At 35.0% G+C, this 50,799-nt stretch overlaps 5 protein-coding genes across 5 annotated transcripts; 3 read left to right on the forward strand and 2 right to left on the reverse strand.

Annotated features, from left to right (window-relative positions):
- Positions 1 to 2,238: 2,238 nt before the first annotated feature.
- LOTGIDRAFT_206726 (hypothetical protein) lies at positions 2,239 to 9,340 on the forward strand (the record flags this gene model as incomplete). Its single annotated transcript, XM_009060725.1, has 12 exons — positions 2,239 to 2,254; positions 2,491 to 2,639; positions 3,020 to 3,210; positions 3,663 to 3,864; positions 4,215 to 4,391; positions 4,840 to 5,094; positions 5,464 to 5,722; positions 6,156 to 6,347; positions 6,974 to 7,096; positions 7,394 to 7,584; positions 8,128 to 8,297; positions 8,894 to 9,340. 12 exons carry the CDS (start codon positions 2,239 to 2,241, stop codon positions 9,012 to 9,014), a joined length of 2,046 nt encoding a protein of 681 aa, XP_009058973.1. The 3' UTR covers positions 9,015 to 9,340.
- Positions 9,341 to 11,638: 2,298 nt separating this feature from the next.
- LOTGIDRAFT_233822 (hypothetical protein) lies at positions 11,639 to 25,717 on the forward strand. Its single transcript, XM_009060726.1, has 18 exons — positions 11,639 to 11,716; positions 14,071 to 14,408; positions 14,846 to 14,976; positions 15,503 to 15,584; positions 15,887 to 15,968; positions 16,263 to 16,344; positions 16,646 to 16,767; positions 17,030 to 17,144; positions 17,456 to 17,608; positions 17,942 to 18,066; positions 18,284 to 18,476; positions 18,859 to 19,014; positions 19,581 to 19,720; positions 20,203 to 20,351; positions 21,286 to 21,493; positions 21,861 to 21,950; positions 23,960 to 24,139; positions 24,507 to 25,717. Exons 2-18 carry the CDS (start codon positions 14,152 to 14,154, stop codon positions 24,909 to 24,911), a joined length of 2,670 nt encoding a protein of 889 aa, XP_009058974.1. The 5' UTR covers positions 11,639 to 11,716; positions 14,071 to 14,151; the 3' UTR covers positions 24,912 to 25,717.
- A 2,730-nt stretch (positions 25,718 to 28,447) lies between these two features.
- Positions 28,448 to 39,456, reverse strand: LOTGIDRAFT_218009 (hypothetical protein; the record flags this gene model as incomplete). The annotated part of the gene is made up of 17 exons (XM_009060727.1): positions 28,448 to 28,848; positions 29,077 to 29,260; positions 30,690 to 30,779; positions 31,098 to 31,305; positions 32,568 to 32,716; positions 32,913 to 33,040; positions 33,462 to 33,623; positions 33,882 to 34,074; positions 34,531 to 34,655; positions 35,147 to 35,299; positions 35,682 to 35,796; positions 36,421 to 36,542; positions 37,206 to 37,287; positions 37,584 to 37,665; positions 38,238 to 38,319; positions 38,727 to 38,857; positions 39,212 to 39,456. 17 exons carry the CDS (start codon positions 39,454 to 39,456, stop codon positions 28,448 to 28,450), a joined length of 2,652 nt encoding a protein of 883 aa, XP_009058975.1.
- Positions 39,457 to 41,251: 1,795 nt separating this feature from the next.
- Positions 41,252 to 43,824, reverse strand: LOTGIDRAFT_164222 (hypothetical protein; the record flags this gene model as incomplete). Its single annotated transcript, XM_009060728.1, has 2 exons — positions 41,252 to 41,496; positions 43,404 to 43,824. 2 exons carry the CDS (start codon positions 43,822 to 43,824, stop codon positions 41,252 to 41,254), a joined length of 666 nt encoding a protein of 221 aa, XP_009058976.1.
- Positions 43,825 to 45,583: 1,759 nt separating this feature from the next.
- Positions 45,584 to 48,485, forward strand: LOTGIDRAFT_164223 (hypothetical protein; the record flags this gene model as incomplete). Its single annotated transcript, XM_009060729.1, has 4 exons — positions 45,584 to 45,599; positions 47,163 to 47,628; positions 48,009 to 48,128; positions 48,176 to 48,485. 4 exons carry the CDS (start codon positions 45,584 to 45,586, stop codon positions 48,483 to 48,485), a joined length of 912 nt encoding a protein of 303 aa, XP_009058977.1.
- Between the last annotated feature and the right edge of the window lie 2,314 nt (positions 48,486 to 50,799).

Genomic DNA, 50,799 nt, shown 5'->3' on the forward strand with positions numbered 1-50,799 from the left:
AGTTTTTACTGGTTTAGGTTGAATAGGTAAAGAGAAAGTAACGTGACGTGATTCGTAGTGTCGCGAGATTTTATTCTATTTCTGAATAGACGACAATCAACTCGGTGATTATTGTACAGCAATCAATTTTACTTGGTCCTGATCAATCTCTAAAACATGTCGTTAATCTGACCTGCCTTTGTCGGGGTTCAACCCCAGTATCGTGTCCTTGTGCTGTGAAGTTAGCGTCTCCTTTCGCATTTAATCCTGTTACACCAGTCAGTCCCTATGGGCATATGGAAATCACCATAGTTGTCTGAGGCAACTAAACAAATTCAACTGTTATTTTTTGATTGTTTAATTGTAAGCGAACATTAAGTCGGATTTCATTTTGAAATAGAAACGGGTCCAAGTTTTATAAGCTTGTAACGTTTAGGCTAGTGTTATAGAGACAACAGCACTTGTAAAAATAATTAATGCTGGCTATAAGTCTTTTAAACTTTAAGAGCTGGCTGGAAAGTATATTGCCATGGTATATCTTTCTAACACCTTCGACATCGTGGGATGTGTACATCAGCCTCCCCTTGACCCCTGCACCTACCTACCTACCACCCTGCACCTTCCACAGTCTTACTGTGGCCTTTGACCCGCATTCGTACACCATTCTACAGTCCATAATAACAATGTATATTTTTAACCCAAGAAAACCATTATTCTCCCGAATGCTATAGAGTTAAAGTACATATTGTTACCACTGTCAATATTGTGATAAAATACATAGTAACTGAACAAAACCGTTTATTATTCTGATGGTCACAGGGTGGACTGTTTTAACACTTCGTCATTTCCATTCACACTTTATAGCCACATCAATACACCATTTAAAGAGGCAGTCAATCCGATTTCTTCATTTTTGACCAACCATTTCAATGTCAGAATATAATTCAAGTAGGCTATTTAATGGTCCCCCCCCCCCTCTCCCCCTAAAATACCAGTGTTTTGCCTATTGGATAATTTGCTACAAGGTTGTCCGTCATTCGGTCTATCGGTGCTATTTTACAGCAGATTGTGACCAGTGGTGGGACCAGGGGGGTGGGGGCGAAATATCTGAGGTTGCCCGAGTTTTGAGAGTCATGCCCGAAAAACTCGCATTCGGGGCTGGGAATCTACAATGGATGCTTATAGCTACAGAGAACTGTTTTGGGAACGATGGCAGTTTTTTTGAGATCGGAATGTGTTTTCTGTCTGAAGTCACTACTCTGAATAAAATAAATTTATTTTTTGTGGAAGAGTACTGGCGATTAAGTCAGTATCATAGTTTAACTCTTTTGAGATGACATTTCGAACGAGCATGGTAGCCTACGGTTAAATAAAAAATATCTGGGGAAAAATATCGTATCTTCCTTCAAATTAGATCCAAGTATTTACTTGTGGTCTGACTTTGATCAAGTGAAGAGTAATCAAACAGGAAGTACCTGTGAATGTGATCATCCGGGTATTTCGATTTACCCAAGTCCGAAAAACGTACAAACTATCCCACAACTCCTTACCTTGAGCCTTTGTATAGAAAAATCCGTAGTTGAGAGAATTAGGTGTATTGTTGATAAACGCCATTTTGTACTTGTTGGCGTCTAAAATAAAACTATACGACTGAAACACGCAAAATGTCGAAGAGACATCGTATAGATGTTGGTGATTCCAACACAAAAAAGAAGAGGTACGTGTAGTCTTTCATTGGGGAATTTTTTTGAACGATCGCGCAATTTATAGATTGAGTAGGACGCAAAATTTGGACTAGTGGGAATTACCACACATGTGGGTAGAAAATCATCTCTGAATCTTTTCGATAAAATTCCAAATCTGATTAACTTTTGCATACACCCATCAGTCACCACCAGCTTTAAATCAACACCCCTACGACGCTTCCACAGTTACACAGGCGTATTTATTTAGTGCTATTTTATAATCATAATAATGTCAATCGCCAAGTAATGAATGGCTTCATTTCAGACTCAAGACAGCTTATTGGAGCAGGGCTTAAAGTCCCAGAAACTTTTATCAAAATGCACATAGAAGGTGTTGTGTTGTATTCTTTGTTTAGTATCTAAACACATCATTTTTCTGAATGGCATTTTATTATACACATAAACTGACTAATTGACTGTTTTCTATTGTAGAGATGATGATGGGGAAGAAAAGGGTGAAAAGAAACATAAATCTATATTTGAAGAGTTCAATATTCAGAGACCAACTATACAGATGAATCCTTTTACAGGTAGGTTTACTAAGGCACTGTAACTCGCACTATACATCTCTACATCCCCAAAAGTTGAATATCAAAAAGAGTAGGTTTATGCTGCAAAATTTCCCTCATTGTACACTGCATGACATTGCCTTACTTCGTAAGCCTAATCAGATGCAAATAGGATGTAAAACTTTCATCTCATTTCATTTCCCAAACCATTTATCGTTATTATTTCACCGTGTTCACTTAAAATTCCAATATTTCAGGGTTGCCGTTTACCCCACGGTATTACCAATTGTATAATAAACGAAGCCAGCTGCCTGTCTGGGAATATAAAGATAAGTTTATGAAGATGGTGACAGATCATCAGATGATAGTACTGGTTGGTGAGACTGGCTCTGGTAAAACTACACAGGTTTGTACAATGCAGTCTCAGCCCCCTGACCTGTTCCCTTTTCAATGGGCTTTAGGTTATCTTTGTTTTACAGTTTTATTAACATTATGTTATATTATTTTGGTGTGGTTCTCCAGAAATTTTTTTGACAATTTCTATCTATAAAAGTGAATAATATGCATATCATATATAAAATGGAGGTTTTTTTCTTCCTAAATATATCTACTCTTGGTAAAGTATATTTTTTACCTAACAATACATCATTGACATTGTACAAAATTTGACATGTAGGCTCTGTACAATTTGTAACAAATACTCATGATGCTTTGTCATATTTTGTATTTAATTAACTGTATCATTTACAGACAGTAGGGTGTAAACTCCATTTTATTTCTTTCTAGATTCCTCAATGGTGTTTAGAATGGGTGAGAGCTAGGTATAATAAAAAGGGTGTGGCCTGTACCCAACCACGTCGAGTAGCTGCCATGTCTGTGGCTCAGCGTGTGTCTGAGGAAATGGATATCGGTCTGGGACAAGAAGTTGGATATTCTATTAGGTTTGAAGACTGTACATCTTCTAAAACTGTTCTCAAGTAAGTTTGCAGACTGATTTTTGCTGTCAGGTTTTCCGAGATTGTTTTCCATTTCACAAGTACTTCTCGTTTAGCATTTCTCTCATCTGATGATGCCAGTATCAACATTGATTTAAAATGAAGTTTTATTAAACGAGTTGAGCGCTGTATTGCCTACAATATGGAATTAATGCATGTCACAAAAACTTATCAGTCCAATAAAGCACAGAACAATGGGTGTAAAACTACATTTCATTCATTAGCCCAATAACCTACAGAACAGTAGGATATAAAACTCTATTTCATTAATCGAATAAGGAACAGAACAGTAGGAATTAAATGTTAAAACTTATTAACTCAATAAACAGTAAGATTACAATCTTATCAGCCCAATGTAGAGAACTCCATTTCATTTCATGAGTCTAGTAAGGAACAGAAGAGTAGGGTGTAAAACTCAATATAATGTATTGTAGATATATGACAGATGGTATGTTGTTACGAGAAGGTATGTCTGACCCTCTATTAGAAGCCTATGGTGTCATCATGTTGGATGAAGCCCATGAACGTACTCTAGCCACTGATATATTGATGGGTTTATTGAAGGAAGTAGCTAGACAAAGATCTGATTTAAAAATTATTGTTATGAGTGCTACTCTTGATGCTGGAAAATTTCAGGTCAGTTCCTTTGTCTTTACTATACTTTTATGCGAAGATTATTTTTTTTATTTTCTGATGAAATTTACTGACAGTTTGAACTTAAAGACTCATAGAAATGACCGTCAAAATTTGATGACATTGTCTTTTCCCAATTTATTTTCTTGTTAAAACCCAAAATATGTTGTCATTTGTAGCAACATATTTTACTTGTCTATATTGATCTGTATTCAATGCATTTAACAATGAAATGTTAATATTACCTATTATTATTGACCTTGGTATTATAGAAATATTTTATAATGTTTGATCAATGTCCTCAGCAATAAATAATGAAATATTTCATAACCTTTTTGCACCCTTTTTTGTAGACGTATTTTGATAACGCCCCGTTAATGAGTGTGCCTGGTAGAACTCACCCTGTAGAGATATTCTATACACCAGAACCAGAACGTGACTACCTGGAGGCAGCCATTAGAACTGTCATGCAGATTCATATGTGTGAAGAACAGGAAGGAGATCTCTTGTTATTTTTAACTGGTCAGGAGGTGGGTAGTGTTTCGATAACTTTAAATCGTTCTATGAAATAAAAATGTAAATTGTTGCCATGTGTGAAATATTGTTAAATTTTGTGTAAAACTATCCAGCAAATAGCCAGTATTGATCTAGATTACCTTTACCCCTTTACTAGTAGATAATGACATGATATCAGTGGGTCATCATAGATCTATACTACTGTGTCCAACTAGCAAGATAGTGTGACATGATGGCAGTGATTATTTTATGGTTTTGTCTCAGACAGTTAACTCTTAGATTTTTTTTTAGTCAGCCAAGTTATTTCAGTATTTTGTCAATTTGGTGTTATTTAATCTGGCCTCCATTACTTCAGTCGTTTAATAATAAAAAAATGTTAGTGAAAACTATAATAAAATTTTGATATCTTATCTGATGAGCTTATTTTATTCACTTTCTTTTGATTGATTGGTTTATTTACAGGAAATTGACGAGGCTTGTAAAAGAATAAAAAGAGAAGCGGATAATTTAGGAGCCGAAATTGGAGAATTAAAATGTATTCCGTTATATTCGACACTACCTCCTAATTTACAACAGCGTATATTTGAACCCCCACCCCCTAAGAAACCTAACGGAGCTGTTGGTAGAAAGATTGTAGTATCTACTAATATTGCCGAGACCTCGTTGACTATTGATGGAGTGGTGTTTGTCATTGATCCAGGCTTTGCCAAACAAAAGGTAAATTTGTCAGATTTTGATTTGGAAACATTGGATTGTTTGGGTTCTGATTATTTTGCTTTCAATTGCAGATATTGGAAAAGGTTGTTTTTTTTTTATAGTTTGGTTATGTTGAAGACTAAAATTGTTTGTGCTTTTGTTGATGTTTCAATCTCTTGATAGTTAAAAATCAAAAAGAGGTTAATGCTTATATTGAGGCAAGAAGTCCGTCCTTTGACCTACTTCATCAATCCAGTTCGCAGCAAAAAAGTAGGGCGTAAAAATAATTTCTGATCTATGCATGATAAAGAGAAAGGACAGCTTCTGACAATTTCCCTCATTGTGCTCTCTAGTCCAGTTCTCGTTATATGCCATCAATTTCATTTACAGGTATACAATCCCAGAATCCGAGTGGAGTCGCTACTGGTTACAGCTATTAGTAAAGCTAGTGCTCAACAGAGGGCAGGTCGAGCTGGTAGAACGCGGCCAGGAAAATGTTTCCGACTGTATACAGAGAAAGCGTATAAAAACGAGATGCAACAGAATACCTATCCTGAGATATTAAGATCTAATTTAGGATCAGTTGTACTTCAGTTGAAGAAACTTGGTATTGATGATTTGGTTCATTTTGACTTCATGGACCCTCCAGGTTAGTTTAGTTTTCACTGTGGTCTGAATTGACAAACCTTGATTAAACCTAGGATCGCTTTCTTGAAAACTTTCCAAAGGTTAATCCAGATTTCAAGAAACACAGTAATATGATTGGATAAGGATACTATATTTTAAAATCGATTGTAGTTATTGACCAATCAGATAACAAGTTGAATTAAACACTGTCAGAAAATAGTTTAATTTGAAACAGACTTAACCTATTATTGAAAAAAATCTCATTGTGTTAAAATCTTGACATATCTATTGAATGAAGCCCTGTGTTTTACAGCCAGTGCATCATTAAGAAGTTATAAAGAGTAGGCTTATGCTGCTGTCCCTGAAAAATTGTTTTGAACACAGCATGACATGGCTGTGTTCATTGGTCGCATCAGAAGCACAACAGTAAGATGTAAAAATCCATTTAATTTCAGCGCCAGAAACGTTAATGAGAGCATTAGAATTATTGAATTACCTGGCAGCTTTAGATGATGATGGAGAATTAACAGAATTAGGATCCATGATGGCTGAATTCCCTCTAGATCCTCAGTTAGCTAAGATGGTGATAGCAAGCTGTGATTTCAGTTGTTCAAATGAAATTCTTTCTATCACAGCCATGTTGTCAGGTTAGAGCCTTTTTATTACGTTTATTGTTTTCACACAGTGATCTTGGGAGGGTAAAATTTCCTGAGTCCTATTGATATTGATATAACTTATGAGCTGATTTGAATGTGATGTCAAACAATGTTTCTGTAAAAATGATCACATGTTACTAATACTGTTAAAATTTTGATGGTGCACCTTCTCCTACTGTATTCATATTACTCTAAGAAACTCTATTGGCTACCGTATTTGGACACTGACTGAATTGACAAAGTACCCATGAAAGAGGTTACAAATTCACAAAACTCTGAATACCAATTTGATCATGGGATATGTGGACTCTCTAGAAGGAATGTCGTGTTGACAAATCTAAATATCAAAAGCTATCTGTACTGTACTAAAGAAATGCTAAGTTGTATATGAATTAAGCTCTTTGTAGAAAAGTACTTTGTGTTAATAAGGGTGGGCACGCCCTGCACACTGTGACACTTCCCCCAGTAGGCCTACTTTTTCCATCTGTCCATATTCCGTGGGTGCACCGTCCTGATTCAGCCAACTTCCTTTTAGTGTTTGATGTCTCATGTTGTATGCTGTTACTAATGATGATGGGATGGGCTATCTTGGCCCCGCCCCTTGCCTTCCTGTTTAGTCCCACAGTGTTTTGTCAGACCGTCGGAGGTGAAGAAGGCTGCAGATGAAGCGAAGATGAGGTTTGCCCATATTGATGGTGATCATTTGACTCTTCTCAACGTTTACCATGCATTTAAACAGAGTGAGTACATTAGTAATAAAACTATAGCTATTCTTTTTCCATAAATGTCCTTGTATGTACAGTCTGGATAAACAAAAAAATACTTTTTGACCTTTCTCGTTTGGTCACTCATTGGAATTCTGCTAGTAATTCTCTTCTAATTTAGCAAATTATGAATTAATTATGGACATGTGAGACAAACTGGTAAGTCACTAGAACACCTCTACTTTCTATTCATATAAGTATTAGCATTTTCATTTTCATAAATGAAAATAAAGGAACCCATCTTTAAAACAAAATGAATTTTTGTAATTTCAGATCATGAAGATAACCAATGGTGTTTTGATAATTTTGTGAACTACCGATCTTTAAAGAGTGCTGATAATGTACGACAACAGTTAGCGAGGATTATGGATCGATTCAGCCTGCGTCGAGCCAGTACTGATTTTAACAGTCGTGATTATTATATTAATATTAGAAAGGCTCTTGTCTCGGGTTTCTTTATGCAGGTAATGTTAAATCTTTCTGGGTCAAAGACTTTTTATACTTCACTTCTCTATCACTGACTTTAAATGACGCTCAAACCTATACTTGATGTCCTACAGAGGCTTGTGATTATCAGACATTCAAGATGCCTTGTCAGTCATGTCTGGAATATATAGTAAATCAACAGCCCTGTTCCTGATTGTTCTTTGGTAGTTCCAAGGAGGTCCTTACATGCTGACATCAGTTAGAATCATATTGATACATCAGACAGGATGTCTTATTGTAACAGCTAATACCAGATCTCGTGAGATTAAAATTGAAGATCTGAGGATCCCATCTAGATCTAATTTCATCTGAAGATGACCGTGTAAATTGTGTTGTTATATATTGTATGATGAAAGAAGCATGTTATACCATAATATATTCACTTGTGTTTTTGTTATATGTGCTCTCCACTTCTTTAAATCGTCGTTAAATCTTATAACCTATTTAACGTTGCAATATAAACTCCTGTGTCTTGACTAACTTTACTTTTCTTGTTTAAAAACTTATTATTGTATTTCCAGGTGGCCCATTTAGAAAGAACAGGTCATTATTTAACAGCTAAAGACAATCAGATAGTACAGTTACATCCCTCGACAGTTCTAGACCATAAACCAGAATGGGTGATATACAATGAATTTGTCTTGACAACTAAAAATTATATCCGAACTGTGACAGATATTAAACCAGAATGGTAAGTAATATATTTCTACAAGTCCAAAATTTACTTTGAGCCTTATTTTCAATGTGTGTCATGTGACATTTGTGGCAATGAAATATATCAGTTGTGGCGAGTTTGATTCAAGGTAATAAGTTGCTGTGGGTTTGAAACCTCTTAATAAGAAGGTGTCATCTTTGAACCCTGATCACCTATCAAACATTCTATATGGCTGATAAAAATAGATGTCCATACCATTTACTCCTTTTTTTTTGTGGTTGATCCACTTTCTGTCCATGATCTGACAAAGTTGTGAAATAGCACCTGTTCAAGCCTGTTATTGAACCTGTCTATGTCCTGGCTATGAGTATCATAAACATGTGTATTATATTCTTAATTATATGGTTTACACCATAACAAGCTTTCCATGTGGTTTAATTCGCCAGATTTATGATATAAATTTACTCTAGCATTATTATTTCGATGCCAGCTGGTAGATAGGATTATCTTGAAACCTAATTATAAATCAATACTAAGTAGTATTGGTAGATTGTATTCTTATTAACCGTATATTATGGTCATTTCTTTGTTCAAAAGTCCAAATGATTTATTCTAACTAATTTCTATTTCAGGTTGATTAAAATCGCGCCTCAATATTACGATATGTCCAACTTCCCTCAATCTGAGGCTAAACGAATATTAGAGAGAATTATAGCTAAATATCAGAATAGAGCTAACTCAGAACAACAATAATAATCTAAATAGTGCTAAAACTCTCACAGCTTCATTCCTAAAAACCTTCACTTGTGTCGTGTAAAAATGTATTCATCTTCATTCTTCAATGTACCTTAAAGGGATTGTAATGAGGTTTTCTATACTCTTTATGTGTCTCGGGTTCATTTATGACTTCTTTTTCCATTCATTCTAATTTTCAGTTATTTATCTGTGGTTCTCGGAATTCAACTAAATCTAAGTGCTATGACGTCTATATGGAATATTAAGGCTTAGATTTAGTGGAAGAACAACAGACGTCTGACAGAAAATTGGAATGATGCAAATTTGTCAGACATTAACTCCATAGAATAGTTTAGAAGACCTTTTACAATCCCTTCAACTCTGATCAAAATCAAACATTTGTTATTGATATAAGATAGCTTTGAAATCAATTTTATTGATTGACAATCAGATAAATGATACATTAAAATTATTTTTTTGAGATAGTTAGAAACTGGATCACAAACGAATATATCTTATATTTTGTTTCATTTATTTTCTGTGGGTAAGTTCAATCATATAAGATATGACAAGAAAAAAATGGTTTTTGAGCTCATGTGATCATAGATAGATTCATCCTCTATACAGAATATTTGATGACTGGTTGAATAAAACAAGAACTTTTCTTTCCTAAAAACATCTTCAGATTTTAGAATGAGTTAGATAGTCAACAGAAGAAAATTTAAATCTCAAAAGGTGTAATTGATAAATGGTATTAAGAGTACAAATGGTCATGTATTCTCAAAATAATCTTAGAGCTAGGATATCCTAGGGTCTAGATTTCTAACACTGTTTCTAGGATATCCTAGGGTCTAGATTTCTAATGCTGTTTCTAGGATATCCTAGGGTCTAGATTTCTAACACTGTTTCTAGGATATCCTAGGGTCTAGATTTCTAACACTGTTTCTAGGATATCCTATGGTCTAGATTTCTAACACTGTTTCTAGGATATCCTAGGGTCTAGATTTCTAACACTGTTTCTAGGATATCCTAGGGTCTAGATTTCTAACACTGTTTCTAGGATATCCTAGGGTCTAGATTTCTAACACTGTTTCTAGGATATCCTAGGGTCTAGATTTCTAACACTGTTTCTAGGATATCTTGGCGCTAAGATTGTTTTGAGAATATGTGGCATGGACTAAGCTAGGACAGGATAGGTCAATGTTTCATATTTTGGTGAACTTAATCATTTGTCCTTGTGATCTGTGCATGTCTATATTTCATGTGATGAAACTAGAACTAGCTGGTGGTATGTATATAGTTTCAGTGAACAAACTGTACATTTTGAAATTTTCTAGTGTAGAGACTTTGAACTGGCAGGCTCTAGTTTGGTGTGTCACAAAGTAAGTGAACAGTGTAAACTGTTTTGTTTTTCCACTCAGTAACTTGAGGACTATCGAACATTTTATAAAATCTTTATTATCATAGCTTATAACACAATTCGTTAAAAATTTTCTAATCTGGGAACAATTTCTGAATGGCAAAAAATAAGAAAAAAAGCAACGTTGATCACTATCACCAAACCCGATAAATTTCATCTCATTTCAGTAATATTTTGTTAATGTTGGTTAGTTGATCATTGGAGTAAAATAAAATGGTGTAGAATATTTCAGTTATCATTGTTTCAAGTTGTTTTATTGTTAATTATGTTTGTAATTCACAATGTACCAAATATTAAGATGTAAAATAAAATCCATATTACAAATACAGTGTACTGTGTGATATCTGATATCTGAGTGTTCTGACATTCTGGTCCTAATTGTTTTCCTTCTTAAGCTAGTTTGAAAAACTCTGAGTACTCCGACACTCTGTGTATTGCGAATTACAACACTAATCAGTATATTCTTCAATCAAACAGTTAGTGTTTCTATAGGACAGTATCCCCTATTATACCTAATACTATAGTATGCAGGCCCATAGCTAGATGACTCAAATAACTTGAGTCGCTATAGTTGAGCCCCCTTAAAAAAATTTGGCCCCATGAAATCTTGGGCTAGCTACGGGTCTGATAACTTTTGTGTGTATTAGCTACATTTATGACTTCTATTTGCATCATTCAAATTTTCTGTCTGATGTCTGTGGTTCCTGTAATTATAGAAATGCTAAGCTATAAATTATTGCTGCTGAGGATGCTAATAATACCTATGCCCCTTAAGGATATTGTGAGGCAAAAAAAATGCTTAGTTGTTTGATCTCATGAAATTTGGCCTATCAATAAATCAGTCATCAACCCTTGGAATGTAACACAAAAGTAGAACATCATGTCTGTATCAACTCTTACCCAAAATGAAAATCAATCTTATGTGGACGGAGCCTCCTAAACACCCACGCAACACATCCCCTGGAAGGCTGGAGGCCCAGACACGATCGAAACTAGCCTTCAAGACTACACTCAAAAAATTCAGCTACATACAAAATTCAATTGTCAAAACATAAAGACTTTTATCAGATATTGGAATGATGGAAACCGCAATACAATCCAGCATTAATGAACAGGTAATAAGCTACAAAACTGTCGGAGTGTTCACACTTTTACCGACACCATAAATTTTGTGTCATGTGACTCACACGTGATCATATTTTAAAATGGAGAATCCACCAATGTGTTATTGAGAAATACGAATCTCCAGTAAAGCTGCATTATGAGGCACAGATTTAATCTAGCAATCTGAAGGCACCTGGTAATTGTTGTCCATTCTTTGTCCTTGAAATTGCAAAACAATTTCCATGCAAATTTGTTTGCAAATAAAATGTTTCCCCAAAACACCCCGACATCAGTACTGCAGTAGTCGATAGAATCTGTCCGATTCTGGACTTTGTTAGGACGATTGTCCACGAACAATTGTAAAAATACATTGCAAAAAGTCCATAAAATCGCATGAAACACTAGCAAATATGAATGAACAAATGTTTTTAAAATATATTAATAGCAAATAGCAAAGATTTCTTTTCTTTTTTTTTACTCCCAAGGACAAAGAAGAAGTTATGTTTAGACTGGCTGAAATGATAATAATATTTTAGAGGAGCTATTTGCCTAAATTGATATCAAATGTCACTGGCAGAGATACTATTAGTACAGACATTTTTAAAACTAACAAGTTAATAAAGTGGATCAAAACTAACATAAACAAGCACATATTGAGTCATATGACTACAAAGAGTTCTATTTGAACTAGCCTTACATATTTAACTGATATGATAAGAAACTTGAACCTTTGTCAACCTTGTACCTAGTTTTTAAATGAAAAGTAGGTTAGCCTCTCTATTCAATAGATCTACAGAACATCAACACTATTATCAAGGTGAATATCCTCTGCTCTGGTCTGTAGTACAGTTTCCTTAGCATCTGTGTCAGGAACGCTTGCATTATGGTTTCTACTATGACTTAATAAGTTAAAAGCCTATAGTCCTAAGGTGTGATCCTGGCATGGGTACTGGTTAGATATAATACTCTAACAGTTGAAGTTTGAAAAGAGTTGACTAATGCCTCTGAACTGGTATATTTCCCTTGATAAACACTTCAAGCCTGTTTTCTATTTAGCCCAATAAGTAATTTGAGTTATTGTCAAAGCTGAAATTTTTTGACGATGAATTTTAAAACTGCAGGTATTGCAAAGTGATTTAAAGTAAAGTGATTGTAAAGAAGTTTTCTAATTTTTTTACGTGTATAGGGTACACTGATAGCATCAATTTGCACCATTCTCACTTTTCGCCAAATATGCTTTATCACATAAGACCCTTGGAGACGTCATCAAACACATACATATTTAGAAAACCTCTTTACAATCCTTTTAAATGAAAAGATGTCTAATATTTTTATAGTTATAAGATAAAAAATTGATGGTCTTAGTTTCACGAACAATAGTGAAATTATTATAAATGTTAAGTGTTTTTCTAACTGATATATAAGGATTATTTGTATATTGCAGCTGATAAGAATGTAGTTGTATAAGAGATATTATTCTGGGTAAAACTGGTATCTCAGCCTTGAAAATAACCTGATGCAGCCAGTTCATTTCATTTGACCAGTTTAAAGAGATTGAGTTGAAATAATTGTTGATATTGTAAGTGGCTATATAGTGTATGATTGTGAATATAATACTCACTGATTCTGACTTCAATATGATAAAAAGAGTTTACAGTGAGTGATGTCCATCCTATGATTGCATAGTTCCACTTAAAGTGGATTTCTTGCAATTATTAATTAAAAATTTGGCTCAATAGGCTATTGTAACATGACTGTCTTCAGTAGATCACTCTGTTTACAACTTTGCTCGATGTATAACTAATGAGAGTCTATCATTCAAATTTGACATCTTGTTCGATATATTCCTATGACTGTCTGGAATTGGTCTGTCATCAATGTACTGTGTGTACATACCGCTGTCTGTAATGGGTCAATCATTCAATTTGACCCCTTACAAATACAATAGAACCATTATTTAAATTAAAATTCAGAAATTGAAATCAGCCAGGTGAATAAGATCTTTAATTACTTGCACACTGATAACAACTGTGTTAAGGCCAAGTACCAAGTAAAATTCCCTATTTTCAAGGATCATGTGATAAGCTTATATGAGATACCGGTATTTAACGTATGTATATATGAATACAAGTTCATTTGCTACGAGATAATGCTGTTGAGCAGTTTGCAAAGTAAAACAGCTACATTTTGATTCATCTGTATTGTGATTATATTTAGGAAGGTAACAGTTTTAATTTTAAGAATTTTCAGGGGATGCAATAACATTAGCTTCTGGATACAATTTGATGATTTATCTATATTTTTTGTTATTTCTGCCTACGGCTTATTCACAAACGAACTGGAAGAGACAGCGATCTAATAAACAACAGTTTTGTTAAAATACAGGAGAAACCCAGGTTAGATTGTATTGAAAGATAAGAAGTGCAAGGGGTGGTAGGTATTGAGCTCAGAGCCAATATGGCAGATATTTAGACTACTATATCCAATCCCTTTAACTGTGGGTATGTTATTAATACTTGCTTGTTATCTCTATAGTTGTTTATATTCCAGATATTGATGAAGTAGGGCATGTTAATAGTAATTTATAATCAACTTGTGTGATATTCAAGAAGAAAAACTGTTGGATTTAAAATGGAAAGACAGGCTAGAATGATGATGAGAACATTATCGTGTTTACGTCAACACAATGTTCGGACTAGTATAAGGTCTCTAGGTGGAGCTACCCGTCAATATTCTACAGATAAAGGTCAGACTTTAGAGCGGGAGGCGGTGGCGCTACCGAAACATGCCCGTGTAGTGATAGCAGGTGGCGGTATTATCGGACCCAGTGTAGCGTATCATCTGACTGAACGAGGCTGGACTGATGTGGTTTTATTGGAGCAAGGCAGGTAAGAAATATATTCAAAAAAACTTCCCCCTTTCTACAGATTTTTTGCCCTTTTAAAGATGTAACAAAGGACAATCCTCCAAATATGACCTACCTTTGCCCCGTGTAAGAGGGCTCCTTCCTCCTTGTGTTACTCAGGGGTGTAGGACAAAACCTCTGTCTATTGGGTCCAATGTTCTGCCCTACTGCCCTATATATTCTCCTACGGAAGGGTTCTTAAATTTTTTCGTCCCTACAACAGGCCGCAGGCTAGGATTGTAGAGTGTGTTCTCCTAGTCTTGGCTTTAAAGCCAGAAAACTGCTCAAAACTCATTTTGCATCGACAAGTAGTTGGTAAGAAATTTAAATTGTATTTATTAGTGTAATAAAGTACAAAAACCTAATTGTGTTTTTTTTAAATGTAATTTTCTGTTTTCTGTTTTCTGTTGCTGATGATAGTCTAACATGTGGTACAACGTGGCATTCAGTAGGTATGATTGGCCAACTTCGTGCTAATTACCCTGAGATGGAGGCGTGTCGGATCAGTAGGAATCTTTACGCCAGATTAGAAGAAGAGGGGCACGGATTGGGTAAGATCACGGTTGTATTTCGGAAAGAACTGTTGGATATTTTGGACTTGGCTTGAATTTGATATGAGATATTTTTAAATTTTGATGACATGGCCAAACATCTCGGCATCTAAACATCGGAACATGTTGAAAGAGGTTTTGTAACCTTTGTATATTATGGACATTTATAACTTCTAAATGCACAATTCCAATTTTAATTACCTGTAAATCCAATGAGTTTTGACTAGATTTTGACATAAGATGAACTTTTAGTTGTAGGTCTTGGTCTCGGCAATTAGCATAGCTATCCATATATACCAGACTCTGTTTTCTTGAAATCATCTTAAGTGCTAGGACATCCGAGGGTGTTAACTTCTAACACTGTTTTAGGACGTCCTAGCGTTAGGATCATTTCGAGAATACAGTACCTGGACTTTTCTCCAAGCCTTTCCTGCCTATACTAAGGCTACCCTGTCTCTCATACTATTGAGTTGTAACATGTAGAATCTATAAATCCGCTTTATTTAGTTTGTTGTTTTATTTCTAGGTTGGAAGCCATGTGGTGGGCTGAATTTAGCTCGAACCAAGGACAGATGGACAGAGTTTAAACGGAAACACTCCATGGCTAGGTAAGGGTGTGTAACTCTACATGTATTTATATACGTGACTTGAGAACAACGATGGGTCAACAAAACATAGATCAGGATGAAGGAATAGTAGTTGACTTATTCTGCTGGTCAAATTTCGACCAAACACAACAAAGAATCCATTTAAAACATGTTAGGTAAGTGTAATAGCATATAAAAACATGAAACGAACTTTGACATCTGTATTTTATTGCACAGGAATGAGACCCTTTGTGTATTGATAGAGTGATGTTTATATTACATACAATAACATATTATATTAAGAACTTTCTTCTGTTTTTTAGTGCCATAGGGTTAGAAACTCATCTCTTATCACCAAAAGAAATTGAAAAACTGGTTCCATTGATCAAAACAGATGACCTGATAGTAGGTTTTATTTTACTTTTTGAAATTCTCTGGGTTTTTTTCACTTCTCAGCATATTCATGGTCAGCCAATCCCTGAATTCACATCTTCCTGAAATTCAAAACTCTATAATACAGTGAGTGATGTTCGTTAATATAAAGGGGATTAACAAACACTGGTTTAAATAAATATGAGGTATTGAAACAATTTGAATAATACTGCTTATAAGTTGAACTAGCACTAGCCAAATCTGGGGAAGCAGAACAACAAAGTTCATTTCATTATCTTTATAAATTATAAGATTATATCATTGTAGGGTGGAATTTGGTTGCCGTCTGATGGTGCTGTGACTGCTCCTGATGTTTCCATGGCGTTGATGAGAATCGCACGAGAAAGAGGTAAGATTGCCAACGAAATATTTTATCATCATAGAAAACTGCCATTTTGATGTTTTATACATTGTTTTAGAATAGAATAGCCTTTAAACACAGCCACCTCTCTCTGAATTATATTGTATCCGAGAGTCAGCTTGAATTGATTTTGAAATATGGTTTGATCATTAAATATAAAATGATCAAATTTTTTAGCTTTTTGATTTTGACCCCTGTAATCTCTCATCTTGAAAATCCTACAGCTTGTTTTCAAACGATTTTCCACTGTAGGAAGGTTTTGTTGTTCTTATTGTCACTTTAATTCCAGGTGCCAAGTTTATGGAGGGTGTAAAAGTGGAGAAGATTTTAACTAAAAATGGTCGAGTGACGGGAGTAGAAACTTCAGCTGGCAATATTGATTGTGAATATTTTGTTAACTGTGCTGGACAGGTCAGTCAAGGCTTCTCAGTCAGATGACCCTAAATAACATTTTTTTGAGATTCGGCCCCTTTTCTCTACAAATCTTTCAATCAATTTGATTTTTTAAAATTGTGAAATTTTTGAGAGAAACAAAAAAAGAACATTCATGACAAAAACTTAATGCTAATTTGTATTGAGGATTAGAAAGTTATTTCAGATTTGAGGTCAAAATTTAATGAAGAAGTTAAAATTTATTTCAAATATATTATATATTAATATTATATTATTTCAGTGGGCACGAGAGATTGGTAAATCTACGACCCCTAAGGTTCGAGTTCCCTTACATTCCTGTGAACATTTTTACCTCGTCACGAAACCACTGGAGGAGGTGGATCGATTGATGCCAGGTTAGTTATTATGCAAATGACAGGGGTCAAAGGTTATTAATGGTCATGGCTAAAAATTAGGCTTTACTTTACACTTCTTTCGTGATCTTCAGTGGCAATGGTTAAGAAATTATATCCATTAGAAAGAGTAATCATATAGTAGCAAGATGACAGCCTTCTGCCCTAAAAGTTTTTCAATCTCCTGCGCATTCAGGTTGATTTTACATTTACTTTCAACCAATTAGAATACAGTATTCTTAAAAATAAAAAAAATTGTGTGAAATAGATGGATATCTTGTGGCTAAATGTTAATTTTTTAAAATGATTTCCAGGTATCAGAGATTATGATGGGTATACATATTCCCGAGAATGGAACGGAGGTCTACTGGCTGGAGGATTCGAACCTGTCTCCAAACCTTGTTTCCATACTGGAGTTCCTGATAAATTTGAGTTTCAACTCTTACAAGAAGATTGGGATCACTTCCGTAAGCTGGTTTATTAAATTAAGGGCGTGTGATATAAAATATTCATATGTTAAGATGTCTGCATGCTCTCGTTATTGTTAGTCTAAAAGAGACCAAGGAGTAGGAGATAAAATTTTCAGTTGACACCATTCACTTAAGTTCTTTGATTTGCTATTGATTTGATTAGTTATTGATTTGATTTGCTATTGATTTGATTAGCTATTGATTTGATTTGCTATTGATTTGATTACTTATTGATTTGATTAGGGTCAAAACTATCAATTTGTAGTTTTATCACTTACAGTATAAACTGTTTATAACTATAAAATATTTCAATGTGTTTTTATATTGCAGAAATTCTCCTGGACCAGATTTTACTTCGTTATCCTATCATGGAGAAAGCTGAAATACGACAGTTGGTCAATGGTCCTGAAAGTTTCAGTCCTGATGCCAACTGGATTCTAGGAGAAACTGCTGAAGTAAGTTACAATACCATGAGGACGATGAGCTGTTACCACTATTACTGATTATGTAAGCAAAAAAAATTCCTGTTTCTGAAACTAAGGTATGATTGGTCGAACAGATAGTGGAGGTGCTCCTTTAAACATAACTTGACCTGTCTTCAGATTCTTATAATAGTGTAGTACTAGAGTCCATCCATCACACCGTCTCATGGTAATTATTATCCTATTCAAGGTAGATAACTACTATGTAGCAGCAGGATTAAATTCACGAGGAGTTGTTGGTGGAGGGGGAGTGGGTCACTATATGGCCGAGTGGATTATTGATGGTAAACCAAGTATCAACCTCTGGCAGTTCGATGTTCGTAGATTCGTGGATCATCATAATAACAGAAGATTTTTATACGAAAGAGTCAAAGAAGTTTTAGGTAAGTCCAGGTCAATTTGAGATTTTGTTTGTTGAAGTTTCTACACATCTAGCTCATATCATTTCAGTCAAATATTTAGAACAGAAAAACTGCATCACAAAATAAAAACAAATAAATAAACAACACACTAGAAAAAAACACATCTACAAAAAATAACTATAACTGAGCGTGTCTTAGTGTGTCTAAGAGCAGTAATTGCAGTAGAACGCTTGAATTCTGAGGAGATTTTAGTGCCAGTTCTACTTGTTCTACCACAACTGAAAGCTTTGGTTCCAACTGATTGTAACTACAATGACAAATTCAACTGCTTTTGTTACCTGTGCCACTATATCTAAGAGGTTAGGGTCCAACTTACTGTAGTTGTGTTGTATTGTATTTTCAGGTTCAGTGTTTGGATTGAGATATCCAAAAGAAGATTTTACACGAGGTAGAAAATTACGTACCTCTCCACTCCACACCAGACTAGAGAACGCTGGAGCTATGTTTGGAGAAACAATGGCGTACGAACGACCAATGTGGTTTGACCCTGATAAAAGAGGTGAAGATAATGTGTCATTTTGAGTAGGAAAAAGGTTTAGAGTCCACAGTGGCCCACTTAAAGGCACTGGCTGTGGCACCAGGATTTATTTTTAACTTTAACTTTAGTAATGGCTTTGTCATTCATTCCATCGTGACTGATGATGGCTTTTTGACTCAATTCATTTCTATTGACATTTTGAGTAGGAGAGAGTCAAGAGCAGCCCTATCTATAAAACATTGACCATGGCATGATATTAGAATGTTTCTAACCTGCTGAGGGATTTGAATCCCCAAGTTGATGATTATAGATTTTGATAGAAATTTTCATGTTGAACATGGTTTATCTCCCTCTTGAATGAATCATGTTTGCAAATTGGGAAATGTTTTTGTAGTGTGTGCAGTACACCTGGTTTCATCATTCATTCCATCTTGGTAGTTTGAATATTGAACTCATTTCATATCTGCGTTATTGATGTTGTCAACTTATAAATTATGTTGATAGATGTGGATTCAAATCTTTGAATAAAGACCTTTTCTTGTCAATCTTGGGAAAAAGTCAAAAACTATCTAGTGTGTGTATTTCAGATAGAGGTGAAGACTCATACATCCATCAGGGATCCTACACCAAGCCAGCCTGGTTTGAATTTACTCAAGATGAATATTGGGCTTGTAAAGAACGTGTTTGTCTGATTGACATGTCCAATTTCGCTAAATTTGAGATTAAGGTAAGGACAAATTTGAAAAAGTTTCTGAAAGTTTCTGGTGATGGTATCTTTCTAACAGTCCTCATTTCAATGATTACTTTAGTAGGCATTCACCTTTTATGATTGCTTGTTGCTGCAAGCTGCTACAAGCAGCTTGTCAACATGGAATTTTTTTTAGAGACCATATACTCAAAAAAGGTGGCCTTTTTTTTAGTGTAATCTTAAAATAAAGTAGGAAGAAATAAAGGAGAAATTTACCATTAGTGTTTCTTCGGGTGTATTGATTCTGGCTGAATTGTTTCCCATTAGTGTGTCAAGGGAGATAATGATATATTTACTGTGGTCCGACTGAATTGTCTCTGATTTACGGTGGTCTGACTGAATTGTCTCCCATTAATGCGTCAAGGGAGATAATGATATATATTTGCTGTAGTCTTACTGAATTGTCTCCCATTAGTGTGTCAAGGGAGATAATGATATATTAATTATGGTCTGTATTTCAGTCTGCTGGAAACGAAGCTCTGGAATATCTTCAGTATCTTTGTAGTAATAATATAGATTTAGAAAAAGGAACCATTATTCATACTGGTATGCAGAATGAACAGGGTGGTTTTGAGAATGACTGCAGTATTGCCAGATTAGGGAACAATAAGTAAGTGACTACAGTATTGCCAGATTAAGGAACAATAAGTCAATGACTTCAGTATTGCCAGATTAGGGAACAATAATTAAGTGACTACAGTATTGCCAGATTAAGGAACAATAAGTAAGTGACTACAGTATTGCCAGATTAGGGAACATAAGTAAGTGACTTCAGTATTGCCAGATTAGGGAACAATAATTAAATGACTACAGTATTGCCAGATTAAGGAACAATAAGTAAGTGACTGCAGTATTGCCAGATTAGTGAACAATAAGTAAGTGACTTCAGTATTGCCAGATTAGGGAACAATAAGTAAGAGACTACAGTATTGCCAGATTAGGGAACAATCAATAAGTAAGAGACTGCAGTATTGCCAGATTAGGGAACAATAACAATAAATAAATGACTGCAGTGTTGACAGATTAGGTAATAATTGAGGACTAAGGTGAATCCTGTTATTACTCTGAGAAGTTGCTCTGATTGTGATCAAACCAATCCAATTACTGAAATATTGTGAGTAATTATGGAGCAAATATCCCTAAAAGTTAAGGCTTCGATGCCTGTTTTGTCAGATTAGAGTAAGATAAGAGGATTTTAGCCCCTCTTCAAATTTTTAGAAAGCATTGTATCCTCCGAAAACCGCCAGAAAATATTTGGTATTTGTGAGAAGTTCTTTATTATTTGTAATGGAGAACTGTATGATTCTCTAGAACACAATAAAATAACTTTACTTATAGAGAGAGCAAGTAACCAAATCTAGCAATTATGATAATGTTACTCTAACCAGGCTGTGTATTCTAGAAATGATCTAAGATGTCCTAAAATCAATATTAGAAGATTAGAATCTAGGACATCCAAGCGCTAAGATCGTTTTGAGAATACAAGGCCTGGATCTTCCTTCTATGGCAATCATTTAATAATTCTGTGTTTTTCCTTTTTTCAGTTTCTTCATGATTTGTCCTGCAACTCAACAGACACGAGCATTGTCATGGTTACGAAGACATTTACCAGCAGACGGCTCTGTTCAAGTCAGTGACGTCACGTCCATGTACTCTGGTATTAATGTCATGGGACCACACGCTCAGGCTCTTCTGGGTGACGTCACTGATGTATCAACACAGAAAAAAGATTTTAAAGTCATGACCTGCAGAGTACGTCTCTTTAAATCGCATCTTTTTTTGAGATAATTAAGAAGTGGATTTGTAATTTATGAAATACAGAAATGCAGAGAGTATCACTTTTTTTTAGAGCATCATTTGTAGGGTAACAACAAACAATTGGTGTTTGTTGGTTCTAATATAGGTTAGAATAAGTCTGTTGTTTTTGAAGTCATCTCTTCTCATTATTCCAGTTGAATCAATTGTTAATGGGTATAAATAATCGAGAGGTTTGACAAATGACAAGCTTGTAGACAGAATCCTCAAGTACCCAAGTTTTTTTCCATGTACAAAATGGTCGTTTCTTTATTTCTTATCATAAAGAGTGGATTCAATATCTGTTGTATTTTGTTTATTATAGTTTATAGATGTGGGTAATGCTAGTGGTATTCGAGCCATGAGACTGACACATGCTGGAGAAGATGGTTTTATTCTCTATATTCCTTCTGAGGTTTGGTTCTATTTTAACTTTTCGATCACCAGCAACTCACAATTTCTTTTCAAACCATTATTTAAATCAAAAGGAAAGATAAATCATGAAATCATTATACAGTTGATGGTAACATGCAAAATGAAATATTTTGGACCACAAATGTTTTAAGAATATAAATTTGCTGTAGTCAGTCCAAAGTGAGTTACTGTCATCCATTTTAGCACCTTCGACCATTGGCGATCATTTAAAAAATAGCAATCCATCAATGGAAAGCCACTGGTGAAGAATTACATGATAATTTTTCTCTGTCTATATTCGTAAGCCAATACATAAGACTCCATTTCAGTATGCTATTCATGTTATATTTCAGTATGTTCTCCATGTTATATTTCAGTATGCTCTCAATGTTATATTTCAGTATGATCTCTCTGTTATATTTCAGTTTGCTCTCAATGTTATATTTCAGTATGCTCTCTATGTTATATTTCAGTATGCTCTCTATGTTATATTTCAGTATGCTCTCTATGTTATATTCTAGTATTCTCTCCTGTTATATTTCAGTATGCTCTCCATGTTATATTTCAGTATGCTCTCTATGTTATATTCTAGTATTCTCTCCTGTTATATTTCAGTATTCTCTCCATGTTATATTTAAGTATGCTCTCTATGTTATATTTCAGTATTCTCACCATGTTATATTCTAGTATTCTCTCCTGTTATATTTCAGTATTCTCTCCATGTTATATTTCAGTATGCTCTCTATGTTATATTTCATTATTCTCTCCATGTTATATTTCAGTATTCTCTCTATGTTATATTTCAGTATGCTCTCCATGTTATATTCTAGTATTCTCTCCTGTTATATTTCAGTATTCTCTCCATGTTATATTTCAGTATGCTCTGTATGTTATATTTCAGTATTCTCTCCATGTTATATTTCATTATTCTCTCCATGTTATATTTCAGTATGCTCTCTATGTTATATTCTAGTATTCTCTCCTGTTATATTTCAGTATTCTCTCCATGTTATATTTCAGTATGCTCTCTATGTTATATTTCAGTATTCTCTCCATGTTATATTTCAGTATTCTCTCTATGTTATATTTCAGTATGCTCTCCATGTTATATTTTAGTATTCTCTCCATGCTATATTTCAGTATGCTCTCTATGTTATATTTCAGTATGATCTCCATGTTATATTTCAGTATGATCTCTCTGTTATATTTCAGTTTGCTCTCCATGTCATATTTCAGTATGCTCTCTCTGTTATATTTCAGTATTCTCTCCATGTTATATTTCAGTATTCACTCCATGTTATATTTCAGTATTCTCTCCATGTTATATTTCAGTATTCTCTCCATGTTATATTTCAGTATTCACTCCATGTTATATTTCAGTATTCTCTCCATGTTATATTTCAGTATTCTCTCCTTGTTATATTTCAGTATTCTCTTCATGTTATATTTCAGTATGCTCTCCATGTTATATTTCAGTATACTCCATGTTATATTTCCGTATTCTCTCCATGTTATATTTCAGTATGCTCTCCATGTTATATTTCAGTATGCTCTCTCTGTTATATTACAGTAGGCTCTCTATGTTATATTTCAGTTTGCTCTCAATGTTATATTTCTAGTATTCTCTCCTGTTATATTTCAGTATACTCCATGTTATATTTCAGTATGCTCTCCATGTTATATTTCAGTATTCACTCCAAGTTATATTTCAGTAGGCTCTCCATGTTATATTTCAGTATGCTCTCTATGTTATATTTCAGTATGTTCTCTATGTTATATTTCAGTATGCTCTCCATGTTATATTTCAGTATGCTCTCCATGTTATATTTCATTCCATGTTATATTTCAGTATGCTCTCCATGTTATATTTCAGTATGCTCTCCATGTTATATTTCAGTATGCTCTCCATGTGATATTTCATTCCATGTTATATTTCAGTATGCTCTCCATGTTATATTTCAGTATGCTCTCTATGTTATATTTCAGTATGCTCTCTATGTTATATTTCAGTATGCTCTCCATGTTTATGACACACTGATGACTGCAGGAACTGATTACGGTATACGTAACGCAGGATATTACGCTATTCGTCATCTTAGAGTTGAAAAATCGTTCGCTTACTGGGGTCTTGATTTAGATGAACATACTACTCCATTAGAATGTGGTCGAGAATTTAGAGTTAAATTTGATGTGAGTTGATGTTTTTTTTAAACCCATGAGACCAGAGGCAGGTTAATATATCAACTTAGATAAAATCAATATCTTAACAAATACTGTAATTTGATTGGTCATTAAAGATAAGTGTAAAATTAATTTCATTGATTGATTTATAAATTAAACTGTATCTACCAATCAGATTACTGTTTTTTAAAACTTTGATTCCAGCTTAGTGTTGTTTGTATGAAACATACCATAGTCTTCTCAAAGTGTATTAAGACGGTCTGGTATGGCCAGGATGTAATCAGCCTTATCTCATTTCATTTACCAAAGTCAAGTGAAATTCTTAAAAATAGTCAGTTTTGGGTCTCTAATCCAGTATACTTTCTTTTGATTACAGAAAGATTTCATCGGTAAAGAAGCTCTTCAGAAACAGAGGAAGGAAGGAGTGAGTCGAAAGTTCGCTCAGTTTATGTTGGAAGATTTCGATGTTGAAACGGACATTTGGCCGTGGGGCGACGAACCTATTTATAGAAACGGTGTAAAAGTTGGTAGCACTACGACGTGTGGATATGGATTCACGCTAGAACGAATGGTTTGTTTAGGATTTGTCAGTGACCTTGATCAGAACGGAAATCCCAAAATCAATCCTCAGATTAACGATTATGTGATGGATAAAGAAGCAGTGTATGAGATAGATATTAGTGGAAAACGTTTTAAGGCAAAACCTGGTATACATACTCCCAAACTTGCTCTTTCTAGTGTCGACCCTTCATTACTAGCATTCATACAAAAAGATACTTAGATCAAATTTTGATATTTTGTTATATTTATATATGACCCTAATGCTGTTTTTGTTGTCAGTTTGTGACCAGCAAGACAACCTACATGTTGTTACTGGATATTCAGATACAGTTACTAGTGTAGCCTTAAGATCAATGGCTGCTTACTGGGTCACAATCTGGTAGCTATTGTTATAAACAGATAGTAATACTGAACTATTGAATTCTGGTCACAGTTATAGTATTACAACAAACTACATTATTATGTGTTTCTTTAGTTTAATACGATGTTCAGTTGCATTTTGACCTTATCATGTCAATATCAATTAAAATATATGCTAGCCTATTAAAAACTGTATTTTGTTGATTGACAACAAGCATTGGATATCCCATAATTCCACACATTTTATAGACAAATTGTTATTGATCAGAGACCATAGCAATTTTGTCAGATCTCAGTGTAATTAAAGGTATTATGATGATTTTTCAAGAGGCCAGTCTTCAGACCCTTACTGAAGTTGCTATATTAAAAATAAAAGCTAAAACCAAATGGAACGAAAGTTTGGTCTCATTTTTATTAGGTTATTCAGAACCTAAACAACTAGTAGACTCACACCTTTAAAACAAACGAACGAAACCTGTAGATTTATGTTTTAATTAGATTGTATGTATATCTTTTGTTATCTGTATTGTTTTTGTTATATAACTTGTGATTTTTATATTAGTTGTTTTGAAATGTTTGATGAATTATAATCTTGTGTTTTATGTTACAAAGGTTATTTTCTGTTTCTATTATCTGTGAATAAATTTTGCATATTGTGTTACAAAAGATGGCTTCCATTTCACAAGAAGTAGACGTTGATTTATGTGTTGAAAACGAGACACAAAACATAAATCATGACAAGTATTTGCAACAGGTAGTAATGACAGTTAGACAGTACCAACGCCCAAATTCCCACGCCCAAGCTCGTTAGCTATCTGGAAATCACTGTTCAATTTCATGAAATTGCATAGCACTTTTCTCTAACGATGTATGAATTAATAAAAGTTATGAATAGTATAATTGAATTAAATGATTCTTGAATAGTAATTAATACTAATAGTCCTGCGGCATAGCAAACCCATTGTGCATTGTATGATACAAGCAACAAATGAAATTCCACAATGAAAAAACTCTCCATAGTTAATATTTCTATCTACGTATATATGTCAGCTATAAAATCGTTCTTGGTGTCTACTTGTACATATTAGGGTCAAGGAATTCAATGGTTTATGTTTCAAGTGGCTACAGATGCCGCCATGTTGAATTTCAAAATGGGAACCACCAAAAGTCTATTTCTGAATCTGTGTCAGCTATAAACCCGGTTCTTAGTGGCTAATTCTACATTTTGGGAACAAAATCCATTGATTCAAACAGCTAGAACTGCTACCATTTAAAGACAGCCAAATCTAGGTGCTTAATCTAATATTTCGTTACAACAAAGCCACACAGGAAAGTGATGTCCAGAATCTTGGCGTCAAGATATGTTATGTGTTCAAAGTTCAAACCTTCGAGGCAACTACCAAAGTACTGATCTGCTGGTACCACAACGGTACCATAACATTTCTTTGATATAGAGCGTTTGGTCAACAGATCAAAGCCACTCATTGATTACAGCAAGCGAAATAAGTTGTCAATGGTCGGCTCAACAAAAGCCACTGCTGTTAGCAAAAAAAGGTTTCAGCTAGGTCCTTCAAAGCATGACACAAAACTCTTTTCGAGACTTGGATGAGTTCTTCAAGTCAGAGCTTAACCTCCAGCACTTTCCCAAGAAGGACAGTTTCCATTCAGCAGCACGTCAGACCTACTCAAGCCCATAGAAGAGCTTGCTATCAAGAACACAGGTTCGCCACTTGCCATCTGTGCCATACTTTATTAGTTCAGATGCTGAAGCCAGGTGGCAGCAGAATATTCATAGAATATGTGACATGGTATGTCTGCTCCATATCTAACACTATGGCTCGGCATTGATCTCGTTTTGAACCATTGTGGGATCCGTACACCAACAAGGGAGAAGGAATCCCAGCCCTACCCCAGGAAGACATTCCCACCTTGGCACCATGCAAACAGCAGGAGACCGACATCCGAATGGTGATACATGCAATAGATGCTATGGGGTGTAAACATACTTATCTGGACAGTGACTGTTGTCATTCTGGTCATTGCACTAGCGACAGCTACAACTGTGTGAACTCTGGCTTGAGCTCGTGATAGGCAGGATTTGGCGCTACATAGCAGCATAAAAGGGAGATCTGGAACCTGATAAGTCATAGGTACTTACATTGTACCATGCTGTAACAGATTGTGATACAATATTGGCAACATATTGCGCTTGATGATACACTGGGTGGCTTTGATCTGTCGACCAAACGCTCCATTGCAAAAGAAGTCGAAGTTTTCTTTGCCCATTTTGAGGACATTTTTCACAGTCGCGACTGTTATTCCATGCAATGAGCGTGACACCAGGAGGACAGTACACTCCAATCTTCAAAACTGCTCCCCGTTCCCATCAAATCATCACCTGGTGCAAAAGACATATATTTGGGGCTTCACTCTCCCGTGTGACCTTGATGACAAGACTAACAAAATATTGGGTTAAGCACCTATATTTTACTTTGCCACCATCATGAAATCCAAAATGGCGGCAGTTGTAACCACTCATTGGAAGATTCCTTCTCTCCAAAACGTACAAGAACACCAATTAGGAAAGGGTTTACGATTTAGAACGGGTGTATGGCCGACATAGATAGATCCAGAAATATCGACATTTATAGATTTGTTATGGTGCCATTTTGAAATTCAACATGGCGGTAGTATTAGCCACTTGAAACATGCACAGTTTGATTCCTTGACCCTAAAAATGTACAGTTAGCTGCAGAGAACAAGATTCAGAAATATCAACAACAAAATATTTTTGATGGTCGCCATTTTGAATTCAAAGCATTCGGCAAATTTAGCTTTTGACTTAACGATGAAAACAACGGTCACAAAATGCCAGCGCTTGGGAGGTTAGGTCAAAAGGACTGTCGTTATAAGTGGCCATAATAAAAAAATAAAGGCTATTAAAAAAAACGGAACAAAAGTTACATTAAGTAATATTTTCAACCAATTTGTCCATGAAGTATGTGTAATTATGGGATATCCATTGCTTGTTGTCCATCAACAATAAACAGTTTTTAATAGGCTAGAATATATTTTAATTGATATTGACATGATTAGGTCAAAATGCAACTGAACATCGTATTAAACTAAAGAAACACATAATAATGTAGTTTATTGTAATACTATAACTGTGACCAGAATTCAATAGTTAATTGCTGCTATCTGTTTATAACAATAGCTACCAGATTGTGACCCAGTAAGCAGCCATTGATCTTAAGGCTACACTAGTAACTGTATCTGAATATCCAGTAACAACATGTAGGTGTAATAGGATCTTCAATGTCTTGCTGGTCACAAACTCACAACAAAAACAGCATTAGGGTCATAAATAAATATAATAAAATATCAAAATTTGATCTAAGTATCTTTTTGTATGAATGCTAGTAATGAAGGGTCGACACTAGAAAGAGCAAGTTTGGGAGTATGTATACCAGGTTTGGCCTTAAATCGTTTTCCACTAATATCTATCTCATACACTGCTTCTTTATCCATCACATAATCGTTAATCTGAGGATTGATTTTGGGATTTCCGTTTTGATCAAGGTCACTGACAAATCCTAAACAAACCATTCGTTCTAGCGTGAATCCATATCCACACGTTGCAGTGCTACCAACTTTTACACCGTTTCTATAAATAGGTTCCCCACCCCACGGCCAAATATCCGTATCAACATCGAAATCTTCCAACATAAACTGAGCGAACTTTCGACTCACTCCTTCCTTCCTCTGTTTCTGAAGAGCTTCCTTACCGATGAAATCTTTCTGAAATCAAAAGAAAATTTTCTTTAACAGAGACCCCAATTTATATACTTTGATATTTGTAACTTAACGGGGAAAGATGAAAATAAAAAAGGAAAGTTATATCAAAACTTGATTCAAAAATTCAAATTGTATAACCAATCAGATTACTGTTTTCTAAAATTAATGGTTTTTTTTCTCAAAAATACATGCCCCTGGTGTCATGGGTTTAAAAAAAAAACATCAACTCACACCAAATTTAACTCTAAATTCTCGACCACATTCTAATGGAGTAGTATGTTCATCTAAATCAAGACCCCAGTAAGCGAACGATTTTTCAACTCTAAGATGACGAATAGCGTAATATCCTGCGTTACGTATACCGTAATCAGTTCCTGCAGTCATCAGTGTGTCATAAACATGGAGAGCATACTGAAATATAACATAGAGAGCATACTGAAATATAACATAGAGAGCATACTGAAATATAACATGGAGAGCATACTGAAATATAACATGGAGAGAATACTGAAATATAACATAGAGAGCATACTGAAATATAACATGGACAGCGTACTGAAATATAACATGGAGAGCATACTGTAATATAACAAGGAGAGAATATTGAAATATAACAAGGAGAGAATATTGAAATATAACATGGAGAGCAAACTGAAATAAAACACAGAGAGCAAACTGAAATATAACAAGGAGAGAATACTGAAATATAACATAGAGAGCATACTGAAATATAACATAGAGAGCATACTGAAATATAACATGGAGAGCATACTGAAATATAACAAGGAGAGCAAACTGAAATATAACATGGGGAGCATACTGAAATATAACATGGAGAGCATACTGAAATATAACATGGAGAGCATATTGAAATATAACATGGAGAGCAAACTGAAATATAACATGGGGAGCATACTGAAATATAACATGGAGAGCATACTGAAATATAACATAGAGAGCATATTGAAATATAACATGGAGAATATACTGAAATATAACATGGAGAGCATACTGAAATATAACATGGAGAGAATACTGAAATATAACATGGAGAGCATACTGAAATATAACATAGAGAGCATACTGAAATATGACATGGAGAGCATACTGAAATATAACATGGAGAGCATACTGAAATATAACATGGAGAGAATACTGAAATATAACATGGAGAGAATACTGAAATATAACATGGAGAGAATACTGAAATATAACATGGATAGCATACTGAAATATAACATGGACAGCGTAAGTGAAATATAACATGGAGAGAATACTGAAATATAACATGGAGAGAATACTGAAATATAACATGGAGAGCATACTGAAATATAACATGGAGAGAATACTGAAATATAACATGGGGAGCATACTGAAATATAACATGGAGTATACTGAAATATAACATGGAGAGAATACTGAAATATAACAAGGAGAGAATACTGAAATATAACATGGAGAGAATACTGAAATATAACATGGAGAGAATACTGAAATATAACATGGATAGATAGACAGTGCAGTGACAACAAATTTGAAACTTTTTACGGGAGGTTTCCAGTCAATATTGATGGTCTGCCATTTTTTTAGAAATTATTGCTGAAAGTTAAAGGTGCTAAAATGGAAGACGGTATCCCACCTTGAACTTGAACAATAGCAAATTCAAATTTTGTCAATATTTGTGGTCCAAAATATTTACTTTTTCAAAGGTAATATCTGACGTGTAATGATTTTATGATTTATCTTCATTGTGATTTTAACAGTAGTTTAAACAGAAATGATCAGTGTGTTGATAACTGGAGCTTTTGCTAGTGATTTTAAATCTAAAATAGAACCAAACCTCAGATGGGATATAGAGAATAAAACCATCTTCTCCAGCATGTGTCAGTCTCATGGCTCGAATACCACTAGCATTACCCACATCTATAAACTATAATATACAAAATACAACAGATATTGAATCAGCTTATTAAGATGAGAAAGAAAACAAAGCATTTTGTACATGGAAAAAAACTTGAGAGGATGCTGTCTTGTCTTGGCCAAAAATTTGACATTGATCTTACATGGATAACAATTAAGGTTCACAAGGATCCTGTAGCTCCGGAAATATGTTTTACACCTGTAAAAACTTCTGTATACATAATAATTCCCCGCCAAAAGTCACAAATCATTTTTTGCTATTTCATGACAAGAAATGTATGAACATTTCTCAATTTTATTTAAAAAGATGTGATGTAAAGAGACGTACTCTGCAGGTCATGACTTCAAAATCTTTTTTCTGTGTTGATACATCAGTGACGTCATCCAGAAGAGCTTGAGCGTGTGGTCCAATCAATTTAATACCAGAATACATGGACGTGACGTCACTGACTTGAACAGAGCCGTCTGCTGGTAAATGTCGTCGTAACCATGACAATGCTCGAGTCTTTTGAGTTGCAGGACAAATCATGAAGAAACTGAAAAAAGGAACAAGTGGTTGCCTAGCAAGATACGCCCACTTTCCTGACACATTTTCAGTATATCAAGGGCAGTCACCTATCTGTGTCAAATCATACCAAAAATCTCATTTGTGCAAGATATTGTTGATCAAACAAACACACATTATTTAATAAAATTCTGACAGAAACTGTCACCTCTGTCGCTAACAAATTTTGATGCGTTTTTACTAAATCATGGGCAATAACTCAAATTCGAAAAATTGTCAAATTTAATCTTGACTAAGATCTCATCATTATAAATGATCATACCAAATTTCATTTAAATTGGATGAAAACTGTACTCTCTATTGTGTTCACAAAACAAGGTTTTTCATAAATCAAGGGCAATAACTCAAAAACCATTCATCGAAAGATAGCCAAATTCGATTTTGTCCAAGATCTCATCATTATAAGTATTAACACCAAATTTCCTTTTAAATTGTATGAAAACTGTAGTCTTTATTGTGTTCACATCCAAATTTTGACGCATTTTTCATAAGTTAAGGGCAATAACTCAAAAAACGTTCATTAAAGATAGCCAAATTCGAACTTGTCCAAGATCTCATCATTATATATTCACACCGGACATGGGTGACGACAATATACGTCCACACAATAATGTGGGCGTATAAAAAACACGAAAATATAAAATGACTTTCATCAAAATGAAAATCTAGGCCATGGTAATATTCTCATAATTGGTAGATTTGGTTTTTTTGCTATTTCACAGGCATTCGACTTACCACATGATAGTCACAAAGTAATGATGTTTTCTACATGGTCACTTAATTATTGTTCTCTAATCTAGCAACACTGTAGTCGCTTGCTTATTGTTCCCTAATCTGGCAATACTGCAGTCACTAGTTATTGTTCCCTATTCTGGCAATACTGCAGTCACTAAATTATTGTTCCCTAATCTGGCAATACTACAGTCACTTACTTATTGTTCCCTAATCTGGCAATACTGCAGTCACTAATTATTGTTCCCTATTCTGGCAATACTTCAGTCACTTACTTATTGTTCCCTAATCTGGCAATACTGCAGTCACTAGTTATTGTTCCCTATTCTGGCAATACTGCAGTCACTAAATTATTGTTCCCTAATCTGGCAATACTACAGTCACTTACTTATTGTTCCCTAATCTGGCAATACTGCAGTCACTAATTATTGTTCCCTATTCTGGCAATACTTCAGTCACTTACTTATTGTTCCTTAATCTGGCAATACTGTAGTCACTTACTTATTGTTCCCTAATCTGGCAATACTGCAGTCATTCTCAAAACCACCCTGTTCATTCTGCATACCAGTATGAATAATGGTTCCTTTTTCTAAATCTATATTATTACTACAAAGATACTGAAGATATTCCAGAGCTTCGTTTCCAGCAGACTGAAATACAGACCATAATTAATCTAATATCATCTCCCTAATGGAAGACAATTCAGTCAGATAACAGTTAACCTACTATTATCTCCCAGACCACAGTTAATATATAATTATCTCCCTTGACACATTGATTGGATACAATTCAGTCAGACCACATTTAATACAACATTATTACATACCAAAATACTTTTTAACTCACCCTAATTTCTAGTTTGGTTTGAGCTGATACATCAACCAGTCCTACAGCATCTTTACAAACCCTGTATTCATGTTGTACTGAATCAAACCACACTGGTTTACCAAACGATCCTTTATGAATATATAGATCTTGATCTGTAATGAAAAGAAACATATATATTTTATAATAATATGATATTAGTGTAATAAAATGGTCGTTTTAAAAATAAATTAACCTTAAATACAACCCTATAAATATAACACAAATATGTTCAAATATTATATATAAAGTAGATGAGGGCGACGACAATATCTTAGTGCTCATAGAAGGCAGTTGGATAAGTGCTGGCTGGAGTGCTGTTATCAGGATCACAGCGATGATATAATATATTATGTGTAAAATGATGCTCACTGTCCATTCATTCGTGGTGATATGCTTACCAGTTCATCGACCACACAATCGTAGCTGGATAAGAACTCTATGAATCCAAATCATTCAACTGTAATCCTAGGGAAACCACACCAATAACCATGATATGACTCTCAACTGTATACAATATAATTATCCTACCTGCTTTATCACGACTGCTATCAAACCACAGGGGTTGTTCAAATGCCATGGTCTGACCAAAAACAGCCCCTGATATCTGTAAGACATCATGTAACGGTGTGGTCTGGAGTTTTCTACCAGTAGATTGTTCTGTCTGAGGGTAATTCAAACTGAACATTTTGCCTGGTATAAAAAATGAAATAAAATAGTTCCAGTGACTGGAGTTTTAATATTTAAACAATTCTTGATGTTTTGAATCCGGTGAATATTTTCCCGTTCATTAATGGATAAATATCACATTAAACGGAGCACAATGTTTTGGGAAACAAGTTGACGAAATGATGATAATTTACGAGTCAGAAATCAACAAGACCGCCGCCTGGTCTAATATCTTATTCGGGCTCCTACTCGTATGAACAAGAGTTGTATTACCCAACTCACCCAATACTTCACAAATCCTGTCTTTTAAGAAGCTGTTATCATTATGCTGTTTGGTGAATCTACGGACATCGTATTTCCAGAGATTTATACTGGGTCTACCATCAATAATCCACTCAGCCATATATTTACCAACACCACCACTACTGATTATTCCCCTTGAATTCATTCCCGCAGCCACGTAATAATTACTAATCTGAAACAATCAGACTAGATACTAGACAAAGAGATATATCTCCATTGTACACTGATTGGTGTTTTATTCAGAAACGGAAACACGGAAATTCAAACTCAATTCATTTCATCTTGTAGATAATACCACTCCTCTCAATGAGCTCTTATTCTGTTAACTCTTAACAAATTTTCCCCATTAAGCACTACTTGGCGTTGCCCATTTAGGAACAGAAAAATAAGAAATTAAACTCTATCTGACTTCATTCTTATACTGAAACCCATTAGGAGTAAGATATTTAGAGAGATGAAATAGACTACCTCCCCCCCTTTTTTTTAGCCCCGGTTCATAATTGTACACTGAACTCAATTTCAAAGAGACTCCCTGAAAGTGGAATTTATAACCGAAACGTGCGCTGATATTAATAAATATATCCTGTCTATCAGCTAATGAATAATATGGAAATGGATCATTTCTCACCTCTGGTGTTTCCCCTAGCAACCAATTAGAGTCAGGCGTAAAACTTTCCGGACCGTTCACAAGTTGTCGAATTTCAGCTTTCTGCATGATTGGTACACGAAGGAGACATTCATCCATTAGAACCTCTACAATATAATAATATACATCTTACTTATGGAAACTCTATCACCGGGCACCTGTCATTTTATAATAACGACTCTGGTCGATCTTGCGAATGTCAGAATCTGAGAACAGCTTGATTTTTTAATGTATGCTGAGAGAGTATGATTAATCGTTGGATCTAGACCACATGATTTAAAAAATCACATTTGCTGCAACATGTCATTCATTAGCTTAGTGACATCTGCTCAGTTCGACATTTTATATTTTGAACAATTGTTAGCAGCTGACGGCTAATCGATGGCTCGGTGTTCAAGGACAGCCAACCACAATTTACAATTGTCCTTTTTTTTAATAGTAAAACAAGCACCCAAATCATTTTGAGTAACATTTATTAATGCAAAAAGAATTATAAAAAGACCAAGAAATAAACCAGTGAAGCTGTAACGGCACAGATCCCCATTCTCACTATCAATTCTTTTTGGATTGGAATTAGTGAATAGGTAAACTAACTTACGAAACTGATCCCAATCTTCTGGTAAGAGTTGGAACTCAAATTTATCAGGAACACCGGTATGGAAACAAGGTTTGGGGTTGGGTTCGAATCCCCCAATACACAGGCCGCCGTTCCATTCTCGTATACATATATAACCATCATGATCTCTGATTACTACATATTATATAGAATTAATATTGAAATCATTTAGATTAGAAACCATTCTTTTTGTCAGAACAATGGAATATAAATAACGATTACAAAGTTAACTACCCAGCGAATCAAGACCACTTGTATCAATTTCTAAATGAAATATTTGTTTCACCCTATAGGCCTTTACATTTGGGAAAATCAACTGCAATACTTTGAAATTTGAATTCTGAGCTTTCTGCAGGACAAAAAATTGGGGAAAAACACCGATACTTTTTGGGTATCATGACTTATTTTGGAAGATATTAGTAACTTTCCGATTATGGACTTTCATTTCTTTTATCGACGCCATTGGCAGAAATCAGACGTTGTTGCGTTGTTCAACAAGACAGTAATGTAATCTTACCTGGCATCAACCTCTCCACTTCTTTCAATGGTTTGGTGACCACGTAAAAATGTTCACAGGAGTGTAGGGGCAAGGATACATTGGGCGTGCTCTTTATTCCCATCTCTCTCGCCCACTGAAATATTTCAATAATATATACATACATCAATTCAACAATACAATTCAGGATCTGATTTGTTTTCTTGAAATAGATTGGTATTTCGTGCATTTTTTCTGATATTTTCTGTATCCGATGTAATCTTACAAGTTTTCTACCAAAGTCTTGTTCTAATGACTTAATTTCTAATCAATTAAAGCATGTATTTGTATGACCCGTTCCTTGATAACAATGACGAATTGAAGGATAGTAAAACTGAAAAAGGCCGTCATATTTCTCTACTATGGACTTTATCCCGCAATCCATTTCGGCTTTTCGACATGTTTATAACAATTTGGACGATATTCACCGATTTAAATTTGAAAACAGGAATATATCGGTCTAGGACCTAGAGGTTTAAGTGACAGATCCATTTCAACGTGACGGTAGGCCTATATCATTAGGACAGAGCGTGATGGTGTATCAATATGACAGAGCGTGACGATATATCAATATGATCGTGTGTACCAATAGGACATAGGGTGACGGTTTATTACCATAACTCCTTCAAAGCTGAAGACGTATGAAGTGAACTCCTGGTTCCTGTATCCTCCCTCTCCTTTCCCTTTTCTGGTTAAACCGTGCATAAAGACTCATACCTACCAACCCGCCACAGTTAACAAAGTATTCACAATCAATATTGCCAGCCGAAGTTTCTACCCCAGTCACTCGATCATTTTTAGTTAAAATCTTCTCCACTTTTACACCTTCCATAAACTTGGCTCCTGAAAGAAGAAATTTTAATGTTTACGTTTGTGAGTATCGACTCTCGTATTGGACAAAAATGTTGCATATTTTTACAAATCATTGATTTTTTTTTATGCGTTTTCTTCTGTCAGTCTAGACTATTGATAAAGGGAAGCTGGATCGATAACCTAGGCATATTCCTTGATTCAATAACATATAGTAGCGACCACGTGAGACTGGGGGTACAAATAGGGGACAGACTGACTCAATGGGGGACAACTGTTGAGGCTGAATTCAAATTGCGGCAATTCTGTGGAAGCGTCCTGTCGCCAGTCTCTCGTGGAGCGAATGAGATATGAGATGGTTGCCCTGAGAAAATTTTCGAAAAATTCAATTGATTTGGTGTATTCTGACACATATTTAGGAGCATAAACGTATAACAATCGCCACCTTTCTTGTATCATGGAAGATTTGATTGGATTATACACTAGTAAAGACAACCATTCAGAGATCTCGACATGTAGTCTGTGAACTCGAAGCCATAATGTATACAGCCCTTCTGTCGAAAGTTGTGATTGGCAGAATAATCCAATCAAATCGTTGTATTCCGTGATATAAGAATAGTAGCTATTTCAGTCAAGGTATAAGTATGAAGTTCGTAATAGCTTGAATTTTTGAAGATGACATTGCTAAAGACTTACCATTTTTCTTTGCTAGCTTAGAGAAAACCATAGTAACATCAGGGGCAGTAACTGTTCCATCAGTTGGAATCCAAATACCTCCCTGGAAATTCATTTCAATGTCTTTACTTTATGTTAATTGCTTACAACAGTTTTTTGTCAGACTTCAAGTAATAAGTGACACAATAAACACGAAAAAAATGCGTAGATCTAAATTTTAATCAAATTATCTATGGCTTACGTATACTGTACAATTTCGAATATAATGCGCATCCATATTCAATGCATGGTAGCAAAGCCAAATCAACTCATACCCCCTCCCTACCCTCTCTTGACTCCAATGGAAATGTCACAGATAATATAATTATCAGAATAATTGTACTAGATTCTCGACATTACCTGTAAATCGTCTGTTCTGATCACGGGACATTTTTCTTGAATTTCTCTCGGCGTCAATAAATGAGTTTCGAACCCACTGGCACTGAAACAAAATTTGGAACTGGTACGCTTGCCGGCAGTGATTATTTGTTTGTCTGGTTTGAAAAATGTTCTATAAAATCAATGGAATCAGCCAAAAAGTTCTGGTGGGCGTGATTAATGATTCAGATGGCGTTGCTTACTATCTCCGAACACCTGAAGCTACTTAACATTTCGCTCTAGAAGTCAAATAACACTTTTTTTAGTGAACAATAATTAGTGTACTGATAATGTATACATTCCAATAAAACGGGTTTACGTTGTTTTAGAACCGGGGCCAATTCTGGTGATGCCAGGTGTCGCCAATATCAAGTTAGTGATGTCCAGTAATGGTGACGGATGTGAGAAATGTATGTCTTCGACAATATCCGATGTTGGTGATGCAGAAATGTCAAGTATTTAGGTTGTTTGATGCTGGTGACCCCAGATTAGGGGTTGTGATGTTAGGTGTTGGCGATGTTTCATGATGTGATGTGTTGGTGATGTGAGGTGTAGGTGATGTGTTGGTGATGTGCGGTGTAGGTGATGTGTTGTCACCAGATACAGGCGGAAGAGTAAGATATGAAATAGGGTTACCTGGTCATAGCATGTTTCCTTTTAAAATCTGTCATTCTATCTTTAGTTCTAGCTAAACTGATACTACCACTGTCCTTCCAACCTGATAAATATACAGAAATAATGAACGAAAAAAGACATAATCATCTTAGGTAACAACTTACGAGGATCCTTTCTGCTGGTCCTGGGCATTTAACCATTCCAAAATTATCCGCACTCACTTAAAGCTTGGTCGATTTGAATAATGAAGAGAAGTGACTTATTCCAGGTCACCAAACTTTCACACTTCAACTGAGATTAGAAACTACGACCACCCATTTGTTCGACATAACCAACCAAATGATGTCATGTAAGCATTCAGACACTCTAACAGACTGTGAAACTGCCGTGCAATCACCTTTTAGCATTGATCTTGCCTCTACTCTGTACTCATTTACAGCAGAAGCTCGCGTTTGTGATTTGTGAAAAAGACCCTAGAATATAACATGAGAAGTTTAATTATATACCTACCGATCCCATGGCCTTCCTCTTCAAATTTTTTATATAAATCTCTACCATAACATGTTATCTTCATTTCTGTTAGATCACTGCGAAGTTGTCCACATAAACCAACCGAGTGCCATGTCGTACCACATGTTAATCTGGAATATACACTCAAACAGGAGTCCACATAGCTTACTAAAAAAGACAATTCCTGCTGAAATTCTGCTTTTTTCTTCTCTTGGACTTTTGATATTTGGTTATCAAGATTTTTAATCAAATCGGCAAACGATTAGGATATATGCGCAGTTGACTGGCATCCCCTTTCACACTAAAATCACCCAAACACAACATAACTTAAAGTCCAGCCTCATACTGTTTGACAGTTGGATACAGAAACATTGTATGACACTGTCTTTTTAAGATTTCGATTATTCAACTCTGCATTGCTTTATTATTCTTCATTGGCCTAAACGCAGAATAGTATGACGTAAAACACTATTTAAACACCTTACCTTCCCTGTTCTAGTAACACAATGTCGTTCCAGCCTCGTTCTGATAAATGATATGCTATACTGGGTCCACTAATACCTCCACCACCAATAACAACCCGTGCTGACTTCGGCAATTGAGGCACTTCCGGTTTTAAAGTGTTGTTTGATTGGCTGGAATAATGGTACCGAGAGGTTAGATTGTTTAAACTGCCTGATAGCGTCCTACATGAATTTGATATCCAATTATATGCGTTATGAATTTTCATACACTCTCTCATCATTCTTCGGATTTCCATCATGGTCTCGTTCACTGCAGCTTAATGCAGCTTAATTACAGGTGCAATAAAATCTGAAACAAACAAACATCAGAAAATATAACGGCAGCACAAGTCTTGCCAATATAACGTTATTTAAACGTTAATGGTTTCAACTATCTGGACGATGATATTAAATGAGTAACACTGTTATTATTTCCGAGACTTTGTTCATTACAATTCTGTAGAAAACTTTCAGTAATGAGAATAACATGTACTCAATTAAAATAGATCACTTGGCTGAAATAGTCCAATTAGATCACTTGGCTGAAATAAGTCATTTGCCTGAAGATCTCTACTTATCAAACGCCAGTAAGTGACTAGGCTGAAATAGTCCAGTTGTCTGAAGATCTCTACTTGTCAAACGCCAGTAAGTGACTAGGCTGAAATAGTCCAGTTGTCTGAAGATACTTGTCAAACTTCAGTAGATCACTTGGCTGAATTAGTTCAGTTAGGTTACTAGGCTGAAATAGGTCCTTCGCCTGAAGATTTCTACTTGTCAAAAGTTAGTAGGGTAGTAGGCGAAGGTTATCATAGTTAAGACTTGGATGGGTCAGTGATCTATTACTGTGTATATGATCTTATATAGAGTTTAAACTATCAAGTTAGTCTTCGAGATCCAGTAATACTCCAGTCGGCAATTCTCGGCAGTTTCCGTGAGCTGGTTGCATTGCGCTAGCGTAACTTTCACCGAAGCCGTTTGGTAGTACTCTGGACTAACTTGATTTACCAAATGTTCGCCTCTCTGATTTCAAAACCGGCCATTTGATAATAAATAATGATATTTAGCGCTCTGATTTGAACAAATATAATACAAATCTCCCATCCCGCTAAATGTAAGCAATATAAGACGTAGCAAAGAGTTATATAAGACAGTAACGGTTCGGCAAAATGTCACCGAGTCGGTAATTTTTAGTTAGAAATGCCGTAATTGTTATGAACTGATTTGGGATTGTTTAAAACTTTTAGATTTAAAGGTATTGGTTACATAAAAGGCGTGTCGGCAATAATACACATGACCTACATAATACTTTATCATAAGAGAGAATATTATTTTATAATACACTGCATGTCTTAACTATAATATGATGTTGAGGACGATTGATAATGTTAAAGGTACAGTCTGAGTTTTATGTAGTTTAGGCAAGCGAGGTGCTCAAATAATAAAACTAAAGCTGATCTGAGGGTTTAACCAAAAATATCTTGGAGTTAATTTTTAGAACTCGAAACCAAAATCTATAGAAATGTGTGTCAGGTTTTTATATAAAATTTTAAGTTTATTTTAAGAAAACTGAAACTAGTAAAAAGGCTTATGTTAATATTTGGTTTTGGAATTTATTAAGCAAAATATTTCTCCTAGAGTTTTCCACTAATAATCAATATCAGGCCGTTATAAAACCCAACATCAAAATAGATTTAAACTGCTTCATCGTTAATTAGCACATTCAGTTCTTTTGAAACCAATTTAAAACGAATTTCATGGGAATGATGATTGCTTACTGTACTGTCCATGTAATATAATGTTATTAACTTACCTATTGTTTTATTATACCAGACTCTCGTAATGAAGATCACACAATATAGTGATTATCACACTGTAACAACCTCTGTCCATGTCGTTTATCAGCAATATTACAATTTACATATACAGTACATTGTTATTGCCTAATCTCTTTCTACAGAAGACTTCATTGGTCATCGTCACATTATAGTGTTTAAAAAAAATCCAACTGACTAAGAAGTTTGACTAAGTAACTGTAAAGTTCGAGTCGATTGTTGGAGTTACTGAGTTGATTGTTTGAGTTACTGTGTTGATTGTTTGAGTTACTGAGTTGATTGTTTGAGTTACTGTGTTGATTGTTTGAGTTACTGAGTTGATTGTTTGAGTTACTGAGTTGATTGTTTGAGTTACTGTGTTGATTGTTCGAGTTACTGAGTTCATTGTTTGTGTTCTGAGTGGATTATTTGAGTTCTGAGTGGATTGTTTGAGTTCTGAGTGGATTGTTTGAGTTACTGAGTGGATTGTTTGAGTTCTGAGTGGATTGTTTGAGTTCTGAGTGGATTGTTTGAGTTACTGAGTTGATTGTTTGAGTTACTGAGTTGATTATTTGAGTTACTGAGTGGATTGTTTGAGTTCTGAGTGGATTGTTTGAGTTACTGAGTGGATTGTTTGAGTTACTGAGTTGATTGTTTGAGTTACTGAGTTGATTATTTGAGTTACTGAGTGGATTGTTTGAGTTCTGAGTGGATTATTTGAGTTATTGAGTGGATTGTTTGAGTTCTGAGTGGATTGTTTGAGTTACTGAGTGGATTGTTTGAGTTACTGAGTTGATTGTTTGAGTTACTGAGTTGATTATTTGAGTTACTGAGTGGATTGTTTGAGTTCTGAGTTGATTGTTTGAGTTACTGAGTGGATTGTTTGAGTTCTGAGTGGATTGTTTGAGTTCTGAGTTGATTGTTTGAGTTCTGAGTGGATTGTTTGAGTTACTGAGTGGATTGTTTGAGTTACTGAGGTGATTGTTTGAGTTACCGAGTGGATTGTTTGAGTTACTGAGTTGATTGCTCGAGTTACTGAGTTGATTGTTTGAGTTACTGAGTGGATTGATTGAGTTACTGATTTGATTGATTGAGTTACTGATTTGATTGTTTGAGTTCTGAGTGGATTGTTTGAGTTCTGAGTGGATTGTTTGAGTTACTGAGTTGATTGTTTGAGTTCTGAGTGGATTGTTTGAGTTACTGATTGGATTGTTTGAGTTCTGAGTGGATTGTTTGAGTTACTGAGTGGATTGTTCGAGTTACTGAGTTGATTGTTCGAGTTACTGAGTTGATTGTTTGAGTTACTGAGTGGATTGTTTGAGTTACTGAGTTGATTGTTCGAGTTACTGAGTTGATTGTTTGAGTTACTGAGTGGATTGTTTGAGTTACTGAGTTGATTGTTCGAGTTACTGAGTTGATTGTGCGAGTTACTGAGTGGATTGTTCGAGTTACTGAGTGACTTTTTTGAGTTACTGAGTGGATTGTTAAACTTACTTAGTTGATTGTTCGAGTTACTGAGTCGTCTGTTCGAGTAACTGAGTGGATTGATTGAGTTACTGAGTGGATTGTTTGAGTTACTGTGTGGATTGTTTGAGTTACTGAGTTGATTGTTTGAGTTACTGAGTGGATTGTTTGAGTTCTGAGTGGATTGTTTGAGTTACTGAGTGGATTGTTTGAGTTCTGAGTGGATTGTTTGAGTTCTGAGTGGATTGTTTGAGTTACTGAGTAGATTGTTTGAGTTACTGAGTTGATTGTTTGAGTTACTGAGTTGATTGTTTGAGTTACTGAGTTGATTGTTTGAGTTACTGAGTTGATTGTTCGAGTTACTGAGTGGATTGTTTGAGTTACTGTGTTGATTGTTCGAGTTACTGAGTTGATTGTTTGAGTTATTGAGTGGATTGTTTGAGTTACTGATTGGATTGTTTGAGTTCTGAGTGGATTGTTTGAGTTACTGAGTGGATTGTTTGAGTTACTGAGTGCATTGTTTGAGTTCTGAGTGGATTGGTTGTGTTCTGAGTGGATTGTTTGAGTTCTGAGTGGATTGTTTGAGTTCTGAGTGGATTATTTGAGTTACTGAGTTGATTGTTTGAGTTACTGAGTTGATTGTTTGAGTTACTGAGTTGATTGTTTGAGTTACTGAGTTTATTGTTCGAGTTACTGAGTGGATTGTTTGAGTTACTGTGTTGATTGTTCGAGTTACTGAGTTGATTGTTTGAGTTACTGAGTGGATTGTTTGAGTTCTGTGTGGATTGTTTGAGTTACTGAGTGGATTGTTTGAGTTCTGAGTGGATTGTTTGAGTTCTGAGTGGATTGTTTGAGTTCTGAGTGGATTGTTTGAGTTCTGAGTGGATTGTTTGAGTAACTGAGTGGATTGTTTGAGTTACTGAGTTGATTGTTTGAGTTACTGAGTTGATTGTTTAAGTTACTGAGTTGATTGTTCGAGTTACTGAGTCGGTTGTTTGAGTTACTGAGTGGATTGTTTGAGTTACTGAGTTGATTGTTTGAGTTACTGAGTTGATTGTTCGAGTTACTGAGTTGATTGTTTAAGTTACTGAGTGGATTGTTTGAGTTACTGAGTTGATTGTTCGAGTTACTGAGTTGATTGTTTGAGTTACTGAGTTGATTGTTCGAGTTACTGAGTTGATTGTTTGAGTTACTGAGTGGATTGTTTGAGTTACTGAGTTGATTGTTCGAGTTACTGAGTTGATTGTTCGAGTTACTGAGTCGGTTGTTCGAGTTACTGAGTGGATTGTTTGAGTTATTCGCAGGATTTCGTGATCTCATGTCGAATATTGCAAAAATATTGAAATTAATTATGGTCCCAGGGCTCTACGGTAATTTCAGTTATTAGGATAAGATTGTTATCTGTTATCACCCTTTGTTTGTTTACCTAGTAGATGGTATTATGCAATGATAAAACAGGTTGACAAAAAAGACTTGAATATGCAGTATAAGCTGTTTGTTCAACACGCAAGAAGGAACTTACAGAGGTAGGTTATCGGTAGACACAGACAAGTAGACTTTTTGTTGCACTTTTTGTACCCGTGAATATTATTAACGGTGTCACATGAATATCGCTATAATCTTGTCGTGGAAGCCCGTGGAATTTTACTTAAGACTCTAATCGTCGACAAAAATCTCCGACCAAGACAGCTCGTGTGTCCGAACCGTAAGATACACATGATGGATTGTCGGCTACAATATACTAAGGATCAAATGCAGTATAGAATACCCTCAAGGCAGAGTATGATAAATCAAGTAGTTTACATTTTCTCAGAAACTTAAAGGGATTCTTAATTGAAACGGTGCAAATTGAGGATATCAGTGTTCCCGATACATATACAAACTTTAGAAGACGTTTTTATAATCCTTTTTTAGTTAAGATGATAAATATTATTTGATTGGTCAATCACTAAAATAGAATCTAAATTTAGTTTTATTATCCAATCAGATTACTGTATGTCATTAATCTGGATTAATATGTATGTTAAATTTACTAGAATAAGCCCCCTTCACACCTTGAATAGCTGTAACCTCCTAGTGACAGAAATAACCCTGGAAAATTGTGTGGCTCCTTAATCAATATATGCATGCATAACAAGTTTATATAAGTTGTAAGGAAATCTTATAATATCTACATGCTGCTATTGTCAATAAAATCAATAAGATAGTTTGCCGGGCAAGGTAATATACGCCCACTGGCAGCTTTCCTTTAAATAAAAAATATTTGCCAGTACAGTAATAATTACCAGTATGAAATATTCAACCTTCAGACATACACTTCTTTTGAACTTTTTAAGGGGATACTGAATAATGTTACGATGTTTCGTCAAAATCGTGTTTACAGGCTAAAACTTGAACGTGTTTTTAAGAACAAGGGCAATAACTCAAACTAAATACTTTTCGATTCTTCTGATTTTTGATATGGTTCATCCTTGGTTGATAACAAACACACACACCAAGTCAAAATCCATCAATAATTGTGACTTTATGGGCTAAAAATTGAACGCGGGCAAGAACAAGGGCAATAACTCATACATATTATTTTTCGATTTTTCTGACTCAAATTAAATACTTTTCGATTCTTCTGATTTTTGATAGGGTTCATCCTTGGATGATTACAAACATTCACACCAAGTTTCATCAAAATCCATCAAGAATTGTGCCTTTTAGAATGATTACAAGCTAAAATTGAACGCGTTTTCATGAACAAGGGCAATAACTCATACTAATTATTTTTCTATAGGGTTCATCCTTGAGTGATTACAAACAATCATACCAAGTTTTGTCGACATCAGTCAAATATTGTGCCTTCTAGAATGTTTACGAGCAATTGTGGACGGACTCAAATGTGAAATATTCAAATAGAGGTCTCAAACACAAAGTCTAACCTTGATAAATATAAGATCAATGGTGAATATTTGATGTACCCTGAAGCTCTGATGTTAAAATTTTTTAATTCTGTTTTGATTTTTTCAGTCGTGTCCAGTGTGTTTAGAAGATTTTAAATCCAATGAGAAATGAGCCATCTGTCCGTGTAAACATGGTTTTCATCAGAAGTAAGTGGATTAAAAAGACAGAATCGCAATCCGTTTGAAAAAGTGAACCTTAGTCTCAGAAACAGGAATATTTTAGCTAAGCTAATCTAAGGGCTTGTGTGTTAACTACCTCGCCAAATTCTTAGTTTTAGTTGAATTGTAAGAACCACACATGTCTGACTTAAAATTGAAATGATACGAATCTCCTTAAAACCCTCTTAATAATCTATTTTAAATATAAGGTATGTATCAGCAAATTGTGTAAGACATTTGACAATGCCATGTCATTCTCATTTCAGATGTTTATGCCAGTGCTTACATCGAAAAAATACCTGTCTGTTATGTAAAGCGAAGGTACAGCCGTTACTAGGGGAGAGAACTGGTTTGATGCCAATAGCTGTAACAACTTTATGATATACCTTTCCTAGAACACCCTAATGAGAAATTTATACGTGTACAGTACGTGTATGTGATTATGTGTGTATTTCTGACAGCACGTTTCCTATATGAGATTCATTATCGCCTCGTTTTGACAGAACCAGTGATGCATAATCTGGAAACAGATGTGAAACCAAATGTTAGGTGATAAAGATTGAAGGTCAACAATGCGTTGACTTCCGAGAGCACTTGCTATGGTATCTTAATTTTTTTACCATGAAGAGGAATCAAAACCATGGCGCCTAATCATCTAGCAGCATATCTAACTCGACACCGACTGAGCTATTCCACTGTTGTAGCAGATGACAATCAAACTCGCTACCAACTTAGTTATTCCACTGCCCTATTTCTGAATCTATGCCAGTTATAAACCCGTTCTTGGTGGCTAAGTTTGCATTTTTGGGTCAAGGAATGCAAGGATTCTAGTTTCATGAAGCTAAGACTCTTTTAGAATAAATTCAGTTTGATCAAGTAGATACATAGATGTAAATAGCATACTTTAGAAATATTTTCAGTTGTATTATTATGATTAATGAAATTTACTGCCGCTTTAAACTTCTGAATATTTATTTTGTGGTCATAGTAATGCTGCAACAAAATACACACAAAATAAAGATTGATATCAAAAGATAAATATTGCGTAATGTTTGATTGTCAATATCTGGTAGTTAAGGAGGTGTATTATATGGGATCACAAGGTATTGATTTACAAAGAAAAATAAGTAGCATTGATAATAGTGACTAACTGTACAAACAATACTCTGTAACTGGAGGTTATGCCAACATGCATGTACCTGTGCTTTCGTAAAACGTGACCACTTTACCTTGTGACCAATTTGCATGTGACAAGTCACCGTGTGTCCATTTACCTTGTTACCATTACTTACCGCAGTTTACCAAGATTATCAAAGCAAAGAAATAGATCAAGTATGGTGTACAGACAGTTGTTATATAGCCTTCCATTGATTTCAGATATTGATAGGTGGTATTTAAAAATGACTATGTCAACATAAAATATCTTGTCTGGGGAGTGCAATTTCTTTATAATTTTGTTTATCTTTTATAGTTTTACTATTGCATAATACCATAAATGCATCTGCCACGTAAACAAACAATGACTGATAACAGATATCAGTGTAATTTTAGTTACTGATTGTCAATCATTTCAAAGTTTATTGGGAAAGGAAAGTACGATAGAGGCCTCGGACCATCTTTACCTTCAATATTTTTGCAACATTCGACTTTGGAAACTGCGACTCGGTAAATCAAACATTCGGCTAAGTAACTCGAACAATCAACTCAGTAACTCAAACAATCCACTCAGTAACTCGAACAATCAACTCAGTAACTCGAACAATCAACTCAGTAACTCGAACAACCAACTCAGTAACTCGAACAATCAACTCAGTAACTCGAACAACCAACTCAGTAACTCAAACAATCAGGTCAGTAACTCAAACAATCCACTCAGTAACTCAAACAATCCACTCAGTAACTCGAACAATCCACTCAGATCTCAAACAATCAACTCAGTAACTCGAACAATCAACTCAGTAACTCGAACAATCAACTCAGTAACTCGAACAATCAACTCAGTAACTCAAACAATCAGGTCAGTAACTCGAACAATCAACTCAGTAACTCAAACAATCAACTCAGTAACGCAAACAATCAACTCAGTAACTCGAACAATCCACTCAGTAACTCGAACAATCAACTCAGTAACGCAAACAATCAACTCAGTAACTCAAACAATCCGTTCAGAACTCAAACAATCCAATCAGTAACTCAAACAATCAACTCAGTAACTCCAGCAATCAACTCAGTAACTCAAACAATCAACTCAGTAACTCAAACAATCCACTCAGTAACTCAAACAATCAATTCAGTAACTCGAACAATCAACTCAGTAACTCAAACAATCCACTCAGAACTCAAACAATCCACTCAGTAACTCAAACAATTCACTCAGAACTCAAACAATCCACTCAGTAACTCAAACAATCCACTCAGTAACTCGAACAATCCACTCAGTAACTCGAACAATCCACCCAGTAACTCAAACAATCCACTCAGTAACTCGAACAATCCACTCAGAACTCAAACAATCAGGTCAGTAACTCAAACAATCAACTCAGTAACTCAAACAATCCACTCAGTAACTCGAACAATCAACTCAGTAACTCGAACAATCAACTCAGTAACTCGAACAATCAACTCAGTAACTCGAACAATCAACTCAGTAACTCAAACAATCAGGTCAGTAACTCAAACAATCCACTCAGTAACTCGAACAATCCACTCAGTAACTCAAACAATCAACTCAGTAACTCGAACAATCAACTCAGTAACTCGAACAATCAACTCAGTAACTCAAACAATCAGGTCAGTAACTCAAACAATCAACTCAGTAACTCAAACAATCCACTCAGTAACTCGAACAATCCACCCAGAACTCAAACAATCTAAATAGGTTCTAGAACAAACGACTTACTTACTCGAACAATCGACTTATTGACTCGAACAATCAACTCAGTAACTCGAACAATCGTCTTAGAAACTCGAACAATCAACTCAGTAACTCGAACAATCGTCTTAGAAACTCGAAGAATCTAATTAGTTTCTCGAACAAACGATTTAGTAACTTGAGAAATCGACACAATAACTCGAACAAGCGACTAAGTAACTCGAACATTCGACCCAGTAACTCGAACATTCGACTCCATAACTTTACAGTTACTTACTCAAACTGTATGTAACGATGGCCAATGAAGTCTTCCGTAGAAAAGAATTGAGCAATAACAGTGCACTGTATATATAAATTGTAATATTGCTGATAAACGACATGGACAGAGGTTGTTACAGTGTGATAATCACTATATTGTGTAATCTTCATTACGAGAGTCTGGAATCATAAAAACTAGGTAAGTTAATAACATTATATTACAAGGACAGTGGAGTAACTGACACGCCCATCACTATAATAATCATCTATATCGATACAAAATTCAGAGCGAAATTTTTTTTTTCACACAAGAGAATATTTGACTATACATGTTTATAATATATATGTGAATATAGATATTGACAATATGTTTGAACCAAAAAATAGCAAAAAAATAATTTGTTAGCAATCACCATTCCCATTGTGATTTAACAATTACTCTGAAACTTTATGATATGACTTCTCTGGCATCACCTGTGGTGTTTGAAGGTATCTTCGGGTGACGCTAAAACCAGAGATATAAAGGAATATATATATTGAATAAGCAAAATTAAAGAGGCAATATGCAATATTTTAATTTGTTAATTGAAATATCTGAGATTGTCCGAATTTCCAACCTAATTATGAGATTTTTGCTCGAAAAAACTTGCTTTTGGGGCTGCGAGGTCAGCCGACCCCCGACCCCCTCCCCCCCCCCCCTTTCGCTCCGCCACTGAAAAGAACTGAGTGTGCTAATTAACGATGAAGCAGTTTAAATCTATTTTGATGTTGGGTTTTATAACGGCCTGATATTGATTATTAGTGGAAAACTCTAGGAGAAATATTTTGCTTAATAAATTCCAAAACTAAATATTAACATAAGCCTTTTTACTAGTTTCAGTTTTCTTAAAATAAACTTAAAATTTTATATAAAAACCTGACACACATTTCTATAGATTTTGGTTTCGAGTTCTAAAAACTCCAAAATATTTTGGGTTAAACGCTCAGATAAGCTTTAGTTTTCATTATTTGAGCACATCGCTTACGCAGACTGCACCTTTGACATTATCAATGTTCCTCGACATCATAGAGTCAATATGTATTGTGATGTATGCAGTGTAATAAAATAATATTCACTCTTATAATACGTTATAATATAGGTCATATTTATTATTGCCGACACGCCTGTCATGTAACCACTAAGCGCACAATAATACACAACAACGTTATTTCAGTTTAGTTTTATCTATAGGTGCGAATATACGAGGTGCAGTGCCCTGATTTGTCCTGATAATCGATATGTAAGATTGAGAGTGTTGACATACGGTAGGTTATTAAACTGTAACATATATTTATTTCCGTCAATTTCAGTCAAATTACAAGTGAATTCAGGTTTGATAGCAAACGTCTGTGGTTTTTGCATTTCCGCTTAAACTGTGCTTTTAATGACGTCATCATTGGAATGGCCCCTAGATATTATTAGAAGCTATTACGATAGAAACATCTTAAAACGTTTAGTTTAAGTGGAATCGCAAGAATCCCAGATATCAGAATGAAAATTGGAATGATCAGTGCTATCAGAGTCCATAATAAATAAAAAAAAGTCCAGAAAACCACTTTACAATCTCTTTAAATACAAAAACAATAAATACAAGTTGCAGTATCTGTTGTTAGATGGTAATTCTGTTATTGTGGCTGTTGTATCATTGCTTGGTTTCAATTATTAAAATATCCATGTTTCATCTTATTATCTACACAGTGGACCCCTCTAAACCGGCATCCCAAAATAAGGCCATTGAAGTCTGATTTTTTCAGTAGGTCGAGGCATTGGATGTTCAAATTAATAAAAGATATTGACCGAGATCTAGAGAAATGGGTCGCTATGCCTGCCTGAAGCAGACCCGCAGCTACAGGAGATTAAGGAGGGGAGGGATGAGGCTCGAAAAAATGGATTCCCCACCTCTTAAAAAAAATTCAGACAACCGACCAATTACAGCACTGCGACTAAACACCATACACCATTGCCCCTCAGGATATATTACCTACAACCCCCCCCCCACCCCCCATCCCCAATCAATT

This window comes from Lottia gigantea (genome assembly GCF_000327385.1).
Source record: "Lottia gigantea unplaced genomic scaffold LOTGIsca_44, whole genome shotgun sequence".
NCBI classification, from domain to species: domain Eukaryota; kingdom Metazoa; phylum Mollusca; class Gastropoda; family Lottiidae; genus Lottia; species Lottia gigantea.

Bases quoted from the DNA above. Each gene is read 5' to 3' on its own strand.
- LOTGIDRAFT_233822 (XM_009060726.1), top strand. From the start codon at position 14,152: ATGGAAAGACAGGCTAGAATGATGATGAGAACATTATCGTGTTTACGT. The intron at 19,015-19,580 runs GTGAAGATAATG...TGTGTATTTCAG, and splicing joins GTTTGACCCTGATAAAAGAG to ATAGAGGTGAAGACTCATAC. The intron at 20,352-21,285 runs GTAAGTGACTAC...TCCTTTTTTCAG, and splicing joins GCCAGATTAGGGAACAATAA to TTTCTTCATGATTTGTCCTG.